The sequence below is a fragment of the Odontesthes bonariensis genome, chromosome 21 (genome assembly GCF_027942865.1).
Source record: "Odontesthes bonariensis isolate fOdoBon6 chromosome 21, fOdoBon6.hap1, whole genome shotgun sequence".
Classification (NCBI taxonomy): domain Eukaryota; kingdom Metazoa; phylum Chordata; class Actinopteri; order Atheriniformes; family Atherinopsidae; genus Odontesthes; species Odontesthes bonariensis.
Window position 1 is genome coordinate 5288576 of NC_134526.1, and position 69331 is coordinate 5357906.

General features: G+C 43.2%; 4 protein-coding genes across 4 annotated transcripts in view; 3 read left to right on the top strand and 1 right to left on the bottom strand.

Moving 5' to 3' along the window:
• Positions 1-9395: 9395 nt before the first annotated feature.
• On the top strand, positions 9396-25226 carry LOC142371516 (ras-related protein Rab-35). Its single transcript, XM_075454197.1, has 7 exons — positions 9396-9551; positions 12358-13033; positions 18508-18558; positions 19902-20025; positions 20116-20240; positions 23004-23128; positions 25056-25226. The coding sequence occupies exons 2-7, from the start codon at positions 12979-12981 to the stop codon at positions 25203-25205; spliced, it is 630 nt and encodes a 209-aa protein (XP_075310312.1). The 5' UTR covers positions 9396-9551; positions 12358-12978; the 3' UTR covers positions 25206-25226.
• A 3053-nt stretch (positions 25227-28279) lies between these two features.
• Positions 28280-46331, bottom strand: anapc2 (anaphase promoting complex subunit 2). Its single transcript, XM_075453558.1, has 14 exons — positions 46018-46331; positions 44446-44695; positions 43209-43530; positions 42925-43057; positions 42630-42840; positions 40801-40920; positions 40530-40647; positions 39078-39256; positions 38863-39004; positions 38711-38786; positions 34590-34805; positions 34378-34510; positions 30790-31031; positions 28280-28832 (listed from the first exon to the last, which is right to left on the bottom strand). The coding sequence occupies exons 1-14, from the start codon at positions 46114-46116 to the stop codon at positions 28623-28625; spliced, it is 2451 nt and encodes an 816-aa protein (XP_075309673.1). The 5' UTR covers positions 46117-46331; the 3' UTR covers positions 28280-28622.
• A 3070-nt stretch (positions 46332-49401) lies between these two features.
• Positions 49402-57980, top strand: rnf25 (ring finger protein 25). Its single transcript, XM_075454836.1, has 10 exons — positions 49402-49466; positions 49708-49779; positions 51939-52035; positions 52651-52718; positions 52814-52883; positions 52971-53042; positions 53803-53949; positions 54022-54111; positions 55964-56101; positions 57148-57980. Exons 1-10 carry the CDS (start codon positions 49447-49449, stop codon positions 57775-57777), a joined length of 1404 nt encoding a protein of 467 aa, XP_075310951.1. The 5' UTR covers positions 49402-49446; the 3' UTR covers positions 57778-57980.
• Positions 57981-60597: 2617 nt separating this feature from the next.
• The window catches only part of kat8 (K(lysine) acetyltransferase 8), a 9287-nt gene continuing 553 nt past the window's right edge, over positions 60598-69331 (top strand). The window contains exons 1-10 of the mRNA XM_075454835.1: positions 60598-60995; positions 61943-62017; positions 62107-62285; positions 63115-63168; positions 63243-63407; positions 63575-63664; positions 63746-63886; positions 66235-66328; positions 66535-66685; positions 67830-67984. Coding sequence (XP_075310950.1) covers positions 60686-60995; positions 61943-62017; positions 62107-62285; positions 63115-63168; positions 63243-63407; positions 63575-63664; positions 63746-63886; positions 66235-66328; positions 66535-66685; positions 67830-67984 — 1414 coding nt within the window. The 5' untranslated portion in view covers positions 60598-60685. The remainder of the gene's footprint in view (positions 60996-61942; positions 62018-62106; positions 62286-63114; positions 63169-63242; positions 63408-63574; positions 63665-63745; positions 63887-66234; positions 66329-66534; positions 66686-67829; positions 67985-69331) is intronic.

A 69331-nucleotide genomic window follows, 5' to 3' on the forward strand; every position in this document is an offset into this window, starting at 1 on the left:
AAACTGGACCTGACATCCTATTACCTATCAGGCAGACGGAACAAAAGTGTCCACATAAAGAAGGTCTTATTTTCATTTAACCTCAGGAAGTTTAAGCTCATCCCTGACCTGATGTCATTCAGAGAAGCAAGCAGCCGTTACAGAAAACACTTTGGAGTTTAAGGGCGAATCGATTTGTACGTCATCTGCAAATCAGTGAGAGGAAACGTGAAAATGGAAGGGGCCCAACACAGAGCCCTGAGGGACACCACAGGTAAGTGGGGCCATTTCAGGGGGAAACTTCTGCCTGCTCAGTCGGACCGGAAGCACCTGAATGCCGCACCTTTTATTCCTGCATGATTTATCTAACTGGGACAGCAGGATGTGATGAGTCTCCTGAATCTACAGTTAAAATCAAACCGCTTAAAACCTCCCAAAACAGCAGATTTGGTGCTGTGACGAAGCTCACATTTCCGTTATTTTAAGATTTTACATGTGAGCGTTACTCCTTTATTCATCCAGAGTTTCTAGTTATTTATGGTGTAAATTCCAAGTATTCTCCACATATTCTCAGCGCTGATGTCACCCGTGAGTTTTCTGTTCTTTATATATCTGAAACTACAGCCTGTAAAGGTACATCAGGTGTCTTTTTGCACTCTCTGACCTTCCTGTGCGACTCGTAAGACGGGTCACACCAGAACAGACTGATGTGACGACACCTTTTCCTTTAAACAGCTCTAATGTTCTGTGTTTCAGGCCCTTTTCCTTTAAACAGCTTTAATGTTCTGTGTTTCAGGCTCTTTTCCTTTAAACAGCTCTAATGTTCTGTGTTTCAGGCTCTTTTCCTTTAAACAGCTCTAATGTTCTGTGTTTCAGGCTCTTTTCCTTTAAACAGCTTTAATGTTCTGTGTTTCAGGCTCTTTTCCTTTAAACAGCTCTAATGTTCTGTGTTTCAGGCTCTTTTCCTTTAAACAGCTCTAATGTTCTGTGTTTCAGGCTCTTTTCCTTTAAACAGCTCTAATGTTCTGTGTTTCAGGCCCTTTTCCTTTAAACAGCTTTAATGTTCTGTGTTTCAGGCTCTTTTCCTTTAAACAGCTCTAATGTTCTGTGTTTCAGGCTCTTTTCCTTTAAACAGCTTTAATGTTCTGTGTTTCAGGCTCTTTTCCTTTAATCAGCTCTAATGTTCTGTGTTTCAGGCTCTTTTCCTTTAAACAGCTCTAATGTTCTGTGTTTCAGGCTCTTTTCCTTTAAACAGCTTTAATGTTCTGTGTTTCAGGCCCTTTTCTTTAAACAGCTCTAATGTTCTGTGTTTCAGGCTCTTTTCCTCTAAACAGCTCTAATGTTCTGTGTTTCAGGCTCTTTTCCTCTAAACAGCTCTAATGTTCTGTGTTTCAGGCCTTTTCCTTTAAACAGCTCTAATGTTCTGTGTTTCAGGCTCTTTTCCTTTAAACAGCTCTAATGTTCTGTGTTTCAGGCTCTTTTCCTTTAAACAGCTCTAATGTTCTGTGTTTCAGGCCCTTTTCCTTTAATCAGCTCTAATGTTCTGTGTTTCAGGCTCTTTTCCTTTAAACAGCTCTAATGTTCTGTGTTTCAGGCTCTTTTCCTTTAAACAGCTTTAATGTTCTGTGTTTCAGGCTCTTTTCCTTTAAACAGCTCTAATGTTCTGTGTTTCAGGCTCTTTTCCTTTAAACAGCTCTAATGTTCTGTGTTTCAGGCCCTTTTCCTTTAATCAGCTCTAATGTTCTGTGTTTCAGGCTCTTTTCCTTTAAACAGCTTTAATGTTCTGTGTTTCAGGCCCTTTTCCTTTAAACAGCTCTAATGTTCTGTGTTTCAGGCTCTTTTCCTTTAAACAGCTTTAATGTTCTGTGTTTCAGGCTCTTTTCCTTTAAACAGCTCTAATGTTCTGTGTTTCAGGCTCTTTTCCTTTAAACAGCTTTAATGTTCTGTGTTTCAGGCCCTTTTCCTTTAAACAGCTCTAATGTTCTGTGTTTCAGGCTCTTTTCCTTTAAACAGCTTTAATGTTCTGTGTTTCAGGCCCTTTTCCTCTAAACAGCTCTAATGTTCTGTGTTTCAGGCTCTTTTCCTTTAAACAGCTTTAATGTTCTGTGTTTCAGGCCCTTTTCCTTTAAACAGCTCTAATGTTCTGTGTTTCAGGCTCTTTTCCTTTAAACAGCTCTAATGTTCTGTGTTTCAGGCTCTTTTCCTTTAAACAGCTCTAATGTTCTGTGTTTCAGGCTCTTTTCCTTTAATCAGCTCTAATGTTCTGTGTTTCAGGCTCTTTTCCTTTAAACAGCTCTAATGTTCTGTGTTTCAGGCTCTTTTCCTTTAAACAGCTCTAATGTTCTGTGTTTCAGGCTCTTTTCCTTTAAACAGCTCTAATGTTCTGTGTTTCAGGCTCTTTTCCTTTAATCAGCTCTAATGTTCTGTGTTTCAGGCCCTTTTCCTTTAATCAGCTCTAATGTTCTGTGTTTCAGGCTCTTTTCCTTTACACAGCTCTAATGTTCTGTGTTTCAGGCTCTTTTCCTTTAAACAGCTCTAATGTTCTGTGTTTCAGGCTCTTTTCCTTTAAACAGCTCTAATGTTCTGTGTTTCAGGCCCTTTTCCTTTAATCAGCTCTAATGTTCTGTGTTTCAGGCTCTTTTCCTTTAAACAGCTTTAATGTTCTGTGTTTCAGGCTCTTTTCCTTTAAACAGCTCTAATGTTCTGTGTTTCAGGCTCTTTTCCTTTAAACAGCTTTAATGTTCTGTGTTTCAGGCTCTTTTCCTTTAAACAGCTTTAATGTTCTGTGTTTCAGGCTCTTTTCCTTTAAACAGCTCTAATGTTCTGTGTTTCAGGCCCTTTTCCTCTAAACAGCTCTAATGTTCTGTGTTTCAGGCTCTTTTCCTTTAAACAGCTTTAATGTTCTGTGTTTCAGGCCCTTTTCCTTTAAACAGCTCTAATGTTCTGTGTTTCAGGCTCTTTTCCTTTAAACAGCTCTAATGTTCTGTGTTTCAGGCTCTTTTCCTTTAAACAGCTCTAATGTTCTGTGTTTCAGGCTCTTTTCCTTTAATCAGCTCTAATGTTCTGTGTTTCAGGCTCTTTTCCTTTAAACAGCTCTAATGTTCTGTGTTTCAGGCTCTTTTCCTTTAAACAGCTCTAATGTTCTGTGTTTCAGGCTCTTTTCCTTTAAACAGCTCTAATGTTCTGTGTTTCAGGCTCTTTTCCTTTAATCAGCTCTAATGTTCTGTGTTTCAGGCTCTTTTCCTTTAATCAGCTCTAATGTTCTGTGTTTCAGGCCCTTTTCCTTTAATCAGCTCTAATGTTCTGTGTTTCAGGCTCTTTTCCTTTAATCAGCTCTAATGTTCTGTGTTTCAGGCTCTTTTCCTTTAAACAGCTCTAATGTTCTGTGTTTCAGGCTCTTTTCCTTTAAACAGCTCTAATGTTCTGTGTTTCAGGCTCTTTTCCTTTAATCAGCTCTAATGTTCTGTGTTTCAGGCCCTTTTCCTTTAAACAGCTCTAATGTTCTGTGTTTCAGGCCCTTTTCCTTTAATCAGCTCTAATGTTCTGTGTTTCAGGCTCTTTTCCTTTACACAGCTCTAATGTTCTGTGTTTCAGGCTCTTTTCCTTTAAACAGCTCTAATGTTCTGTGTTTCAGGCTCTTTTCCTTTAAACAGCTTTAATGTTCTGTGTTTCAGGCCCTTTTCCTTTAAACAGCTTTAATGTTCTGTGTTTCAGGCCCTTTTCCTTTAAACAGCTCTAATGTTCTGTGTTTCAGGCCCTTTTCCTTTAATCAGCTCTAATGTTCTGTGTTTCAGGCTCTTTTCCTTTAAACAGCTTTAATGTTCTGTGTTTCAGGCTCTTTTCCTTTAAACAGCTCTAATGTTCTGTGTTTCAGGCTCTTTTCCTTTAAACAGCTCTAATGTTCTGTGTTTCAGGCCCTTTTCCTTTAAACAGCTTTAATGTTCTGTGTTTCAGGCTCTTTTCCTTTAAACAGCTCTAATGTTCTGTGTTTCAGGCCCTTTTCCTTTAAACAGCTCTAATGTTCTGTGTTTCAGGCTCTTTTCCTTTAAACAGCTCTAATGTTCTGTGTTTCAGGCTCTTTTCCTTTAAACAGCTCTAATGTTCTGTGTTTCAGGCTCTTTTCCTTTAATCAGCTCTAATGTTCTGTGTTTCAGGCTCTTTTCCTTTAAACAGCTCTAATGTTCTGTGTTTCAGGCTCTTTTCCTTTAAACAGCTCTAATGTTCTGTGTTTCAGGCTCTTTTCCTTTAAACAGCTCTAATGTTCTGTGTTTCAGGCTCTTTTCCTTTAATCAGCTCTAATGTTCTGTGTTTCAGGCTCTTTTCCTTTAATCAGCTCTAATGTTCTGTGTTTCAGGCCCTTTTCCTTTAATCAGCTCTAATGTTCTGTGTTTCAGGCTCTTTTCCTTTAATCAGCTCTAATGTTCTGTGTTTCAGGCTCTTTTCCTTTAAACAGCTCTAATGTTCTGTGTTTCAGGCTCTTTTCCTTTAAACAGCTCTAATGTTCTGTGTTTCAGGCTCTTTTCCTTTAAACAGCTCTAATGTTCTGTGTTTCAGGCTCTTTTCCTTTAATCAGCTCTAATGTTCTGTGTTTCAGGCCCTTTTCCTTTAAACAGCTCTAATGTTCTGTGTTTCAGGCTCTTTTCCTTTAATCAGCTCTAATGTTCTGTGTTTCAGGCTCTTTTCCTTTACACAGCTCTAATGTTCTGTGTTTCAGGCTCTTTTCCTTTAAACAGCTCTAATGTTCTGTGTTTCAGGCTCTTTTCCTTTAAACAGCTTTAATGTTCTGTGTTTCAGGCCCTTTTCCTTTAAACAGCTTTAATGTTCTGTGTTTCAGGCCCTTTTCCTTTAAACAGCTCTAATGTTCTGTGTTTCAGGCTCTTTTCCTTTAAACAGCTTTAATGTTCTGTGTTTCAGGCTCTTTTCCTTTAAACAGCTTTAATGTTCTGTGTTTCAGGCTCTTTTCCTTTAAACAGCTCTAATGTTCTGTGTTTCAGGCTCTTTTCCTTTAAACAGCTTTAATGTTCTGTGTTTCAGGCTCTTTTCCTTTAAACAGCTCTAATGTTCTGTGTTTCAGGCTCTTTTCCTTTAAACAGCTCTAATGTTCTGTGTTTCAGGCTCTTTTCCTTTAAACAGCTCTAATGTTCTGTGTTTCAGGCTCTTTTCCTTTAAACAGCTTTAATGTTCTGTGTTTCAGGCTCTTTTCCTTTAAACAGCTCTAATGTTCTGTGTTTCAGGCCCTTTTCCTTTAAACAGCTTTAATGTTCTGTGTTTCAGGCTCTTTTCCTTTAAACAGCTCTAATGTTCTGTGTTTCAGGCTCTTTTCCTTTAAACAGCTTTAATGTTCTGTGTTTCAGGCTCTTTTCCTTTAAACAGCTCTAATGTTCTGTGTTTCAGGCTCTTTTCCTTTAAACAGCTTTAATGTTCTGTGTTTCAGGCTCTTTTCCTTTAAACAGCTCTAATGTTCTGTGTTTCAGGCTCTTTTCCTTTAAACAGCTTTAATGTTCTGTGTTTCAGGCCCTTTTCCTTTAAACAGCTTTAATGTTCTGTGTTTCAGGCTCTTTTCCTTTAAACAGCTCTAATGTTCTGTGTTTCAGGCTCTTTTCCTTTAAACAGCTTTAATGTTCTGTGTTTCAGGCTCTTTTCCTTTAAACAGCTCTAATGTTCTGTGTTTCAGGCTCTTTTCCTTTAAACAGCTTTAATGTTCTGTGTTTCAGGCTCTTTTCCTTTAAACAGCTTTAATGTTCTGTGTTTCAGGCTCTTTTCCTTTAAACAGCTCTAATGTTCTGTGTTTCAGGCCCTTTTCCTTTAAACAGCTTTAATGTTCTGTGTTTCAGGCTCTTTTCCTTTAAACAGCTCTAATGTTCTGTGTTTCAGGCCCTTTTCCTCTAAACAGCTCTAATGTTCTGTGTTTCAGGCTCTTTTCCTTTAAACAGCTTTAATGTTCTGTGTTTCAGGCTCTTTTCCTTTAAACAGCTCTAATGTTCTGTGTTTCAGGCTCTTTTCCTTTAAACAGCTCTAATGTTCTGTGTTTCAGGCTCTTTTCCTTTAAACAGCTCTAATGTTCTGTGTTTCAGGCCCTTTTCCTTTAAACAGCTTTAATGTTCTGTGTTTCAGGCTCTTTTCCTTTAAACAGCTCTAATGTTCTGTGTTTCAGGCCCTTTTCCTCTAAACAGCTCTAATGTTCTGTGTTTCAGGCTCTTTTACTTTAAACAGCTTTAATTTTCTGTGTTTCAGGCTCTTTTCCTGACCAATAGATCTTGATATCTTCTCTCATTCTGTGAAATGTTTTGGAGGGTTTGGAAATCTGTAAATAAAACTCCTGAACGTTTCCTTTGAGCCTCATTTCTGCAGCAGCTGCTGACTCACGTTTGTTTCAACATGCTTTCACTCTGACGGCAGAAACAAGGTGTGGACGGAAATGTTGCTCAACGTGAACTGTGACCAGATGTTGAAACTGACGGCGGCGGCAGCAAAACTTTTTGTTTTATCTGTTTTATCTGTAGGACCTGAGCACTTCATGAAGAAACTGTCCAGTTATATATTTACTAAAAGAGAGAGTTTCTAAAAGTAGAATGGGAGGCAGAGCCTTCAGTTATCAGGCCCCTCTCTGTGGTACCAGCTGCCAGTTTGGGAGGCAGAGCCTTCAGTTATCAGGCCCCTCTCTGTGGGACCAGCTGCCAGTTTGGGAGGCAGAGCCTTCAGTTATCAGGCCCCTCTCTGTGGAACCAGCTGCCAGTTTGAGAGGCAGAGCCTTCAGTTATCAGGCCCCTCTCTGTGGAACCAGCTGCCAGTTTGGGAGGCAGAGCCTTCAGTTATCAGGCCCCTCTCTGTGGAACCAGCTGCCAGTTTGGGAGGCAGAGCCTTCAGTTATCAGGCCCCTCTCTTTGGAACCAGCTGCCAGTTTGGGAGGCAGAGCCTTCAGTTATCAGGCCCCTCTCTGTGGAACCAGCTGCCAGTTTGGGAGGCAGAGCCTTCAGTTATCAGGCCCCTCTCTGTGGAACCAGCTGCCAGTTTGGGAGGCAGAGCCTTCAGTTATCAGGCCCCTCTCTGTGGAACCAGCTGCCAGTTTGGGAGGCAGAGCCTTCAGTTATCAGGCCCCTCTCTTGTGGAACCAGCTGCCAGTTTGGGAGGCAGAGCCTTCAGTTATCAGGCTCCTCTCTGTGGAACCAGCTGCCAGTTTGGGAGGCAGAGCCTTCAGTTATCAGGCCCCTCTCTGTGGGACCAGCTGCCAGTTTGGGAGGCAGAGCCTTCAGTTATCGGGCCCCTCTCTGTGGAACCAGCTGCCAGTTTGGGAGGCAGAGCCTTCAGTTATCAGGCCCCTCTCTGTGGAACCAGCTGCCAGTTTGGGAGGCAGAGCCTTCAGTTATCAGGCCCCTCTCTGTGGGACCAGCTGCCAGTTTGGGAGGCAGAGCCTTCAGTTATCGGGCCCCTCTCTGTGGAACCAGCTGCCAGTTTGGGAGGCAGAGCCTTCAGTTATCAGGCCCCTCTCTGTGGAACATGCTGCCAGTTTGGGAGGCAGAGCCTTCAGTTATCAGGCCCCTCTCTGTGGGACCAGCTGCCAGTTTGGGAGGCAGAGCCTTCAGTTATCGGGCCCCTCTCTGTGGAACCAGCTGCCAGTTTGGGAGGCAGAGCCTTCAGTTATCAGGCCCCTCTCTGTGGGACCAGCTGCCAGTTTGGGAGGCAGAGCCTTCAGTTATCAGGCCCCTCTCTGTGGAACATGCTGCCAGTTTGGGAGGCAGAGCCTTCAGTTATCAGGCCCCTCTCTGTGGAACCAGCTGCCAGTTTGGGAGGCACTGCCCCCCCAGGAACAAGTCCTGCCCCCCTGAGAAATGCCCTGTCCATCCAAAGAAAACTGTCCAGAAAAAAGGCCACGATTTATTATCTCTGTTTGTGTCTTGTATTGATAGAATAAATGCAGGTGGTGATTTTAAAAAAGCATCTGCAAAGTTTATAGCTTTATTTATTTTTTTGTTATCATGTCTCCCCCCCTCCGTAACCTTAACCCCTTGCTGCTGAAATAAAAAGGCGATTTTCACATTTTCGGATGTTTTTGTTGTATATAATGATCTGAAATGTAACTTAATGAAGGTAATAAAAATCTGGAGTTGGCTGGATGTCTTGCCCCAAGTATCTACTTGAATTTAAACCCTAAATGGAGAAAGTGGAGCATGTTAAACAAAAGCTATTGCATCCTAAAGTCCTGGTCTAAAAAACCTCTCCAAAATAGTTGCAATGGTGTGTTTGCATGCATCATACAAGTTCTACATTTCTTTACAAAAAAAACCCAAAAACGTCATAAAAAACGTCATAAAGAAAATTCCACAGTGTTAACTAAATTGACGGTCAGGATTTATGCTAGTGTGACCATATTTTCATTACCAAATTGAATTATTACTATTGTTATTTTTTATTATTATTATTATTATTATTGTTATGCTTGAAGTTGTAGTAGTGGTTTTCCACCGATTTTTTCAGGTATTGTTTTCTGCCCCCCCAGATGAGCTAACTGCCCACCCACACATGCCATTCTGGTCACACCTCTGGTATCTCTGAAGTGCCTTGACAGAGCCGGCCCAAGGCATATGCCAACTATGCGGTCGCTTAGGGCCCCCACGCCACCAGGGGGCCCCAGAGAGCACCGAGACGATGTGATAAAAAAGTTAATATATACATGAAATTAAAATAACATTGAATAATTCAAACGAAATTGTATTACACCAGAAAAAAATAATAATAATTTTGACAAAATACTAATACTAGGTTAATTTATGCCTCCTGTTGGCTGATGCCACCGTTGGGCAAAATTATTTAAGTATTTAATTTTGATTACAACTTTATTTTTCTGTAAGATAATGTGAATGTCATTTGATTCTATTTTGTATTTGGATTTTGAACATTTTGCACATCTGAAAGAAATTCAACTATTTTACGTGTTTACTATAAATGCAGTCTCCAGCCTGCTGATGTTACTTTCAAATAGTTAAATTAATGACCCATACTTATACATCACTCTTTATGTAGACGTTAATTAAACCATATTTATGAGTTTGCTATCCCTTTAAGGTTAAAAACAAGAATGACACCTTTATAATGTAAGATGATTACAAATAATGCTAATTACTGTGGGTCCGTTACACACATAACAGTGTAGCCTATGGAATAATGAGGCATCTGGAGCTGAGGTGATGGTAGGGGGGCCCCAAATGAAATTCTGTTTAAGGCCCCATAAAGGCTTGGGCCGGCCCTGTGCCTTGAGATGACATTTATTGTGAATTGCATTGAATCAGAAATACATTTTATTACAGGGGGAAATAGTTCTCTAAATATAGTATGAAACACAGATGAGTGTTAGGATTTTTCCATGTGGAAGAAGGATGTTGTCACAGTGCCTCGGTGTGGACACGGCGGCCACACGGCGCAGTGTTCCCACATGACCTGACGCAGCATCAGCTGATGAGCGTGGGCCACCAGCTGCATCAGGTGTGGTCGCAGCGGGGCGGAGAGGTGTTCCGACGGGGCCGAAACCGATTTCTACCGCGGTGCCTGAACACCAGGACCACCGGACAACCGGGGTAAGGCTTCAGATTTCACCGCCACTGGCTCAAAGTTTGTCCGCGGAGCGAGAAGTTTGCTCCGGCGTGTCGACGGGCCAGGTTCAGGCCCAGGCTCCGTCACTCCAGGCTGGATAAACAAATCTGGAAGTTTACTCGGTTATCGGCGCTGGTGCCCGCCTACCGAAACTCAGATTAACGTGTTTATGAACTGTCGAGGACTCTTTATTCCTTTCGGTTGTAATATCCAACTGTTTTAATCATTTTATAGTCGAATACCTCTTTAACGCCGCCACTAACCGGTTAGTAGTTTAATCGCTGGAACTTGGACAGTTTGAACCGTTTGGACCAACGGTCAACTTAAAGTCTGCATCGCTGTGAGTTTCAGAGAGTTTTTAATTGTCTTGGAATCAAAGCCGAATGAAGAACGGTTCATTTTAACTTACGTATTTGTAAAGCTTAATTTTCAGTGCTAATTACCAGACTTTTTGTCAGTTAAATCCGCGACATGTATCCACCCCCAGGGGCTCTTCAAACGGCCAGCGGCTTCAACTCTTTATCAAAAATCGAAATTTTTTATTGAATCAAAAGCAGTTTGAGAGACTTGATGTCAGCCGAATGAAAGATCATGAGTATAAGATTAAAAATATATAGATTTCTATCTATTTAAATCGGTATTATTTAATCTCCTGTAAGGTTTTAGTAAATCTAAACTTTTTTTAAGACGCAGTTTGCGCAGGGCTTGATTAGCTCACTTTTGTATGGTTCCAGGCAGGGGCGATTTTAGGATCTGGTCTTTAGGGGGGCCCAGCCCCCAGTGCTCACAGAGGCACATTATTTCTCACTAATGGAGGCGAACTAGTACATTTATAAATTTTGGAGCCGTATTAGTTTTGCTTTGAGTAGTGTTTTCCCCTACAACATTCAATTTTGACCTCTTCATTTCAAAAGACTTGACATGGATAACAGAGAGCCTGAGACAAATATTGACGATAACTCAACATTTATTTTGGGAAATGTAGAATTCTATGTGTGGAACAGATAGCTTACGACCAGAACAAAATGCCAAGCCGTAGACAACTCTAGCGGCAAGCAGTCGTGTGAATGTGCCAACCAATCAGAAGAGTTGTAGTTAGTAAGTGGACTGGTCACAAGCCTCGTTTTGAAGCAGGGTTGCCAGACACACAAGGTTGCCATATTGGCCAGTCGCACCAAAGTATTGCGCAGGGGCAGAGCAAGTTTTTTGCATAATATAATATTTTTAAAATGTGCTGAGCCAGGGGGTGCCGAGCTATCTCACAGTGGTGCCTTGGCCCCACTAAAAATACCCTAGCCTCGCCCCTGGTTCCAGGCTTTCCTGTGTTCACGGAAAACTGTCGCCGTGTAAGCCAGCCAGCTTCTATTGTTCAGAATAATGATAATTGGTTTAGAAACAATAAGTTAAAGCGAGTATTCACCTCAGAAGGACGTGAAAAGAAAGGAGGCAGAGGTTCTGAACAGCACTGGGATGAGCTGAAAATGAGGGAAATGTCCTCAGAATAGGTGTGGTGTCGTTAATGATGCGGAAACTAAAAGGATCTGCTGAGGAATGTGGAGGAAAAAGGCAGGCAAAGCTTTTAAGAATCCAATTTACAAGCAAATGCAGACTTTAGTTGGCTTGTTTTCTGATTTATTCTTTTGGGGTTGGAGTGAATTTGAATGAATTGAAGGCTGAATGAATAATGTTGGTAGTTTCCATCCTTTATGTTCACATTTTTATAATCATTTCCACTTCGGTGTAACTGCCCATGCTGCCTTTATTGCAGCTGTGCATGAGAACATCTCTGCCCGGTGGTCTCAGAGGGGGATGTGCCGCAGCCTTGGTGCTATCAGAGAGGAGAATATGCCACAGCCTCCACATAATCTGCCCCAGACAGGCAGGAGGGAATGTCTCATGACTCTGTAAACAAAACGCGAGCCTCCGCCTGCTTCTCCCATAAAATCCTGTAAACGGGTGGGTGCAGATCTGGAGTAAAGCGGCGATGGCGGCTGCGTAGTTTGGCTGTCGGGGAGCTTGTCTGGAGTGCAGCAGCTTCCTCGGCTGAGTTAGAGGACAGAGAAGGTAAAGCAGGATGAGGAAGTTATATTTAGTGACTCAGCTGTTGTTTTTAGGTGCAGCCAGGGAGGATAGGAGGGGCACGAGCTGCACAGGGCAACCAAAAATGAATCGATCATCGTGCCCCTGTGCCTGGGTCTAACCCAGGGGTGCCACATCAAGCCCATAGACACCACCACTGCATTTTTTTTGCATTTTGATCACCCTAAACTAGATCCTGTATGGAAACTACAATAGTTACACTGCTGAAATCTGGATGGAATTATTCTAAAGAGGCTATAAATTCATTGAAACCTTGTTTGGGATTTGTGAAACCTTTTTCTGATTTGTAAAAATGCAGAACAGGGCCGTTTTACAGCATTTTTTTGCATTTTGATCGCCCTGAACTAGATCCTGTATGGAAACTACAATAGTTACACTGCTCAAATCTGGATGGAATTATTCTAAAGAGGCTGTAGATTCATTAAAACCTTGTTTGGATTTGTGAAACCTTTTTCTTTTTTTTGTGAAAATGCAGAACAGGGCCATTTTACTGCTTTTTACTGTATTTTTACTGCATTTTGATCGCCCTAAACTAGGTCTACAGAGTCTTTAAAACACATTTTATGATTTGTTAAAACTTTATTTGGTCATTGAAAATTCAAAAAGGTGAAATCATCTTGCTGTAAAAAGTGTAAAAGCATCCCCCACGGGCCCACGGTCTAACCTCTTCTTTCCTCCCTCTTTGCTTAGCACCTCTGCATCCTGAGCAGCAGAAGTGAGAGCTCCACTCGTGCCAACAGACGGGGAACAGGTGACTCTCCACCTGACCGCCAGAGGAAGTGAAGGGAAGCCGAGGGATCCATTAGAGGAACCTGTGCTGAGCTGCAGGGGGAAAGAGGAACGTCTCAGTGTTGATGGAGCCGTGAGTCCTGGGAAATAACTGGATTTATGACCAGTGCCACGGCTGCTGATTCCCTCTGTCATGGAGATGTGAAGCCGCTGCAGTCGGCGTGGGACCGCGTCCAGGAGCTGGAAACCCCCTGCAGGGGCATCACTGGCTGGAACTGGAACTGGAACCAAGGTGGAAGCATGCAGCCGGCCGGGCTCTGAAGCATGAATCATAGAGGCCTGGTCCTGAACGCGCTGCTTCGGCTTCACCCCCAGAGCAAAGAGGACCACATGAACACGTGAAGTGGAACCGCGGCACACGGCTGAACGTTCAGGGCAGAGATTCCACTGAGATGTGCTCACCGCGGCCTCGCTGTGGCCTCCACGCTGCGACCAGCTAAAAGTGCACGTGCACGAGGGAAGGGAGAGCACGTCCTCACATGAGACTGAGTTCACTGGGAAACCCAACCAGAGGCCATTCAAATGGCAGGGAAAGACTACAATCATCTCTTTAAGCTGCTCATCATTGGAGACTCCAGTGAGTACATTTTAACTCATTTTAACTCATTTAAAACTCTCCCACAGTCCAGTTCTGCTCTGTAATCCAGTTCAGATCCCTCACACCACACATCTGTTCCCTTTAGACTCGGACTGGAGACCAGCGCTTGAAATGATTCGTGTAGAAATCAGGTTTTTGGAGAGTTTTGCTGGTCTGTTAATGGGGCATGAATCGGGCTGGAATACACTGGGACCGTCCTTTTAACTGCTAATTAGGGCTGGGCGAGTTAACTCGTTATTATCGCGTTAATTATTTAACGCCGATAAATATTTTATCGCACATTAACGCAGGTTTTATTATTTATTTTATTATTGTAAAAGTCTGCTGCTCACAGGCTTTTATTTTGTAAAAGTCTGTTGCTCACAGACTTTTATTTTGTAAAACGTCTGTTGCTCACAGGCTTTTATTTTGTAAAACGTCTGTTGCTCACAGGCTTTTATTTTGTAAAACGTCTGTTGCTCACAGGCTTTTATTTTGTAAAAGTCTGTTGCTCACAGGCTTTTATTTTGTAAAACGTCTGTTGCTCACAGGCTTTTATTCTGTAAAAGTCTGTCGCTCACAGGCTTTTATTCTGTAAAAGTCTGTCGCTCACAGGCTTTTATTCTGTAAAAGTCTGTTGCTCACAGGCTTTTATTTTTGTAAAAGTCTGTCGCTCACAGGCTTTTATTCTGTAAAAGTCTGTTGCTCACAGGCTTTTATTTTTGTAAAAGTCTGTTGCTAACAGGCTTTTATTTTGTAAAAGTCTGTTGCTCACAGGCTTTTATTTTGTAAAAGTATAGCCGCTTTCGGACAGACCGTTCTAAGAAAGTAGTTATCAGAACTACCCTCCTCGAATTTCGTTCTGATAACTATCCTTCCCCAGCGGAACTGTTTCAGTCTGCATTCGCACATGAGTCGGGACCTGATAGGGACTGATGCGCCGCGCGCAGCCGTCTGCTTCAGTGACGTGTTAGCCGTTAGCCGTTTAGCGCTACATTCAAACACAAAACAAAACGGTAAAAGTAAGGAGAGTAGAAAAAACGCCACCAAGAAGCTAACATGGAGAGCGGGGAGGCCACTGTGTTTATGGTCTGCATGATGGTGATATTAATCATGGACAATCACATCAGGCGTCTAATATCGAGGCTGGAAAAGCTCACAGAGAGAGTCAGGAGACGATACTTTTTTATTTCATGAAGGAAGAAAGGAGAGCAGAGCGCTGCAGACAAATGAGACCAGTGTAAGTTTAACTTATTAAACACCCGCCGGTTGTGTCTGTGTCATATGAGGAAATATTTCAGCCGTGATAGCATGACATGGGGCGTAGCTACCGACCACCACACACCTCCGTTAGATTAGTTCTATAGAACCATGAAAAGACCCGACCTCGGAGAAGGAGCTAAATAGTTATAGGAACTGAGGGAGAAAGCCCCGAGTTCCTGTATGTCCGAACACGGGAGAAAACGGCCCCGCGGATTGAAAGGTTATTAGAACTGCCAAAGGTTCCTACAGTCCGAAAGCGGCTTATGTTGCTCACAGGCTTTTATTTTGTAAAAGTCTGTTGCTCACAGGCTTTTATTTTGTAAAAGTCTGTTGCTGTCTGCTGTGGAACAGGAAAAGAAAGTAATCGGCGGATCCACCAAACATGGAGAAGGGTACGGAACTTTTACTCGGCCATTTTCATTTTAAAGTTCTTCCAGACGGCGGAGTCGACAGAACCAAAGTCATCTGTAAACACTGCCGAATTGTCTTCTCAGCGTAGTAGTTCCAGTCTAAAATATCACTTAAAGGCAAAACACACAACTGATAGCAGCAAGTCATTCAAGGAAACAGACAGTGGAGCGAGGCTTCTACATAAAAACTACAGAAAGATGCTGATAAGTGTGTTTGCACAACAAATGTTATGGCACTTTCATTCATATGGCAGCACATTTAAAATAAAGCTAAATGCTAAAAGCTATACACTACTTTTGGATTCTGCGTACAAATGCGATTAATCGTGATTAATCAGGGAAATCATGTGATTAATTAGATTAAACATTTTAATCGTTGCCCAGCCCTACTGCTAATATGCATCCTCAGCCCTGCAGCCTCAGGCTTTCGCTTCACATGAACAGATGAATCGCAGATATGTTGAGGTTCCCCCTCAGATGAGTCGGCCATCTTGTCCTGTTGAGACTGGCAGGGGGCAGAGAGATGTGGTGATGAAAGCTGAAACACCCCACAGGGTCACATCTGTCCTGTTTCAGGCTTCCTGAAGTGTGTCACTGCTCCAGAAAGCAGTGGAAGGTGTGTTTTTCTGCCTGAAACCAAAGTTTCTGCACACTCACTAAACATTTCTAACAAAGGAGAGTGAGGTCACTGAGGGGAAAGATGCTGAGAATAGAGTCTGAACATTGAGTCTGTGTGATGATGTCATCACAGGAAGGAATGTTCATATTCAAAATGGCCGCCCTCTGAGGATGGAAATCATTTCCCTTTAGGATCAACATGAAGACCGAACAGCGTTCAGCTGGTTGAACACGTTTGGAGTAAAATACTGTGACTTGTTTCTGTTTGAGATGGTTTGACCAGACAGGTCCACCTTCTGCAGGTTCACCACAAACGTTCGGAGGCAAAGAGGACGAAGATCCTGAAGAATTTTAGAGCGAACGGACCGGAAGCCAAAGCTCCCTGGTGTCCTTTTGGCTTCAGAGTAGAAGAACCGAGTTTCTGGGATTGTTGTGAGTCAGCTGAGGTGCTGATGAGACCGAACGTCTTCCTGAGGAACGCTTAAAGGAGTTCATGTTGGGTCCGAGGTTCTGCCAGATGTTCTGATGCTGTGAGTGCATGGCATGATGAACCAGGACAGAACCTCAGTTCTGGGTGATTGTTTAGCTTGTGTCTGACAGGCTGAAACCTGGTGACTCAGACCTCAGACTGTCCCGACATGGCAGCACTCGTACCTCTGCCTCCTTTCTCTGTTAGTCACCGAGCTCCCAGCAGCATCTGCTCAGAGTTAGGTCAACACTTTGCTGCTCAGCTTTCACTCTCTTTCTTCTTCTTGTGTAAAACAGATGCTCTCTGAATTAAAGGGTGAGCCCGTGGATATCGTACGTATCTGCCCGTAGAATAAACCCAAAGCACTGGAACTGCTTCCAGGCCTGCTGCGGGTGGTGTGATGAGCTGAAATAAGCGAACCGTTCTGAACCGACCCGTACCGGACTGCATAGTGGAAACAGGGCATAAGTGCTGGACCAGTGGTTTTCAAAGTGGGGGCCGCCAAGGGGCGCTAGGGGGGCCTCAGAAAATAAAAAAATTAGAATTAAATTTTTTTTAAACGTCATTATAAAAAATAGTCACTTTTTTTAATCAGTATTGTAAAATACAACTTATGATAATATATCATATGGAAATGTTATTTGCCATGCTTGTCTTTCTGATTGGCTGCAAGCCAAAACATCGTAGACCTGGCGGTTTGCGCCTGTTCTGCAGCTGCTCTGCTCCTCAAGCTAGCGTGTAGCTAGCTTAGCCAAAATGGACAGATTTTTGACTTGGAAGAGACAGGGGCTGTTTACACATACCCGGGTATTTTGAAAAACGAAGACCTTTCCCTTCGTTTGTGCCTTTCGTTTATACACAAACGGAGTTTTTTCCTCCGAAAACGAAGCTAAAAAAAAACTCCGGCAAAAGTGGAGATTTTTTAAAAACTCCTCTAGCGTTGGTGTGTAAACTGGTTGAAAGAGACGAAAACGGAGTTTTCAGAATGGAATGCGGAGTTGTCGTCATAGTACAGAGCCCCGCCCCTATCTGGCAAGCATGGAGGTACTAGCAGCATTTCTGTTGTTGAGAGCTATACTCGCATGTGTGATTTTGAAAATTACAGTCATACAATGTATTGAACAACAAAGGCGCATTACGGCGCGGAGAGCAGCAATTGCGGAGCTTCTGTTGGCAGACAGAGCCCGGCCATACCACCGTCAGGCTTGGCGTAATTTAACAGCTCCCGATAGAGTATTTATGCGGATCAATGTAGACGTGTTTTTTTTTTTTTTAAACGGGGCTGTGTGCACCAAGTTTTTTTTTTGAAAACGAAGGTTAGAAAATATGCGTTTATCAAAATACCCGGGTATGTGTAAACAGCACCTGAGGCTATGTACACACACGTAGCCGGGTATTTTTAAAACCAAATATTTCCTCCCCTCCGTTTATAAAATAATCTGTATCCACATTACCTCGTTTTCGAAAAAAAAAAACACCTTCCACACATAACCGAACATCTGCGTTTTCACCTGTCTTGACAACCCAAATGCATTTGCTGTTTTGCGCAATCTGCCCTCGTCAGCTAAATAATAAACTGTGCACGCAACTTTTTTGAGCACACTGACAGGTGATCGCATGACAGTGGACTGCCCCTCGATATGAGGACGTAATAATTCCGACAGCGACAGCAGTGAGGACCGGGACATGCGGAAATTGTCACGCCATTCCTCTGGGAGTACGACTTGGGCTTGTAAAATCAAGGCAGTAAACAGCGCCTGCACAATAATAACCACCACAGTTCTGAAGGCATCCATGCTTCTTCAGTAAACAAAGGTCGCACGTTTGACGTCAGAGCAGATTTGTTGTTGTTTTGGCGCATATTGTGACGTTCGAAAACGCAAAACTCCGGTTATCTCTGTCTACACGCAAATGCATAAACAGAGTTTTCAAAAATCTTCACTTTGCCCGGAGTTTTTAAAAACATTCGTTTACGGTGCGTTTTTATGCGTTTTCATGTGGATGACAGGTCCAAACGTAATATATTCGTTTTACCAGATACCCGGCTACGTGTGGATGGGGCCTGAAAGAACTGGCCGACTAAAATCAGAAAGTATGAGGCAGCAGACATTAAGTTTGGCTTGACAGCCATACAGAAAAATGGCCACGATTGCCCGAAATGCGTCCTCTGTCTGGAGACCCTCTCACATGAGTGTTCAAAACCTTCGAAACTTCAGCGTCACTTGATACAAAAACATCCGGCAGACTTCTTCAGACGTAAAGAAGAGCATTTAGTCAGGCTGGAAAGGTTTGGGAACCCCTGTGCTGGACAGTTTTGCTCACAGAAGCAGTGAGGCCTTCATGCTGATGGTTGTTGGAAGATGATTCTGATCATCGGAAACTTTCAAACCTTCAGACTCATTCAGGTCGATTCTTTCTCGACATATTTCACCAGGTGGACCCTCAGGTGTGCTGATGCTGCTGCTCTGAACACTCTTTGTGCTTTCTCTGGATCAGCTCCTCAGGTCTCTCAGGATCTGTGTAAATCACACGTTTAAAGTCCGACCTTTGCCCTGGTTCCAGGCTTTGTTTCGCTTCTCTTATCTCTTGGACCCGCCTCTGCTTCTTTAACTGGAAGGAAGCCGTCTCATTATGCTGCGAGCTTTCATTTTCTGCCGCTGAATGTGAGTCCCAACAGGTTTAACTGGCTAATCTGATCTCTGTTCCCTCCCCAGATGTGGGGAAAAGCAGCCTCCTGCTCCGCTTCGCAGACAACTCCTTCTCTGGTGAGTGGCCACAACTTATTCTGCTCCTTTGTTGGCAGAGGTGGAGGCATTTTATCCCGGTGACTCATCTCTTCTTCAGGGTTTCAGAGCTGTGCTGGCATGTTCAGAGCTGCGAGGGGGGGGGGGGGGTGTAGAGATGAAGCAAGACTGAAAACTACCTCAGATGTACAGATTAGTGACATGAAACCAGTTCAACACATTTCTGACATTTAGTATTTGAATTGCATTCATCTGGTCTCTTCATACACTTATTATCTGTTTATTATCTGTTTATTATCTGCTTATTATCTGTTTATTATCTGCTTATTATCTGTTTATTATCTGCTTATTATCTGTTTATTATCTGCTTATAATCTGTTTATTATCTGCTTATTATCTGTTTATTGTCTGTTTATTGTCTGCTTATTGTCTGCTTATAATCTGTTTATTATCTGCTTATTATCTGTTTATTGTCTGCTTATTATCTGTTTATTGTCTGCTTATAATCTGTTTATTATCTGCTTATTGTCTGCTTATTGTCTGCTTATAATCTGTTTATTATCTGCTTATTGTCTGCTTATTGTCTGCTTATAATCTGTTTATTATCTGCTTATTATCTGTTTATTGTCTGCTTATAATCTGTTTATTATCTGTTTATTATCTGTTTATTATCAGCTTATTATCTGTTTATTGTCTGTTTATTATCAGCTTATTGTCTGTTTATTATCTGCTTATTATCTGCTTATTGTCTGCTTTTTTTCTCTGCTCGTTGTCTGCTCGTTGTATACCCAAGGCAGTTCAGCTCCCGATCAGCAGGCGGCGCTACGTTAGACGACCCAATCTGGCCACGTCTATGGTGAAAGTGGCTGATTGGTTGTTCACCTTCCGGCTCCGTTCCTCCTCACAGTGAACGATGGCGACCGAGAGAGAAAGACTGTTGTTGGAGCTTGTTGATACCAAAATGCAAATAATTTTGACCAAATGTTGACCGGCACACAGTAAACTCTTTCAAAAATGGCGGCGTTGTTGTTCTGAGAGGAAGGAGCTAAACCGGGAAAGTGATTCCGGATATGATGTTGTTAGCCGACCAATCACAGGCCTTGCTGTCTCCGCGAGTCTCCGTCGCCTCGACGGATAGATAGGAATGTTGGAGGGTCTTGGTAGGGGACCATGAATCAGCCTTCAGTCTGTTCTGGATGTTTCCGTCTCACCACTAACAGCCTGAGCCTGATTTGCTCCACATTAATAACACATCTGCCACCTCTGGGAACAGCTTTTCCTGCTTTGTGGGTCTTTGTGTTTTCCTTTGTCATGAGACTCGTTGGTGTCGTGGTGCTTTCTGACGGTCGGCCGCTCTCCCGCAGGCAGCTACATCACCACCATCGGCGTGGACTTCAAGATCCGGACGGTGGACATGGACGGGGAGCGGGTGAAGCTGCAGATCTGGGACACGGCGGGGCAGGAGAGGTTCAGGACCATCACCTCCACGTAATGAAGAAGCTTTCCTCTGGAGCAGGACTGAACATGAAGCTCAGGTGGCCTCAGGTGTTTATTCCGGCTCGTCCGTCTTCTTCACAGGTACTACAGGAACACCCACGGGGTCATCATCGTGTACGACGTCACAAACCCAGAGTCCTTCGTCAACGTCAAGAGGTGGCTGAACGAGATCTCCCAGAACTGTGACAGCGTCTGCAAAATCCTGGGTAGGTCCGGGGAGGAACCGGGGGGAGGAACCCAGGGGGGAGGAACCGGGGGGAGGAACCCAGGGGGGAGGAACCCAGGGGGGAGGAACCCAGGGGGGAGGAACCCAGGGGGAGGAGGAACCCGGGGAGGAACCGGTGGGAGGAACCCAGGGGGGAGAAAACCAGGGGAGGGAAAACCAGGGGAGGAACCCAGGGGGGAGGAACCCAGGGGGGAGGAACCCAGGGGGGAGGAACCCAGGGGAGGAACCCAGGGGAGGAACCCAGGGGAGGAACCCAGGGGAGGAACCCAGGGGAGGAACCCAGGGGAGGAACCGGTGGGAGGAACCCAGGGGGGAGAAAACCAGGGGAGGCAAAACCAGGGGAGGAACCCAGGGGGGAGGAACCCAGGGGGAGGAACGGGGGGAGGAACCGGGGGGGAGGAACGGGGGGAGGAACCGGGGGAGGAACCCGGGGGGGAGGAACCCAGGGGGGAGAGGAACTCGGGGGGGAGGAACCCGGGGGGGGGGACCCATGGGAGGAAACGGGGGGAGGAAACGGGGGGAGGAACAGGGGGGAGGAACCCGGGGGGAGGAACCAGGAGAGGAGGAAACGGGGGGAGGAACCCAGGGGAGGAACCCAGGGGGGAGGAACCGGGGGGGGAGGAACCCAGGGGGGAGGAACGAGGGGGAGGAACCAGGGGAGGAACCCGGGAGAAACCCAGGGGGGAGGAACCCAGGGGGGAGGAACCAGGGGAGGGAAAACCAGGGGAGGAACCCAGGGGGGAGAAAACCAGGGGAGGAACCCAGGGGGGAGGAACCCAGGGGGGAGGAACCCAGGGGGGAGGAACCCAGGGGGGAGAAACCCAGGGGGGAGGAACCCAGGGGAGGAACCCAGGGGAGGAACCAGGAGAGGAGGAAACGGGGGGGAGAAACCCAGGGGGGAGAAAACGGGGGGAGGAACCCAGGGGGGAGGAACCAGGGGAGGAACCCAGGGGGGAGGAACCAGGGGAGGGAAAACCAGGGGAGGAACCCAGGGGGGAGAAAACCAGGGGAGGAACCCAGGGGGGAGGAACCCAGGGGGGAGGAACCCAGGGGAGGAACCCAGGGGAGGAACCAGGAGAGGAGGAAACGGGGGGGAGAAACCCAGGGGGGAGAAAACGGGGGGAGGAACCCAGGGGGGAGGAACCAGGGGAGGAGGAAACAGGGGGAGAAACCCAGGGGAGGAAACGGGGGGGGGGGGGGGAACCCAGGGGGGAGGAAACGGGGGGAGGAAACGGGGGGAGGAACTGGGGGGGAGGAACCCAGGGGGGAGGAACCCAGGGGGAGGAACCCAGGGGGAGGAACGGGGGGGAGGAACCCAGGGGGAGGAACCCAGGGGGAGGAACGGGGGGGAGGAACCCAGGGGGAGGAACGGGGGGAGGAACCGGGGGGGAGGAACGGGGGGAGGAACCGGGGGGGAGGAACCCAGGGGGGAGGAACCCAGGGGGGAGGAACGGGGGGGAGGAACCAGGGGAGGAACCCGGGGGGGAGGAACCCAGGGGGGAGAGGAACTCGGGGGGGAGGAACCCGGGGGGGGGGGACCCATGGGAGGAAACGGGGGGAGGAAACGGGGGGAGGAACAGGGGGGAGGAACTCGGGGGGAGGAACCCGGGGGAGGAAACGGGGGGAGGAACCAGGAGAGGAGGAAACGGGGGGAGGAACCCAGGGGAGGAACCCAGGGGGGAGGAACCGGGGGGGGAGGAACCCAGGGGGGAGGAACGAGGGGGAGGAACCAGGGGGGAGGAACCCGGGGGGGGGGGGACCCATGGGAGGAAACGGGGGGAGGAACAGGGGAGGAACCCGGGGGGGCCGTTTCACTCAGTGGGGTCACATGGCACTGAAAGGATCGGATTATTGGCTAAATTACAATCAGACTGAGTTATTAAGTGCATGTAGACACCTTAATCTGACTAAGAACTGGATCGGATGGGATTAAGACCCCGAGATAACTGGGTTGAAAGTCACTCTAAACCTGCTTGTAGACGCTGAAGCTCGTGGTGAATCAGACTTTGCGTTCTGCGCGTGCTCCAGATGTTTTCCCGGGGTCGTGACCCGGAAGTCAAAGGAGACGATATTCCTGTTGTTGTTGGTGGTGAAGAGGTCAACAGGAAGTGGCTCTATTAGCAACAGCTGGAATGGGTACAGCGCCACCTATCATACCGGGGTATGACACGCTTTGTGCCTCTGATCCCATTCATTCACCGCCAGATATCCAAGGAGAATTACCCTTATAACTCAGTCTTTTTGTAATTTAGCCAATAATCTGATCCTTTCAGGGTCATGTGACCCCACTGACTAACACTCTGCTCACTGTGACATTTCAATAAAAGCCGTCTGCTTGACTTGATGTGAAACAACAACAACAAGCTGTTCCACAGCGTCAGCAGCAGAGATAAAGCAAAAGGAAAATCACTGACTTTAGATAAGACGTCTCTGCTCTGTGAGTCTGCTTCTGTCCCTTTGCTCGATAACCTCCTCGCTGCCTCGGCCGTTTCTCTCTGATCGATGCCTTTAAACCAGAACATGCCGACGTGGCGTCTGGTTTGAAAACGCTTTTAATTCCGCGTCTTCTCACCTGAGGAACAAAAGCAACTCGTCTCACAGCTTCTGCCTTTTACTGACCGCAGATATTCCAAACTCTGACTGGATGAAGGTTCTTACTCTCTGATCTGTGAAGGCGGTTCATCATCTGCATCTAAAGTGTTCTGAAGGCTTTCATCAGTCTCTGATCTGCTTCTTTTCTCAGTGGGAAACAAGAGCGACGACCCCTCCAGGAGGAAGGTGGACACCCAGGACGCTGTGCACTTTGGGGAGTCGGTGGGAGTTCGGGTCTTTGAAACCAGCGCCAAAGAGAACATAAACGTGGAAGAGGTGAGAGATCTGCTCCTTCTTTGGTCTGTAACGGTGTTAAACTGCCCGAGGTGCCGGGTGATCTGAGCTAAAACTGAACGGGGAAGACCTCTGATTGGTCAGATCTTCACCTCCTGGACTGAATAAGCTAGCCTGGGAATTCCCATGCTGCTTTGCACGCGATTTCATTCACACTGCAAAGGCAGCCTGGAAACCACCGCTCTTATTTTTGCCTGAGTTAGGGAACCAATCACAGAACTGACAGCATCCAGCAGCAGATGGAAGGTTTGGACTCTGAACCCGGACTGTCTGATGGGCTCAGTCTCGTGTTGAAGATCATTTATTGACCCTGAAGAATTCTCTAAAAACCACAGATAGAAACTCACATATTCAGGTCCAAGTCTTACCAAAACAGGCTCCCTCTGGGGGGTCGATGTAAATCAATACGGAAGCTTCAGATGTTTTCTGCTTCTTTTACACAAGCTCAGAATATATTTGGAATCTGAACTCCCTATTTAAGGTTTGCTTACCTTCCTATTACATCTGATGAGAAGTCAAATGGAGACCTTTCTATTTTTCTGCCGGCCGGCCACGTGTTTATTTTCTTCTGTCAACACCAGTCAGCGTTATACCTGAGGAAGGGGCTTTGTTCTTTCAGGTGTGTATTCTTCACCCGTCACCTTACTTTGAGTGGTCAGAGCTCTGTAGGCAGGATGGGGATGGGGACTCTGAGTTAACCCCGGCTGTTTGTCCCCATGACCGACAGGCGACCCTGAACTGGATTTAAGGGGTGTAGAAAATGGATGGATCTGAAAAAGCTGTTTTCTGTTGAATGAGTCTTCAGTTTGAGTTTCACCTGCGTTCCTTATAAAAGTCTGCAGCAAAAGGCTTGTGAGTGGTTTAATTGTTGCTGATTGTGGCTAACCCTAACAACCCTAACCTAGGGCTGTGCAATTAATTGATTTTCAATTTCGATTTGGGCTCCCAACGATCACCAAAATAATACAATCGAGAAAAAAACGATTATTTTTAAATTAGTATTAAGTTCTGTTTTGCAAGAACTCGTATCTTGCGTTCTGAATGACACGCGCACATCCGCCCCTCCCGAAGCCTCACACTCTCTCAGCCAGAGGACGGCAGGTCGTGCATCATCCGCCGGAATTAAAACTCAGCGCCAGTAAAGATGGCAGAAGGACGCCAGGCACAGCAGTGAGCAAAAAAGGGAAAACCAACTCCGTTGTCAGGAACAGTTTGGCTTCGAGGAATCTGACGACGAGCAGAAACATGCTACGTGCAAGTTTTGCTATATGGTAGTGGCTGCAACGCAAGGGAACACTACGAATTTGTTCAACCACTTGAAAGCTAAACACCGAGTGACCCATGACAATTTAATAAAGAAACAGAAAAAGCCATCCACAACCCCCTCAACCCAGACATCCATAACAGACTCTACAGCACAAAATGATAACAGATCCCGTTGCCTTTCACTTGGCTACAGATATGCGCCCCACTAGCACAGTTGACAATGTTGGATTCAAGAAAAATGGTCCATACGTTGGATAAGCGCTATGCTTTATTTATTTATTTATTATTGATCATTTTTACTTGAATACTTTTATACTTTTATGTGAATATCTGTTATATTATTTATTTTGATAATTCAAAAAGTGCAACAAATGTCAGATTTTTTTTTTTTTTTTTTTTAAGAATTGTTGAAAGGTGTCTTTTCAGTAAATCCAAAGTCATGTGAAATAATCGTGTTACATAATCGTGATTTCAATATTGACCAAAATAATCGTGATTATGATTTTTTTTCCATAATCGAGCAGCCCTACCTAACCTAACCCTAACCTAACCCTTACCACTCTAACCCTCTTGAGATGACGTTTGCTCCATGTGCCTCAGACTCTGGCCCACGTTGACCTCTCTGCTCTGCTGCTCTGTTCAGATGTTCATGGCGTTCACTCGCATGGTGCTCCGGGCCAAGAAGCAGAGCCAGAACCGAGCCGAGAGGGAGCGCGAGCGCGAGAAGGACACGGTCAACATCAACGCCCAGAAGGACCGCGACCGCAGGAAGAGGGGGAAGAAATGCTGCTGAGACGCTGCTGAGACGCCACGGGACGCCGTGCCTTCGGAGGGGAAGCGTTGGCTTCTTCTTCTTCAGCGAGCAAAGATCACTGAGGGATTTACTGTCTGCCAGCACTGACTGCATGGAGCAGCTTAAAGGACCCTTCTGGTGTTTTTACAGATGGATCATCATTGTGTGTCAGGAAACTGACCTCACTGAGACGCCGGCTTCCTGCACAAACCTGTCAATCATCTCACCCTGTTTCCTGCGTTCCTAAACGTCCTCCAAGTCTGACTGAAGAGCCCCCCCGAGTCTGAGTCTGAGTCGGTTTAATTCCCAGATGAGTTGAACTGAGGATCAGAACTGAACCCTGAACCCTGGACTCGTGCTGCAGGATGAACGTGGACACACTGAGGCAGCTCTCCCTCCTCAGTGACCGTTTGAATGAAACCAGCTCAGGATCACATGATGCCACACAAATATCAGAAAGGTCACTTTCTGTCTCAGTTTTTTGGGATTAAAACTGATGATTAAACATAATTTTCTTCTTTAATCCCATCATCATCATCATGAGATGCTAAGAAAAAGCAACTCTTTGAGCTTCCAGCTCAGCCACCTGTTCATTGTTCATATGGTTTAATAATTAAATAATTAAATCTAAATTAATAATTAAATCTCTTCATTATCTTTGGTTCCTTCAACTGGAAACCCTCCTGGAGCCCATGGAGATGTCTTTGTGTCCTCAGCTGGGACCGACTCGTCCTTTGAGCCTCCTCTGGTAATAAAACAGTTGATCTGTGGTGTTGGCGTCTCATATTCACATATTTACATTCTGACTCTTTAACTGTCGCAGAAACGTGTAAAAAAAACACCAGAATGATCCTTTAACTTAGCCTAAAAAGCTGTTCCATGTCTGTTTTTTTATTTCTACATTTAACCACTGAAAGGGAACCGTTTGATACTAAATTGTAACCGTGTGATGAGCTCAGTCCAGACGTGCGTTGGCCTCACATGAGGGCGGCGATGGAAGGCTGCAGCCTGCTCTAAATGTTCGTCTTTTAATGTCCAGCTGTTGCCTTTGCTAATGTGTCCAAATCCAAATAAAGCAATAAATCCACCGGTTGTCTCTGAATGATTCAAATGAAATGAGCACAAAGCACAGATTGAACATAATTATTATTATTAACATAATTAAGTTGCTGTTTATAAGCGGGTTTAGAGTTGGAGCTCGGAGGCGATTGGGATCATTTTTACTGTTTCAGCTGCTTTAATTGTTTAACCTGGAATTAAAAAAGCTGTGGATGATAAAATAACACCAGAGGATGTGGCTCCCCCTACAGGTGTGGGTTGGAACAGCACTGTGAGCCCTGCACACGCACAGCCGTGTACCACATGTTGAAGAGGCCGCATACAAACCAACCATGAGCTGTGGCTTCGCCTCTTCTGGGCGCTCCGGGGCAGTTTCAGGCTGGAAAAGTGTTTCTTAAGGTTCACAAACTTTAAAACCGGTTTATTCTGGGCTGCATATCTCCACCAGGGTGGAGTAAAGGTCCTGCATCGGTTATTATTCAGCCGGGATCACTGACCTCTTGGCCTGGAGATCCTGCTGCTGACAGCAGGCTTTAAAGGTGACGAGTTTTCCCCTTTTTTAACAGTTTGATTAATGAAAGCTGGTGGCCATCACTTACTGTAAGTCGCTTTGGAAAAGCGTCTGCAAAATGACCGCAATGTAATGTAATGAAACGGGCCAGAATACCTGCTGGTTTAAGCTCAGTGGCTCTCTGTTTCAGCCCTGCTCAACCCCACCTTTTTGGTGAAGTCAGCAGCTACTTCCACATGGAATTATACCCGTTAGAACTGGAGAGGTTCAACCAACACGGCTTCAACGGGACTCTGGTGGTGGAGCGTTAGTTTCTGTATGTTCGTACGTTGGCTGAGGACACGCCGTCATGCTGCTGTGTTGGAAACACACCTTATCCACACAGCTGCAGGCTGATGAGTTACAGAACGGAACCGTTCAGCTAGAAAGCTTCAGCTAACAAAGTAATGTGGGAACAATAATGTTCATCTTTCAGAGAGGAGCAGCAATAACTCCTTAGAAGCTGATGTACGTCATCTTCAGTAGCTAAGCTGTTAGCATTAGCTGCTGCTAAAGGAGCAGCAATAACTCCTTAGCTGGTGTACGTCACCTTCAGTAGCTAAGCTGTTAGCGTTAGCTGCTGCTAAAGGAACAGCAATAACTCCTTAGCTGGTGTACGTCACCTTCATTAGCTAAGCTGTTAGTGTTAGCTGCTGCTAAAGGAACAGCAATAACTCCTTAGAAGCTGGTGTACATCACCTTCAGTAGCTAAGCTGTTAGCGTTAGCTGCTGCTAAAGGAGAAAATAACAGCAATAACTCCTTAGAAGCTGATGTACGTCACCTTCAGTAGCTAAGCTGTTAGCGTTAGCTGCTGCTAAAGGAACAGCAATAACTCCTTAGAAGCTGGTGTACGTCACCTTCATTAGCTAAGCTGTTAGCGTTAGCTGCTGCTAAAGGAGAAAATAACAGCAATAACTCCTTAGAAGCTGATGTACGTCACCTTCAGTAGCTACGCTGTTAGCGTTAGCTGCTGCTAAAGGAACAGCAATAACTCCTTAGAAGCTGGTGTACGTCACCTTCATTAGCTAAGCTGTTAGCGTTAGCTGCTGCTAAAGGAGAAAATAACAGCAATAACTCCTTAGAAGCTGATGTACGTCACCTTCATTAGCTAAGCTGTTAGCGTTAGCTGCTGCTAAAGGAGAAAATAACAGCAATAACTCCTTAGAAGCTGGTGTACGTCACCTTCATTAGCTAAGCTGTTAGCGTTAGCTGCTGCTAAAGGAGAAAATAACAGCAATAACTCCTTAGAAGCTGATGTACGTCACCTTCAGTAGCTAAGCTGTTAGCGTTAGCTGCTGCTAAAGGAACAGCAATAACTCCTTAGAAGCAGGTGTACGTCACCTTCATTAGCTAAGCTGTTAGCATTAGCTGCTGCTAAAGGAGAAAATAAATCAATAAATAAACCATGAGGAGTTATTTCTCAGATGCTGCCAGGAACAGGAAGAAGTAGTTTTACACAATATGGAAGATTTAAAGTGTATTCTTTTGGGTTGTTTATATTCATCTGTGGGCCTGCAGACATCTGCCAATCACAGTCAGTAGCAGGGAAAATTTGACTGATGTTTGAGATGCAAACAAACGTGTCTGTGTGTCAAACACTTTCAGGCAAACACGAGAAATTAAACAGTTTTTGTAACGATCAAATATCAGTCAGAAACATCTGTGACAACATCTTCATTTCCAGCTGCAGCATCACAGAATGAACACGAAAGAATCTTTTCTGTCAGACTTTTCTGTATTTTCGCATTCTGCGATAAGCAGTCCGTTCAACGATGAAATCTTCCCGGCGCACTTGAACAGTTTCAGTTCAGTTTGTTTTGGGGAGCCTGTAGACGCCCGCGGACACCATCAGCTGATGCTCCCGGACCTTCTTCTGCAGGAACGCCTCCAGCTCATTGACGTCCATCTCCGTGACGACGGGCCCCGTGGCGACGAACATCCGCAGCATGGAGTGGATCCGGTCCAGCGTCATGCTGTCCAGGTTGGTGAGCATGGCCTGGATGTAGGCCCAGAACAGCTGCAGACACAGACGCACCAGATGTTTCACACTTTTCTGTCTTTAAGGGGACGTTTGAAGACATTTGAGGGCACAGACCTGGTGTTAAAGTCTGGTTTTATATCTTTTTCATGACCTTTTATATCTGGAGTTAGAACCAGGAGAGATGATGAGGCCTTTTTATCAGGTGCATGAATGTATGAATAGTAGGGCTGATCAACGATTAAAATGTTTAATCTAATTAATCACATGATTTCCCTGATTAATCGCGATTAATCGCATTTGTACGCAGAATCCAAAAAGGAATTCAAAAGTAGTGTATAGCTTTTAGCATTTAGTTTTATTTTAAATGTGCTGCCATATGAATGAAAGTGCCATAACATTTGTTGTGCAAACACACTTTTAACATCAGCATCTTTCTGTAGTTTTTATGTAGAAGCCTCGCTCCACTGTCTGTTTCCTTGAATGACTTGCTGCTATCAGTTGTGTGTTTTGCCTTTAAGTGATATTTTAGACTGGAACTACTACGCTGAGAAGACAATTCAACTTGGCTGTAAATGCAGGAGTTTTTTGTTTTTTTAATTTATTTTGAAATACATGCTTTTATGTTGAAACCAGTAAAACAGGAAGTAGCGCCGGTTAGCTCCGTTAGCTTTACACCTGTAGCAGTGATGTTACCTGCTAGTTTATCTTTATTTTATTCCTCCATGCTTCGTGGTGTTTGCTGTAACTGTGTGAATGTGATGCATTGAACAGACTTACAATAATAAAACCTGCGTTAATGCGCCATAAAATATTCATCAGCGTTAAATAATAAACTCATCCATGCATTCATCTCCAGCAGACTCCATCACTGTAACGCTCTTTTAACTGGACTTCCCACAAAGAGCATTAAACATCTGCAGCTCATCCAGAACGCTGCTGCTGGAGTTTTAACCCGGACTAAGAGATCTGAACACATCACAGCAGCTTTAAAATCTTTACTCTGGCTTCCAGTCAGTCACAGAATAGATTTTAAAAGCCTGCTGATGGTTTACATCTGTGATATGTTCAGAGAATATAAAGCCAGCAGAGCTCTGAGATCCAAGGACTCAGGTCAGCTGGTCCGGTCCAGAGTCCAGACTAAACATGGAGAAGCAGCATTTAGCTGTTATGCTGCAAACAAGTGGAACAAACTGCCAGTGGAGATTAAACTTTCACCAAATGGAGACATTTTTAAATCCAGGTTAAAGACATTTCTGTTCTCATGTGTCTATGCATGAAATCTGCACGATATCTTTGAACTTATCTGGACTGCTGCTTGTTTTTAAATTAATTTAAATTATTTTATTTGTTTCTCTTTATATTCTTTTATGTATTTTTAATGCTTCTTCCACTCCCTGCTGCAATGCTTTTATTTTATGTGAAGCACTTTGAATTGTTTTTACATGAAATGTGCTACAAATTTGTATATAGCGAATGTTTATTCACTATTTTTATTTTATTTTATTCGCTTATTTTTACTTTAATTGTTTTCATATCTGTATGCTGCTGCAACAAAACAATTTCCCAAATTGGGATGAATAAAGTATTTATCTATCTATCTAAATAAATTTGATTTGATTTTGATTTGATAAATAACAAACGAGTTAACACGCCCAGCACTAATGATTAGCTGAGCTTTGATTATTAGCTGGTCCCAAGAAAATGAATCAAACTTGATAAAAATGTCTGATAATCTGGAGGACTTTAGGAAAGTTAGCCGATGGGGGCTCTGACATCACGAGGGCGACCTTTTAAAAGCTTCAGGATCAAAGTACGAGTTACGCTGAAAAGGCTCCAGTTTCCAGCCTCAGAACCGATCACTAATCAGCAATAATCAATAATACTGAGCTGGAAAATGGATGATTTACCCGATCAGGACTGAAATAACGTTTGCAGACTCCTGAGGTTGAAGGAGCAGGAAATGACAGAAGAAGAAGAAGAGGCGTGTGCTCACCTGCAGCTTCTCCTCCCTCTGCTCAGACTGGGTGGTGGTGTTGGAGTCCCTCTCCTCGTCGCTGTCGATCAGCATTGCCCCCCTCTCCAGCTTCTCTTTGGACGAGCCCGTCTCCACCACGTAGTAGCGGCCCCCCGCCTCCTCCCTCAGCACGCCGTGCTGCTGCCACAGCGCCAGCTTCCTGTGCACCAGCTCCTTCGGGGCGCCCAGCTTGGTGCTCAGCTCCTCCAGGGTCCAGGAACCTGATGGGGGGGACAGGTTCCATCTGTGATCTCAGAGTTTTATCACAGCTGGAGGCAGAGCCGGCCCAAGGCATATGCCAACTATGCGGTCGCTTAGGGCCCCCACGCCACCAGGGGGCCCCAGAGAGCACCGAGACGTTGTGATAAAAAAAGTTAATATATACATGAAATTAAAATAACATTGAATAATTTAAACGAAATTGTATTACACCAGAAAAAAAATATATAATTTTGACAAAATACTAATACTAGGTTAATTTATGCCTCCTGTTGGCTGCTGCCACCGTTGGGCAAAATGATTTAAGTATTGTATTTAAGTATTTCATTTTGATTACAACTTTATTTTTCTGTAAGATAATCTGAATGTCATTTGATTCTATTTTGGATTTGGATTTTGAACATTTTGCACACCATTGCACATCTGAAAGAAATTAAACTATTTAACGTGTTTACTATAAATGCAGTCTCCAGCCTGCTGATGTTACTTTCAAATAGTTAAATTAATGAGCCACACTTATACATCACTCTTTATGTAGACGTTAATTAAACCATATTTATGAGTTTGCTGTCCCTTTAAGGTTAAAAACAAGAATGACACCTGTATAATGTAAGATGATTACAAATAATGCTAATGATTGTGGGTCCGTTACACACATAACAGTGTAGCCTATGGAATAATGAGGCATCTGGAGCTGAGGTGATGGTAGGGGGGCCCCAAATGAAATTCTGCTTAAGGCCCCATAAAGGCTTGGGCCGGCCCTGGCTGGAGGATCGAACGGGCGCTGAAACCTGAACTCTTTGGCCTTCATTTGGACTCTTTTATCCCGAGTCTAACAGCCCAGCAGCTGCTGGAGGGTTGATGACCCCACAAACTCTGAACTTCCCTGTGCTCTGTCTCAGCTTCTAGCTGCTCAGATTAACCTTGTAGCATCCAAGCATATGAATAATCATTGAAAAAAATCATTTTGGCTCTTCTTGCATCTTTTTGGGGGGGAATAAACCAATATTTTTGAATTTTTTGGAAATGGGCTATTTTTGATCATTTTAGGCAATGTTGCATATTTGCAACTGTGGGCTTTCCTGATTAATTTTGTAATAATACAATTTGGAGACCTGAGCTCCCATTACCGCTGTGAAAGGTGGACAAAGCAGACCACACCAAACGAGACCAGAACCAACTAGAACAGACCACCGCAAAGCAGAGTGTAATTCACTGAGCCGAGAGAATGATGCTGTGACAACTGTCGGCACATAAAATGTAATGTAAAAAATATTACACATGAATGTAAATAATGTATGTAAATTAAAAAAAAAATAAAATAAAATAATGTAATGTAAATAAAAATATATATATAAATATAATGTAAATAAATAATGTAAATAAATAAAAAGCTTGTTGCATATCTGCAACTGTGGGTTACAAGGTTAAAGCAGTTTGTCTCCCGTACAGATGTGGGATGCTGTGATAAAAACAAATGGCTGCGAGTCCAGCCGTCACAAAAGAGTCAAGTGCCCTGCGGTATCTGAGCCCCCAGCTGCTCCGGGGCGGCTTCAGGCCTGGAATGTGCACGAAAAAAGTCAAAGTCCTTCAAATCCAGTCAGAAGCAGAAAGATTTAAGGCTCTCAAACCTCTCACATCTGCTTTAATATCAATAGATATTATTGATTAGGTTATATTAGATATAATCTAAGGGGAGACCTAAATTAAAAAAACAAAAAACAAAGGTCCAAACAAATATGAAAAGCATGTGCGTATCGAGCTGTGGGGGGACTTTGTGGAAACAGTCTGGAGACAAATATAATTCTGTTTAAAAAAAAAAAAAAGTACCAAAAAGATATTTTTAAACAAGTACATGGAAGAGGAAGTATGTTAACGATGAGGGATAAATATATGAATAGAATAGGGTTAATTGTTATATTGTAATTTAATTAGTATATGGTATATATTTATTTATATTCATATTTACATTTATATTTACAAGGATATGTGTGTAATATATATTTATTTAGATATTTAGGAAGTGTATATATGGTATATATTTATATAGGTGTATTGTAGTTAGGATATTTACAAACTGAAGAGTAGTTAAAAAGCGGTGGGAAACTAAAAAAGTATCGTACTTCTTCCCATTCCTTTTTCCGACAATGTGCGGTGTTTTGTGTATTAGCACTTTATGTGATTGAATTTTTTTTTTAAATTTCTCTTTTTCTTTCTTTTGTATGTACAAATAGTTACATGCATTTTTTTTTTTTCATACGAAAGTATAAAAATAAAAATCTATCTATCTCTCTATCAAAGCAAAAATCAGGAGCAAAGTAGTTTAACGTCCCACACTTCTAAGGTACAGTGAAGGCAGCATCATCTGAACTGTTAGGTGGAGATAAAGATGGAGGACGCTCCATGTGCGGACAGAGTTTGTCCTAAACAGGCTCACTGAAGGTCCAAATATCTTCTGTAAAGCACAGAGAAAGGTTTATTTTGATCATTTATCCCCTTTATAGATAAAAAGCTTTTTTCTGCTTCACTCTGTGACCAAGTCAGTGAATTTATATCGTTAATTTTATCAGCAAAGATCCTAACTTCTGATATTCCAAATAACCTGAGATGAAAACTCTGGATCAGCCACATGCACTGGAAAAAATCAAAATCTAACTAAGTATATTTTTCTCATTGAGTATCTCATTACACTTGAAACAAGTACCATTTCAGCCAGATATAGGGAGTTGTTTGAAGACAATACATCTGGAATATCTTGTTAAATGAAAAAGTCTAGATAATACTGTAAGTCTGGTATTTGGGGGGGGAAAGGGGTTGGGGGGGTGGGCTGGGGTTAGAGGGGACTCGCTGTCCTGTTTTTGTTTTGTTGGACTTATGTTGAATTGTAAATTGTTGTTGTAAAAATGTTTTTGTTGTTAAAAAGTTGTAAAAACAAAATAAAAAGACCTTGATCAAAAAAAAAAAAAGAAAAATTCTTGAAAACTTCTTGTTTTGAGTCATATATCATATGAAACAAGCTTTTTTTTTCATTTGAAGAGGTTTTTAAGCTAATTTCAAGATCACTTTTATCTCAAAAAGTCTTAAATATCACATCTTATTTCAAGAAATCTTGACAAGCCGATTTTCACTAGTTCCATTGGCAGATTTTTTGCTTATTTCAAGCAAAAACGTCTTGTATTTGTTGTTTTTTTACTTATTTTTGGAGGGGCATTTTTTCCAGTGTGGCAGCTGGAGCCGTGACCAGTTCCAGTCTGACTCAAACTTTACGGCACAAACCAAACATTTTTGCTCTGTTTTCAGCCTTATCTACGACAACGTGCAGTGAAACTTCTCATCTTTAACTCTAACTTTTTTCCTGGAAGTGCAGGATGATGGCGGCCAGGATGGGGGACACGGTGAGGTTGGTGAGCGTTCGGTCCTCCAGCTCCACGTCCAGCGTGACGGAGCCCAAGTGAGGCTTCCAGCTCAGCGTCCTCATGGCCTGGAGCACAAGAAGAAGAAGAGGAAACATCAGCGTTTGTTCGGGTGGCAGAAGGTGAGCGGAGCTGACGGATCTGCACCTTCAGCTTCTCGTAGCGGTGGGTGTAGGCCTCCATGGCCTGGCACACGGCGGGGGGCAGCTCCAGCTTCTCCTCCTTCAGCGTCGGCCAGAACTCGGACGACATGATGATGGCCGACAGAGACAGCGGCGGCCGCTCCGGCGGCTGCTCCTCCTCGCTCAGCTTGGACTCCTCCTCGCAGATGTTGCTGTTGATCCGGCGAGAGTCCGCCATGTCCTGCAGGAACACACCGAGGCTTCAGAATGAGGCAAGGCAGGTTTATCTGTGCAGCACAATTCAACAACAAGGCGACTCAAAGTGCTTTACAGAGACATTAAAACAGTAGAAATAAAAAGCATGATTTAAATTTTAAACAAAAAAGAAAGAAATAAGAACAATAGAATATAGCTGCAAGCAGAGATGGGGGGGGGTCCTAGCAGAATGGCACAATAGGGAAGGCTTCGGCCTCTCAGGAAGGCGTCATGAGTCCATGCACCAAGTTTGGCAGCTATACATCAATGCATCTCAGAGATACGGCCTAACGTCCCGTTTGCGCGTCGGCGTAGAGTTTGATTGGCTGCCACGGGCAAACGGAAGCGAAATAAAAAAATCCACATGATAAGTTATGTGCGGCTTGGTCTGAAGATTCTATGTGCCAAGTCCCGTGGAGATCGGACAATCTGCGTGGCCTGAAATGCTTTTTTAAGTAAAAAATTAAAAAATCTAAGTATACGCAAAGTATACGTATGCGTTGGACTCTTCATGATCCAAGGATTCCAACGATGCCTCATTTGGGAAATTTGGACCATGAAGTCCAAAGTTATTAGAATGCAGAAAGAAGAAAAAATTAGCAAGTAGCAAATAGCAAGTAACAAGTAGAAAGTAGCAAGTAGAACGTAGCAAGTAGAAAGTAGAAAGTAGCAAGTAGCAAGTAGAAAGTAGCAAGTAGAAAGTAGCAAGTAGCAAGTAGAAAGTAGCAAGTAGAAAGTAGCAAGTAGCAAGTAAAAAGTAGCAAGTAGAAAGTAAAAAGTAGCAAATAGCAAGTAACAAGTAGAAAGTAGCAAGTAGAACGTAGCAAGTAGAAAGTAGAAAGTAGCAAGTAGCAAGTAGAAAGTAGCAAGTAGAAAGTAGCAAGTAGCAAGTAGAAAGTAGCAAGTAGAAAGTAGCAAGTAGCAAGTAAAAAGTAGCAAGTAGCAAGTAGAAAGTAGCAAGTAGCAAGTAGCAAGTAAAAAGTAGCAAGTAGCAAGTAGCAAGTAGCAAGTAAAAAGTAGCAAGTAGAAAGTAAAAAGTAGAAAGTAGAAAGTAGCAAGTAAAAAGTAAAAAGTAGCAAGTAGCAAGTAAAAAGTAGCAAGTAGAAAGTAAAAAGTAGAAAGTAGAAAGTAGCAAGTAGAAAGTAGCAAGTAGAAAGTAGCAAGTAGCAAGTAGCAAGTAAAAAGTAGCAAGTAGCAAGTAGCAAGTAGCAAGTAAAAAGTAGCAAGTAGAAAGTAGCAAGTAGAAAGTAGCAAGTAAAAAGTAAAAAGTAGCAAGTAGCAAGTAGAAAGTAGCAAGTAGAACGTAGCAAGTAGCAAGTAGAACGTAGCAAGTAGCAAGTAGCAAGTAAAAAGTAGAAAGTAGCAAGTAGCAAGTAGCAAGTAGAAAGTAGCAAGTAAAAAGTAAAAAGTAGCAAGTAGCAAGTAGAAAGTAGCAAGTAGCAAGTAGAAAGTAGAAAGTAGCAAGTAGAAAGTAGCAAGTAGCAAGTAAAAAGTAGCAAGTAGAAAGTAGCAAGTAGCAAGTAGAAAGTAGCAAGTAGAAAGTAGCAAGTAGAAAGTAGCAAGTAGAAAGTAGCAAGTAAAAAGTAGCAAGTAGAAAGTAGAAAGTAGCAAGTAGCAAGTAGCAAGTAAAAAGTAGCAAGTAGCAATTAGCAAGTAGAAAGTAGCAAGTAGCAAGTAAAAAGTAGCAAGTAGCAAGTAGAAAGTAGCAAGTAGCAAGTAAAAAGTAGCAAGTAGCAAGTAGAAAGTAGAAAGTAGCAAGTAGCAAGTAGCAAGTAGAAAGTAGCAAGTAGCAAGTAGCAAGTAGAAAGTAGCAAGTAGCAAATAAAAAGTAGCAAGTAGCAAGTAGAAAGTAGAAAGTAGCAAGTAGCAAGTAGCAAGTAAAAAGTAGCAAGTAGAAAGTAGCAAGTAGCAAGTAGCAAGTAAAAAGTAGCAAGTAGAAAGTAGCAAGTAGCAAGTAGAAAGTAGAAAGTAGAAAGTAGAAAGTAGCAAGTAGAAAGTAGCAAGTAGCATGTAGCAAGTAGCAAGTAGAAAGTAGCAAGTAGAAAGTAGCAAGTAGCAAGTAGCAAGTAGAAAGTAGCAAGTAGCAAGTAGCAAGTAAAAAGTAGAAAGTAGCAAGTAGCAAGTAGAAAGTAGCAAGTAGCAAGTAAAAAGTAGCAAGTAGCAAGTAGAAAGTAGCAAGTAGCAAGTAGCAAGTAAAAAGTAGCAAGTAGAAAGTAGCAAGTAGCAAGTAGCAAGTAGAAAGTAGCAAGTAGCAAGTAAAAAGTAGCAAGTAGCAAGTAGCAAGTAGCAAGTAAAAAGTAGCAAGTAGCAAGTAGCAAGTAGAAAGTAGCAAGTAGCAAGTAAAAAGTAGCAAGTAGAAAGTAGCAAGTAGAAAGTAGCAAGTAAAAAGTAGCAAGTAGAAAGTAGCAAGTAGAAAGTAGAAAGTAGCAAGTAGCAAGTAGAAAGTAGCAAGTAAAAAGTAAAAAGTAGCAAGTAGAAAGTAGCAAGTAGCAAGTAAAAAGTAGCAAGTAGAAAGTAGCAAGTAGCAAGTAGCAAGTAAAAAGTAGCAAGTAGCAAGTAGCAAGTAGCAAGTAAAAAGTAGCAAGTAGAAAGTAGCAAGTAGCAAGTAGCAAGTAGCAAGTAGCAAGTAGCAAGTAGAAAGTAGCAAGTAGAAAGTAGAAAGTAGCAAGTAGCAAGTAAAAAGTAGCAAGTAGAAAGTAGCAAGTAGAAAGTAGCAAGTAGCAAGTAGCAAGTAAAAAGTAGCAAGTAGAAAGTAGCAAGTAGCAAGTAGCAAGTTAAAAGTAGCAAGTAGCAAGTAGCAAGTAGCAAGTAAAAAGTAGCAAGTAGAAAGTAGCAAGTAGCAAGTAGAAAGTAGAAAGTAGCAAGTAAAAAGTAGCAAGTAAAAAGTAGCAAGTAGAAAGTAGCAAGTAGAAAGTAGAAAGTAGCAAGTAGAAAGTAGCAAGTAAAAAGTAGCAAGTAGCAAGTAGCAAGTAGAAAGTAGAAAGTAGAAAGTAGAAAGTAGCAAGTAGCAAGTAGCAAGTAAAAAGTAGCAAGTAGAAAGTAGCAAGTAGCAAGTAGAAAGTAGAAAGTAGCAAGTAGAAAGTAGCAAGTAGCAAGTAAAAAGTAGCAAGTAGAAAGTAGCAAGTAGCAAGTAAAAAGTAGCAAGTAGAAAGTAGCAAGTAGCAAGTAGCAAGTAGCAAGTAGCAAGTAAAAAGTAGCAAGTAGAAAGTAGCAAGTAGAAAGTAGCAAGTAGAAAGTAGCAAGTAGAAAGTAGCAAGTAGCAAGTAGAAAGTAGAAAGTAAAAAGTAGCAAGTAGAAAGTAGCAAGTAGCAAGTAGCAAGTAAAAAGTAGCAAGTAGAAAGTAGCAAGTAGAAAGTAGCAAGTAGCAAGTAGAAAGTAGCAAGTAGAAAGTAGCAAGTAGCAAGTAGAAAGTAGAAAGTAGCAAGTAGAAAGTAGAAAGTAGCAAGTAGCAAGTAGCAAGTAAAAAGTAGCAAGTAGAAAGTAGCAAGTAGCAAGTAGCAAGTAAAAAGTAGCAAGTAGAAAGTAGCAAGTAGCAAGTAAAAAGTAGCAAGTAGAAAGTAGCAAGTAGAAAGTAGAAAGTAGCAAGTAGAAAGTAGCAAGTAGCAAGTAGCAAGTAGAAAGTAGCAAGTAGAAAGTAGAAAGTAGCAAGTAGAAAGTAGAAAGTAGAAAGTAGAAAGTAGCAAGTAGCAAGTAGCAAGTAAAAAGTAGCAAGTAGAAAGTAGCAAGTAGCAAGTAGCAAGTAGAAAGTAGCAAGTAGCAAGTAGCAAGTAGAAAGTAGAAAGTAGCAAGTAGAAAGTAGAAAGTAGCTACTAACACAATAAAATCAGAAGTTAAAATGTGATTAAGTTTTAAATTAGCTGTGGAGCTAAACGAGCCGGGCGTGTGGAATACCTTCAGCATGACCTCGCAGTAGTGCATGTGAGACTCGCCGAAGCGCAGCTTCAGCAGCTCCACGTTCCGGATCTCCCTGAAAGCATCAGAACACGAAGCGCGTCAGAAACCTGTGAGGGATCGGGGAGCGGCGTGGATGGAGCCGGGCGCACCTGGCGGTGTTGTAGTTGAGCTGGTGCAGCAGCCTGTCGGCCAGCAGCGCTCTGTACTCGTCTATGAAGATGTCCTTGCTGCCGTAGATGCTGACCAGCAGGCTGATGATGTCAGAGGAGCGCCGCTTCGACCCCATTTTATCTGACCACAGGGAGCAGAAACTGTTGAGTCAAACGGATTACATTCAGCAGCAGCGCGCGGTGCGTTCACTGACCGGGCACGGCGTCGGTCGGGTCCGGAGCCCAGTCCTCCGGGTCGTTGCCCTCGTCGTCGCTGTCCTGCATCTCCAGAGTCACGGGGTCTCCTCTGGACAGCTCGGACGCCAGGTCCGTGCAGCCCTCTGCGTCTCCGGTCAGACCGGCGACGATCTGCCGCACCGTGTCCTCCCGAGTCCTGAAACACAGCGAGGCCGAGACGTGAGTTCTGTCTGCTCTGTTTCTGAGCCTTTTCATCCCAGCTGTGATCCAGCTGAGATCCAGCTGTGTTTCAGCTGTGACCCAGCTGTGATCCAGCTGTGATCCAGCTGTGATCCAGCTGTGTTTCAGCTGTGACCCAGCTGTGATCCAGCTGAGATCCAGCTGTGTTTCAGCTGTGACCCAGCTGTGATCCAGCTGTGATCCAGCTGAGATCCAGCTGTGATCCAGCTGTGATCCAGCTGTGATCCAGCTGAGATCCAGCTGTGTTTCAGCTGTGACCCAGCTGTGATCCAGCTGTGTTTCAGCTGTGACCCAGCTGTGATCCAGCTGTGTTTCAGCTGTAATCCAGCTGTGATCCAGCTGTGATCCAGTTGTGTTTCAGCTGTGACCCAGCTGTGATCCAGCTGTGTTTCAGCTGTGATTCAGCTATCTGTGACCCAGCTGTGATCCAGCTGTGTTTCAGCTGTGATTCAGCTGTGATCCAGCTGTGATCCAGCTGTGTTTCAGTTGTGTTTCAGCTGTGATCCACTTGTGATCCAGCTGTGTTTCAGCTGTGACCCAGCTGTAATCCAGCTGTGATCCAGCTGTGTTTCAGCTGTGATTCAGCTGTGATCCAGCTGTGATCCAGCTGTGATCCAGCTGTGTTTCAGCTGTGATCCAGCTGTGTTTCAGCTGTGACCCAGCTGTGATCCAGCTGTGATCCAGCTGTGTTTCAGTTGTGTTTCAGCTGTGATCCACTTGTGATCCAGCTGTGTTCCAGCTGTTAACCCTGATACGATCTGCACCTTCACTTCTTCTAAAGGTCCTTTATTTAGTTTGTAGTCTGATTTTAAACTATATTTCAGTTTGATTTGATCATTAATTGGGACTTCAAACCATGTTTTAGTGGATTTCCTGTTGCTGTGTGGATGTTAAATGAGATTTATCACAAACTTCTGTGTTAAACCGACAGAATAAGCCGTTAATCAGACGCTTTAACTGCAGAAATGTTAAAGAAGTCCAACCTGTTCACTTTGGTGTTTATCTGCTGAACATTTAAACATTGTGTAAAACTTTATTAATAAACGAGAGTTTTTACAATTTAAGTCTTAAAACGTTCAGCAGCAGTGAGTCCATCCACCAGAGTTCCCACTTTCTGAAGGTTTCACCTCATGTTATTTCGGTTTCCTTTGCGCTCCCGTGGGACAAATGAACATGAACTTCCTTTCACAGCAGCTCAGGGAACAGAGAGACCTTTTCTTTGGACTCACCTGAGGTACTTTCGGATGGGCTGGCAGGCCACCTGCAGGATGACCATCGATGGGTCCAGCTCTCTGAGAGCTTTGATGGCTGAGATGTAAACGGTGAGGATGTCCGACGTGTGAACGCCTGCAGGAGGGACGACACATTTCACAGGAACTTCATTTTCTTTTGCTTTTCTTCCGCATGAAACATGTAAAACTGATGTCTGAACACAAAGAAAAAGCTCCTCCAGCTGCAGCATCATGGAAAGATGTTGCAGGTTGGAAAACACGAACTGACCCGGGTGCAGCAGGCGGCTTTCAAAGGCAGATTTAAGAGACGTGAGCAGCTGCTGTCGCTGGTTCGTTCGTTCCAGACAAAACTTCAGATCCAGGATCGCAGCTTTGGATTCTGGGAAATCTGGAAGAGACGAAGGAAAACAGATGAGAGGCAAAGAAAAGAAAAGAAACTGTGCCGTTCACTCGGGCCGGGCGGACCGATTTAAAGTATCGATACTAACGTTGGTGTTGGGTACTGATCGATTCTTAAGTTTCAGTTTCTCTTCTGTACAACTCCAGGGGCCTCATGTACAAAGACTTGTGTGGATTTCCTACTGAAACATGGCGTACGCTCAAACCCAAATGCCCTCCAACGCACAAAAATATCTGGATGTATGAATCTGTGCGTACACGTGAATCCAAGCAAATTTCCTTTATTCATCCCAATCATCGTGGAATTGAGCCCCTCCCCGTCCACGCCCCTACATAAAAATATGCACTTATTTTATAACTTTACTTTATTTGCACATCTTACTTAGTACATTTAAAAAAAATAATAATAATAATCTTGAGTTTGTTAATTGCAAATGCAGATTACCGCCCCAAAAGGGAAATTTAAAGGATAAGACCGGTTTTTTGACATTGGGCCCTTGATTTCACATTATAACATGATGTTCTACTCACCCCTGCTTGTTGTTGGTCATTTGGAGCTGTTCCGAAGATATTCGCGAGCCGCCTGGCTGCTCTCTTGAGATATTCGGCCATGAAACGGTTTCCTATGGGCAAGCTTATACAGGCACAAACTATGCTGTTTATAATTTATTAATTACTGTACACTAGCACTGATAACGTGGAGGTGCGTCGCTTACTTAAAAAAATCCGGGTTACTATAATTTTGAATTTTTGTCGTAAAGTGGGTGTTACTGACGTCCTCCTCGTGCTACTACCACAGACAGCCCACAGACCTGCTGCCTATTTATTCATTCGGCTAAAATTCAAAATTAGTAACCCGGATTTTTTTTAGTAAGCGACGCACCTCCACGTTATCAGTGCTAGTGTACAGTAATTAATAAATTATAAACAGCATAGTTTGTGCCTGTATAAGCTTGCCCATAGGAAACCGTTTCATGGCCGAATATCTCAAGAGAGCAGCCAGACGCCTCGCGAATATCTTCGGAACAGCTCCAAATGACCAACAACAAGCAGGGGTGAGTAGAACATCATGTTATAATGTGAAATCAAGGGCCCAATGTCAAAAAACCGGTCTTATCCTTTAAGTTTCAAGTTTTCTATAAACATTTCTGAGATCCTTATTAAAAGTATTTTTATGTGCCTGAAAACTTTGTCTTGTGTTTTAATTATCATGATAAACATGATTAATTAAAGGAAAACTTACATATTTAATTAAATAATCATGAAAATTCAAGTTTTCATTCATAATTTACATACTGATGATGCATTCACTTAATAAATGATGATGCATTGCTCTCCTCTACACAAACGTAGATGGTAGTAGTAAAAAGTATCGGTAATACTGGCCCTGTATTTACTTAGTATTGGATCGATGCCACATTTTGCAGTATCGCACAGCCCTACGGTTCAGAGCCGGTTCAGAGACGTACGCTGAGCTCTGTGAGCGTTATCTATCAGAGAAGAAGAGGAAGACAGAGAAGGCCTGTCCGGACCTCTGAGCGGCGCCGTAACGGCACCACAATCACATCGATAAACACTTTTTTCCAGCTGTTTCCGTCCCCTCTTACTGGCACAGACTCTGTTTTCTTATTTTTTCTCTTCACTCTTTTTCTAAAGCAGCAGAAACTCAAGCTGCTGGGCCTCTGGGTGAACTCTGACCTCTGATGATGCTGAAGAGCTCCTCGATCCTCATGTTGACGTAGATCCTGCAGAAGAACTGATGCATGTGGCATCTCCACTGCTTCATGACGGGGCTGGCGGGCTGCGGGCCGGGCCCCGCGGGAACACCGAAGACGCCCAGGACCGGAGCGTCTCCGTCCACCTCGCTGGCGAACACCTTGCCGAGCCAGCCGAGCACCAGCTCCAACCACTGCTCACACAGAAAGGTGCACGTTCAGAGCGGGAACCGAGAAATGGGAGGCGTGTTTGAGGGGGGACGTGCAGCTCGTCTCACCTCCTGGAACTCCAGCAGGAAGGAGCGCTCGTACTCGCCCCGGCAGTGCTGCTCCATGCGCTGCTCGATCAGCTTGTGGAGGATGGAGGTAACGGCCTCGGAGCTGACCCACTCCAGCAGCTGCAGCTTCCACCTAGAATAGAGATGCACCGATCAATCGGCCGCCGGTTAAAAAAGACGGTTTTATATCCAATCGGTGACCGGCCGGTCACTGTCGTGATTTCCGGTTTTCGGCTGATCAAACTGACCCGCATCCGCGGTGCATCCCCCTCTGACCCACTCACAGAATGTGGCTGAGCTCCTGCAGCTGCTCCAGGGCCTTCTGACACCAGCACTGCTGCGTGGGGGCCCCGCAGCCCGGGCAGGCCCCTCCCTCAGGGCCGTCTGCAGCGTCGGCCCCGTCCTCGCCGCCCGCCTCCTGACTCATGTAGACGGAGAAGGTCCTGCTGTAGAACTCCAGCACTCGCTCCTGGAGGACCGGGGACGGAGAGAAGAGCAGCAGGGCCCTGATGGTGGTGAAGGCCCGCTCCTGGAGGCCCCTGGAGCCCGGCCCACGCAGCCCCCCACAGCCCGTGTCCTGCCACGCCCCCAACCGCGCCAAACCACCTATCAGGAGGAAGAAGACATGTTTAAAAATGCTTCACCTTAAAGGGACAGTTCGCCTCTTTTGACATGAAGCTGTGTGACATCCCATATCAGCAACATCATTTATGAACATCTTCTTCCCCCTGCTGCGTCCTGTGAGCAGAGTTCCAGCCTCGTTTTGGTGTTGATGAAGGTAGTCCGGCTAGTTGGCTGGGGTTTAAAAAATAAAGCGTTTTGCTTCTCAGAACAATATCCGTTCAAAAGAGTAATACATTTGCATCATAAAATCGTTCTCCAGGAAAAAGTCGGACATCACAATCTTTTGGCCCTATTTTCTCTCCCTTCGTATCACTGCCTGCTGCCGCCTGCCAACAGCCGCGCCTGTTACGGTGTTTGCTGCTCGGTCTGCACAGCAGGCAGTGATACGAAGGGAGAGAAAATAGGGCCAAGAGATTGTGAGGTCTGACTTTTTCCTGGAGAACGATTTTGTGATGCAAATGTATTACTCTGTTGAACGCATATTGTTTTGAGAAGCAAAACGCTTTATTTTTTAAACTCCAGCCAACTAGCCGGACCAGATTTTTTATTTGTTTATTTAGTCATTTATTATTATTATTAGTTTGTAGTAGTATTTTTACTAGAATTATTATTGTTGTTGTTAATATACAATCATTGTAAATATTTATAATTTTTTTGAGCTACTTGACCAATTTGAATTTCCCCCATTGGGGGATGACTAAAGTATTTTTCTATTCTATTCTACCTTCATCAACACCAAAACGAGGCTGGAACTCTGCTCACAGGACGCAGCAGGGGGTAAGAAGATGTTCATAAATGATGTTGCTGATATGGGATGTTACACAGCTTCATGTCAGAAGAGGCGAACTGTCCCTTTAACTGCAGTGATCTCATGGTCGCTTTGTTTGTTCTACTTGCTCAGAAAAGGTTCCAGACGGTCCAGCAGAGTCCTGAAGGCGGTGAGCAGAACCAAGGCCCGGCCCCTCTCCTCCAGTTCGTTCTCCGGCTGTTTCAGTCCGGACCAGAACTCTGGAACCACCGAGGACGAGAGGCGCATCTGCATGCTCTCCAGCAGCCAGACGCCGAGCAGCTGGCCCAGGCCCTGGCTGCACAGCAGCGCCAGGCGGTCCGACAGGTCCTGCTGCGGCACCGAGCCGCCACGAGACGCCTGCACGTGGACCCGCAGGACAAGACAAGAAAAAAGGCTCCATCAGGGTCTCACAGAGGGCTCCTCTGCATCCAAATGTGTTGCAGGTCAACGACTATCAACAGTTTGAAACAGGGAAAATAATTCATTTTCCAGCCCAAATCCATCTAATTATAAATCATCTGATATCAGTTTATAAAGTCCAGAGACTGATCCTTTTATCCATTTAGTTCTTCTCCTTCATATCAGAGCAAACCGGTGGATAACTCCCCGGCTCCATCCATAATCATTCAGAACTTAAACATCTGGATCTGTTCATTTTGAGACTTTCAGTTCAGATTACTCTGAGCTGCTGCTTCTTTCATCTTTTTGTGCTCATTTGGCTTATTTTTGTGATATTTTTACATATTTTTGCTTTCCTCAGATGTTTACATGTTGTTATTTTTTGCTGTATATGATGTTTTATAATGATTTATCATCTTTTAAAGGTTATTTGCATATAGTTTTGCACTGTAGTGATTTTTCCATCTTCATCTGTTCACTTAGCATCATTTAGCATCTCTTTTACATGTTTCTATGCTTGTTTCTGCCCTCTTTTCAGTAGTCTTATATCTTTGTTTGTAAATGTATTTTTCCTTAAATCACTTTAGGATCTTATCCATCTTCGCTGCAGTTTTACGTTGTTTTTTATGGTCATTTTGCACATCTCAGTGGTTGTATTTGAATCTTTCTGCCATCTTTGTCACCATTAAAGGTTTATTATTACCATTAAACTTGTAGACAAATGTAGACATTTTTAAATCCAGGTTAAAAACATTTATTTTCTCATGTGTCTATGCATGAAATCTGCACGGTATCTTTTAACTTATCCAGACTGTTGCTTGTTTTTAAATTCATTTAAATTATTTTATTTGTTTCTCTTTATATTCTTTTATATATTTTTAATGCTTCTTCCACTCCCTGCTGCAATGCTTTTATTTTATGTAAAGCACTTTGAATTGTACATGAAATGTGCTATATAAATAAATTTGATTTGATTTGATTATGACCCTTCTGTTCATGATCTGTGGACAAACATATGTTATGATATTTTTTTTTCAACCAAACATGTGAATTTCCACGTTTCTAATTATAATTCAGACAAGGAACACATCGACATGTCGGCGGAATTCAACTAAACACTTGTACTGATGATTTAAACCTCAGAGGTTAAGTCTCTCTCATGATGAACCGTCGCTACAAGCAGAAAGTGTTAAATCTTCAGATATTTCAGTGGGATTTGGTCACCGTGTCCCACCCCCGTGTTGGCCCCAGGATCGTGCCCGGGGCTGGGCTCCACTCACCAGAGCTGCAGTGACAGTCTCCCACGCATCAGCGACCCGGTGATGCTGTCCGGTTTCAGACATTTCCACAGACTCCGATTCTATCATCATTTCCTCCATTTTCTGACACTTTTCTTCACAAAAGACGAGCCAGCCTTTCTGGGTTCAGCATTTAAACTCCGGCCGCTTTTCTCATGTTGTGTCGCCGAACTGAGGGCCGCTTTACCGGCGTCTGAATGAAGAATTCCTCAAACCAGTAACATCATTTTGCACAAAATCAAAACAACATTATCCTCCTTCTATGGCGGGTTAACTTCTTCGACTTCTTCTACGTTTTTTTTTCTTCTTCTTCTTCCAACGGTTCTATACTGATAGCAGTGTGTGCTGCCCCCTACCGGTAATAACACGTTACAGCTCCTTTTTGATGTTTTATCTTCGCTTAATAAGAACGTTTTTGTTTGTTTGTTTAGTTTTTTTTCACTAACTGACCTCACTCGCCACTCACTAATTCTCTAAAAAGGTTATGGTAATAGGTAGGTAATACTCTAGGGCCAAAGGTGGCCACAGGGAGGAACTGCAACACTTCTTTTACATGTGGGATACCGTCACAGTACATCATACATTGGTATTAAAGCAACACCAGAGAACACTGTGGACCTTAAGACTCTGGTCCAGTCCAGAGTCCAAACTAAACATGGAGAAGCAGCATTTAGCTGTTATGCTGCAAACAAGTGGAACAAACTGCCAGTGGAGATTAAACTTTCACCAAATGGAGACATTTTTAAATCCAGGTTAAAAACATTTCTGTTCTCATGTGTCTATGCATGAAATCTGCACGATATCTTTGAACTTATCTGGACTGTTGCTTGTTTTTAAATTCATTTAAATGATTTTATTTGTTTCTCTTTATTTTATTTTATGTATTTTTAATGCTTCTTCCACTCCCTGCTGCAATGCTTTTATTTTATGTAAAGCACTTTGAACTGTTTTGTACATGAAATGTGCTACAAATAAATTTGATTTGATACTTCTGACTCCTTTTAATGCACATTGAATTTTACGATGCACATTCCCCCGGCCTGAAACTGCCCTGGAGCACCCGAGGAGCTGAGACACCGCAGTTCACAACTTTGGTTTCCAGCCCTGCTCCACGCTCTCCTGCTTTAGGTCACTTGACATTTTTGTGGGCTTTTGATGGCGTCTTTGTGGCCTCTTCAACATGACAACAAATGCATGTGTATGGCTGTGCACGTGCAGGGCTCATAAGGAGATTTATCCTCATGTAGGGGAGCCAAAGAGTAAAAAATTAGCCTAATTCTCTTGTGTGACCATAACAATTATTAACAAACCTGCATCTAGTGGCCACATTGAGTTTCAACAACTGTCCTAACTGTAAAATAAAATGTTTACAACACATATAATTACTGTATGTGGCCACAAGAGATACAAAAGAGTATGAATCAGCAATAAAAAAATGCCTGTAATGATAACACATGAAATATTCGAGTGTACAATGTTTAAAAAAATCAAAACATCTATGTAAATGTAAATGTAAATGTATTTTATTTATTCAGCCCTTTACAAACAATCATTACGGTGTACCAAAGTGCTTTACAGCAGGTAATAAACAAAGAGAAGAATAAGTAATAACAAATAAAAACAATAAAAGAACAGTGAAAGCAATGAAATACAACAAAACTGAATAATATAAAATAAGATAAAAGTGTCATCATCAAAGCAATCCTAAATAAGTAGGTTTTTAGCCTAGATTTGAAGAGGCCCAGGTCAGAAATAAGACGCAGCTCAGCGGGAGCTCCAATTAAATCAACAATTACTCAATTATGTGAGCAATTGTGTTTATGACAATTACCATAACCTTTTATGACAGTAATTGTGTTTACTGTCCTCTACTGGTCACATTGAATTATTGCAAATCATGTGTATAACATCCTTTTTCTCATATTTTCTGTGTTTTCTTGCGTTTGGAATCGCATATTTTCTTAAACTATTCAACGAATTAAAGATACTATACGTCTAATATCTATAACTGTCCATCACCAACAGGCAAAAAACAAAAACATCTAACAACATACACTTTTTTTTTTAACATTTATAGATTTAAAAAGAAGCTTTAAATGAAAAAATATGAACCAATAGCTGTGTAATATGGTTTTTAGAATAATATTTATTGCTATTCTTGGTCAACTGCTCTCCACCAGCTTTGAGCTCAGATTCATTTTTAATAATTCTAATTACATCGTATTCTAATTCAATTAGACATTCAAACGAATTATGAACGATTAACCCTAAACCCTGATGGGGGACATTTTTGTCCACTTGGGGTCTACTTTCTCCTATAATTTCACACTGGAAATAGTATACTCATCATATTTGGTCCAGTTGTGCATTTTTGACTATTTTTTCAAATTTCAAACACACATCATATACGATGCAATTTTTCATTGTGTAGAAAAAAAACTCCTTAATTTCTGAAAAGGGACATTTTTGTCCCCTTTTAAAACGACCTAAAAACCTCATATATTAATATTTTTTTCCACTTTTTTTTCCATAAATCTTTTATTCCACTTCAGTTCTGATCATAACTACCAAGTTTTCAATTATTTTCAAAAAAATTAACCCTTTAGATGCCAATTTGAACTTTTTAGCCCAAATTTGAAGCCTTTAGGTGCCAGTATTTTCAAAATATGGAATGCAAAGTGGAATTGTTGAGTAGGGATAATTATGGTCTGGGATATGTCAATGATTAGCAACAACATTGATTTTTAGGGATTTTAAATTTTTTTGTTATGCCTGATTAAAAAAAAAAAACCTCCTTAATTTCTGAAAAGGGCCATTTTTGTCCCCTTCTAAAATGATCCCCAAAATACCACATGTTAATATTTTTTTCCACTTTTTTTTTCAGAAATCTTTTATTCCACTTCAGTTCTGATCATAACCACCAAGTTTTCAATTATTTAAAAAAAAATTAACCCTTTAAATACAAGTGTATATGAGGTAAACACCAATTTCTGTTAAAAAAACACACACAAAAACTGCTGTATTTTCAATGTATGCAATGCAAAGTGAAATATTCTATGGTGGATTATTAGGTCTGGGATATGTCATTGATGAGCTTCAACATCAGTTTTATCAGCTTTTTAGTTTTAATAAAAGATCTATGAAAAAAAAGCAGAAAAAATATTAACATGTGTTTTTAGGTCGTTTTAAAAGGGGACAAAAATGTCCCTTTTCAGAAATTAAGTTGTGTTTTAAATCAGGTATGAGGGCTAAAGTATCGTAATGAGTGCAGACATGAGTTTTGACCAGCATATCGACGGTCAGACTGAACACAATCGTCACCGGATATTTCAGAATATTGTCTCGGCGCTATTATTTTGAAGGTCTGAGCGGTGACGTCACATCCGCTTAGCAGCAGCAACCAGCTGAAACATGATGGCAGCGGAGTACGAGTGAGTGTTGACAACATGTCTGACTTCTGCTCACAGTTCTTTTTAGGTTCCATGACACGTCTTGACTTTGCTTCTTGACTTTTTCTTCTTTTGCTTCAAACGTGATGAAATGTCGCGGGTCTGGCGGTTAGCTAACGGGATGCTAACATTCTAACATGCTAGCTCCATTCATGTAACCGGTTATAAAACGGTAAACTGAGGCAGGCACACGGTTTAAAAACCTTTTCTGTTTTCTCCGCAGTGTGCAGTCTGAGATCGAGGTGCTGGAGTCCATTTACCTGGACGAGCTGCGGGTGGACAGGACCAACGACGGGTGAGAAAACACCGGCTCATCTGCAGCTTTGGCTTGGACTGCTGGTTATTTCATAGATTTCCCAGCATGAAAGATGTCTCCTTTTGTCGTGAACACAGATTAATTATACAGCACACTAAAACAATATAAAACACTGTACATGAAGCTTAGAGAGAAAAACGGTGCAGAAAAATCATAAATAATTGGATAGATTCCTCATCGTAGAGCCAATTAAAGGCGTTTCAGGAGAGAAATTGGTGAAAAGGAACCGTCTTTGGCTTGTTTTTAAAGATGAATTCAGTTGAGACAAACTGAACTTCCACATCAGATCAAAATGAACTCTGGACCAGCTGAAAAACCCCGACTCTCAGGCCTGTAAACATTTCTGATGGCTCTGCAGTGGTTTGCAGACAACAAGCGAGTCCTTGAATTCAGATAAAACTCCAACTGGAGGCAAATGTGAGGATCTTAGAGTAATAGTGATAATAATAGTGGGATGGGTGTTTGACGGTCTGAAGGTGGTTACAGGCTTGTTGGCTGAAGAGTTCCATTTAATGGTTTCAGACTCTGAGATGCCCTAAGAAATGCTGCTGCAGACACAATAGCTTGTGCCCTCTTACAGCGAGCTTTCTTTAACGATCAAGCATGCCCTGTTACCCTTTTAACTAGTCTTTACCCCCTCAGTTCAAATTAAAAGCAACAACACATCACAATCCATAAAGTCAAACACTAATGCAGCCGGCTGTCTCCACCGGCAGGTCGCTGTGAATGGGCACAAGCTGTTGTATCTGGAGTGATGGGTGGTTGAAAATAGGCCTGCCAGAGGATCCCGGTTAGTAGGTCAGGGAGAAATGTACAAGAGCCCGGGTTCAAGGCTTTGAAGGTGAGCGGTGAGACTTTAAAATGGATGCAGAATGTAACTGGTAGATGGTGCAGGGAGGCGAGCGCAGGGGGGGGGATGTGTTCCTGGCTTACTGTGCTGGAATAAGTCGAGCCGCTGGGTTTTAAATCGACCGGAGACGACGAAGGAAGTCCTGACTGCTGCATCGGTGCAGAAGCCAAACAGACAAAAAGCGTTCTCAACTTTTTGTGAGTCAGTAGCTGAAAAGAAAAACCTGATCTTTGAGATTTTAAGCTGGAAAAAAACAACTTATTCACAATGAAATTTTCTAGACTAGAACCATCGTTATCGAATTCAAGAATGAACATTTTCTGGTTTATCCGCGACAAGCTGAGAGATTAGCGAAGCTTCTGGGATGCGGTGGGTTTCATCAGCATGTACAGCTTGGTGTCATCAGCTTAAATGTAGTAATGTAGATTCATGAATAAGCTGTCCATGAAGCAGCATGTAAACAGAGGACAGAAGGGGCCCAAGGACGGAGCCCTGTGGTACGCCACAAAAGCCTTTGAGGAGGTTAATTTATTAAGAGTAGCCAAAAAGGTTCTGTTAGAATAGATATGAGTCGTTAACTCCGACCCAGGACTCTAAACAGTGTCAGGAGTAATTCTCTTGAGTTTCAGATGTTCGATGGTTTCATTGGGAAGAACAGTAAAGAGAACTGTAGAATAATCCACGCTACAAGAGATGTTAGCATCTATGCGTTCTACCACAGGAACGTTTTCCAGGAACTTTTAGGGGTTAATTTCTTGGCCGGCTCCATCTCTTCTGCTGCAGTATGAGCTAAAGGGAGTTTGTGCGCCTGTATTTCACCCTATAAAACCGCCTTGGTAAGGGGGCGGGGCTTCAGAGTGGGGCCTGCATCTGTTGTCTGTTTGAAAGATTGTTGTTATTCAATTTCAATTCAGTTTATTTATATAGCGCCAAATACAACAAATGTCATCTCAAGCCACTTAAATAATAAAGTCCAATTCAAGCCAATTGGAATTCAATTCATTGTAATCATAATTCTTTTCTAAATAATCCAATTCATTCATATTGAGCCAATTCAAAAACAGTTTTCTAGCTAAAGAAACCAACAGATTGCACCGAAACTTGTGTAAAAGAGAGTAAAGTGAGGAAAGGTGTGAAAGATGAGCCCCCCAGCAGGCTGGGCCTATAGCAGCTTAACTATGGGATGTTTCAGGGTCACCTGAGCCATCCCTAACTATAAGCTTTATCAGAAAGGAAAGTTTTAAGCCTGATCTTAAAAGTAAAATCTGCTGTTGTGTTGTTGCTCCAGGGCCTGGGAGGTGAGCCTGGTCCTGTACCCGTCCACAGCGGAGGACTCCGTCTCTCAGTTTGTCCGACTCACTCTGACTTTGACCCTCGATCAGCAGGTGCGCCGCTCATGATCTCAGCTGCAGTGTTGAACAAACCCAAGGAGAATCAGCATTTAAATGATTTATTAAACCAAAATAATATATTCCTCTGTGGAAGCTGAGTGTTTAACAGATGTAACTTCTTGTTGTGCATCATGTCTGAGCAGATACGCCCGTCCCATAACCCTTTATTTCTATTTATCGAGCCATTTCTTGGTAAATTTTGCTTTAAGTTTCAGGCCGGCTGTCATTTACTTAAAAACATAAAAACTACATAAAGATCCAGATGTTAAAAGTGTGTTTGCACAACAAATGTTATGGCACTTTCATTCATATGGCAGCACATTTAAAATAAAACTAAATGCTAAAAGCTATACACTACATTTGGATTCATTTTTGGATTTTGCGTACAAATCCGATTAATCAGGGAAATCATGTGATTAATTAGATTAAAAATTTTAATCGTTGCCCAGCCCTATTTTCTATTGATGGTGTTTTAATGTTTAAATATGCTGAGCCGTTTCCTGGGGGTAGATGTCCGACTTTAATTCATTCTTTAACTGTTTGAAACTGGGACTTTTTTTGAGTGAACATGAATAATATCTGACTGTTGTCCCTCTGCTGTCTGTTCAGTATCCCTCGTCCTCTCCTGACATCACCATCCATAACCCCCGCGGGCTCTCTGATGACAAACTCAGCAGGTAACCGACACATTTATCAGCCTCGCTGTAAAGAAACTTCAAACGATGACTTCTGACGGCAGTCCTGAAATAATTCTCCATTATTTCCCTCTCAGCGTGCACAGGTGTCTTCAGCTGGAGGCCCAGTCGTGTCTGGGCTCCCCGGTGTTGTATCAGCTCATTGAGGTGAAGGTGTAAAATGTTAAATTAAAATGATATTAATCCACTTCTGTGCAGCAATCTTCTTCAGGTTGACTGTTTTTTCTCTTCTAGAAAGCTAAAGAAATCCTGACTGAAAGCAATATTCCTCACGGAAACTGTGTCATTTGCCTTTATGGCTTTAAGGTAAGCCGCCTCCCTTCGGTCCCTTTACTGCAGCTCATCTTAACCAGGACAGTTCCTGAAGTCTTAGGCTGTGTTCGAAACCGCATACTACTCCTACTACTCCTACTAACTTTTTGAGTTAGTATGTGAGTTTGAGTAAGCAGAAGTTCCCGGATGCATACTAGATTCTCCAAAATGTTGGGTATGCATCATGAGGTTACTACTCATACTCAAACTACCCAAGATGCAACGTAACGTGACGTCGCCGATCGTCATTTCCTGTCAAAACGGCAGTTTCAAGCTAGCTACAACGAGGGTAGGTTCACTTCCTGTTTTCAAAACAAAAGCACCAATTGTATGGTAATGGCTTTCCCTATGATAAAAGGCAACGGGTATTTTATTTTGTGAAAATAACCAGAAGTGCGTTGCTCACTGCGGCTAGCTTTAGTAGCGCCGAATTCGTGGAAACAAAATTGTAAACAGCCGGTATTTTGTCAGGTTTTCAACACGTTGGGGATCTAAACGACTACTTTCTCACCTGAAAATGTTTCAAAAGTTGCTAAAGTTTACAGAGTTTAGAGCTTAAGAGAAATCAGCTTCAGGCCGGCTTATTTCGGCTCGGGCAGGAGCGAAATGCATTGTGGGTAAACGCTCTGCATACTGTCTGATCGATGAGTATGAAGTATGCGGTATGTAGTATGGAAGTATGTAGTATGCGGTTTCGAACACAGCCTTTATCTGGTAAAAAAAAGAAGCCGACTCATTCCCGTGCTGGTCTCAGGAGGGAGAGATGTTCACGAAGACGAGCTGCTACCACTACTTCCACTCGCACTGCCTCGGCCGCTACGTCAGCCATTCGGAGAAGGAGCTCCGCCAGAGAGAGAAGGAGTTGGAGGAAGACAAGACCAGAGACAGAGCCGACTACCAGGTCAGATACCAGCAGCCACACTGATCACCATCCAGTTCAGCTCCTCGATGCTCACTTTGCCTCCTGTGGTAGGAGCTGAGCGTGGTGTGTCCGGTGTGCAGAGAGCCTCTGATGTACGACATCCACCAGCTTCTGTCGTCTCCTGCTCCCCAGCTGCCAGAGGTAAACCCCCCTAAAACATAGTTACTGTAATTGTGCCGGTTGGAAGGTTCAAATCACTGTTGTGAGTCCGGTTAGAACTCCAAATAAATCAGTCGCACTCCAGTGAATTTGCTGTTTATTCCTCACTTGACAGAACTGTATGTGTGGTTCTAGAACATAAAGAATAATGATATAACCCATAAGAACCCGGACCCATTTCTACTTAAATGAAAATTAAGGGGGTCATAACACGGACTAAATAGACCACATAGACCACATTTCTGACATTTTTTTTCAAAATACCACCCCCCACTGTCAGAGATCTGTTAAGCGTTAAGAACCTGGATAATTTCTCCATCAAGGAAAATTATGGGGGACATAAAACAGACTAAACAGACTATATAGAACACATTTGGGACATTTTTCTCAAAATTACACTCCCTAGTGTCAAAGATGTGTCTATAGCCGCTTTCGGACTGTAGGAACCTTTGGCAGTTCTAATAACCTTTTAATCCGCGGGGCCGTTTTCTCCCGTGTTCGGACATACAGGAACTCGGGGCTTTCTCCCTTAGTTCCTATAACTATTTAGCTCCTTCTCCGAGGTCGGGTCTTTTCATGGTTCTATAGAACGATCTGAGGAGGTGTGTGGTGGTCGGTAGCTACGCCCCATGTCATGCTATCACGGCTGAAATGTTTACTCATACATGGACACAACCGGCGGGTGTTTAATAAGTTAAACTTACACTGGTCTCATTTGTCTGCAGCGCTCTGCTCTCCTTTCTTCCTTCATGAAATGAAGAAGTATCTCCTGACTCTCTCTGTGTGAGCTCTTCCAGCCTCGATATTAGACGCCTGATGTGATTGTCCATGATTAATATCACCATCATGCAGACCATGAACACGGTGGCCTCCCCGCTCTCCATATTAGCTTCTTGGTGGTGTTTTTTTCTACTCTCATTACTTTTACCGTTTTGTTTTGTGTTTGAATGTGGCGCTAAACGGCTAACGTAACACGTCACTGAAGCAGACGGCTGCGCGCGGCGCATCAGTCCCTATCAGGTCCCGACTCATGTGCGAATGCAGACTGAAACAGTTCCGCTGGGGAAGGATAGTTATCAGAACGAAATTCGAGGAGGGTAGTTCTGATAACTACTTTCTTAGAACTGTCTGTCCGAAAGCGGCAAATGGGTGTTAAATGGTTTGAATCTTTCCTTTAGCAACCAAAAACAAGCAATTTAAATGTAGCTAGCTCTGCCTGGCACACAGACCTTTTGGAAATGTTATTATGGGCAGACTAAATCACATATAACCTGTCACATGACCCACCAGGATGTTAAGTATGGGTCACTCTGGCAATTCATGAGTTGAAATCAAGGATAAAGTTTTTCATGGAATTTTCCAGAACATTTAAATGGCGTCACGGTGGGTTCTTATGGCATAACATCAATGTCTAAATAAGTCCAAATAACTAACTGAAATTAGATCAGTTAACTTGACTGCAATATGAATAATTATCAATATGCTGCTTCTAAATAAAAGTAACACATGAAAACCCACGTTGGTAGCTCTCATTAAATGTGCACATGAACAAGCCCATTAGGAGTAAAAACGGGTATATTCTGCTAAGTAAACTACATTCTTAACTTGCTTAACGTTACTTACTTCCTTTTTCACGAACACAAATCAAAATGAGGTGGCAAACAAACTGTAAACAGCAAACTAAACAACACAAACTTTAACTGTAAACTCGTGGTGCTGCTCTTTCTGGTCTGGTCACTGGCAGTCTAGGCTCCGCCCCTTAAAGGGCCAGCATGACAGTCCCATTTAGGCAGCCTTTTCCACACTCTGTGACGGCTCTGTGTTTTCCTCCCAGCTCGATGAGGCGGCCATCGGCTCAGACTTCCAGCAGAAGTGGTGTGAGCTCCAGAAGCTTTGGGAAAAACAGAGGGTGAAAGGTGGGATCATCGACCCCGAGGTGGAATCCAATCGCTTCCTCATCCACATCAACGAGGTGAGAGGATAGTTTGGGCGGCGTTTAAGGTGATGATGCTGCAGTTCAGCCAGAGAAGCCTCTGATAATCATGGCAGAGCCATTAACTCACTGATTACTAGGGCTGGGCAAGTTAACTTGTTATTATCGCATTAACTTGTTAGTTATTTAACGCCGATAAATATGTTATCGCGCATTAACGCAGGTTTTATTATTGTAAAAGTCTGTTGCTCACAGGCTTTTATTTTGTAAAAGTCTGTTACTCAAAGGCTTTTATTTTGTAAAAGTCTGTTGCTCACAGGCTTTTATTTTGTAAAAGTCTGTTACGCAAAGGCTTTTATTTTGTAAAAGTCTGTTGCTCACAGGCTTTTATTTTGTAAAAGTCTGTTGCTCACAGGCTTTTATTTTGTAAAAGTCTGTTGCTCACAGGCTTTTATTTTGTAAAAGTCTGTTGCTGTCTGCTGTGGAACAGGAAAAGAAAGTAATCGGCGGATCCACCAAACATGGAGAAGGGTACGGAACTTTTACTCGGCCATTTTCATTTTAAAGTTCTTCCAGACGGCGGAGTCGACAGAACCAAAGTCATCTGTAAACACTGCCAAGTTGAATTGTCTTCTCAGCGTAGTAGTTCCAGTCTAAAATATCACTTAAAGGCAAAACACACAACTGATAGCAGCAAGTCATTCAAGGAAACAGACAGTGGAGCGAGGCTTCTACATAAAAACTACAGAAAGATGCTGATGTTAAAAGTGTGTTTGCACAACAAATGTTATGGCACTTTCATTCATATGGCAGCACATTTAAAATAAAGCTAAATGCTAAAAGCTATACACTACTTTTGGATTCATTTTTGGATTTTGCGTACAAATGTGATTTATCGTGATTAATCAGGGAAATCATGTGATTAATTAGAGTAAACATTTTAATCGTTGCCCAGCCCTACTGATTACTGATCAGGAGCTTTTTTTTCTGGTTTCCTTTTCATCATAAAAAGTCTTTCAGATGTTTTTCGTTCGATCTAATTCCCACATTTGAGTGTAAAACCTAAACAGAGTTGCATGTTCCAGGCTCCACCGGCTGCTGAAAATGGAAACCTGGAGGTCGATGTCTCCACCGCCCCCCCGATATCCTCCTGCTCACATGAAGCTGCTGTCCGAGTGGAGCAGGTTGTGGCAGAACAGTCTCACTGTCGAGGCGCTCAGGGCCCGAAGCATCAGAACCACACGAGGTGGCCGAGGAGAGGCGGACGGCCCAGAGCCCAGCATGGAAGAGCTGCGCCCATCACAGAGCACCTGGACCAGCTCTCTCTGTCCTCAGGCTGCGCTGAAGCGTCAATAAAAGCCAAAACTCCCCCGCAGACGCAGGAAAACGTGGAGGCTTGTCAGTCCAGGACCGGCAGGGACGCCTGTGCAGCGCAGCAGGAGACGAAGGCCTCTCCAGAACATCAGGCCACGTACCAGTCGGGCTCCGAGGCCGAGTGCCCGAGAGACGGCGCCGATTTTGGGGGCGGCCGCGGCCACCGAGGCAGGAGGAGGGGCCCCCACAGACCTGCCCTGCACGCCGGGGCCAGTAGGCCTCCGCGGCACCACTGGGACAGTCGGGCGGCCAGGAGCAGTGGGAGCGGCCCCCACCGAGGTCAGCACGGGAGGGGCTTCCACCAGAAGGTGGTGGAGAGGGGACGGGAGGAGGTGCTATGACAAAAGGCACCAGGAGGGTCGGTGAACAGGTCGGCATGGAAGTTTTTCTGTGCCATCAGAGTTTGAATACGAATTTCTAATATTGAATTTTTACAGCATCAAAATCAGACTTTGAATCTGAAAAACCAACAGTGTAAAAAAAATAAATCAATTTCTAAAAACAAAAAATTCAGTGGAAAAAATTCAACTTAAAAAAATTCAGTGGAAAAAGAACCAGACTCAACATCCGGGTAAACAGGGAGAAGCAATCGATCCCTGTTCTCAATTTACCCAACAGCAGCCAATCAAGTTACGCTCCATTGGTCATGTGACACCAACGCGGGTGATGGTGCTTCGGTGAGTGAGTTACTTTATTTGCCATTTGTGTTAGTAAAATCGAGTAATAGATATTACTAATATCTATTCTAATATTCTATTCTAATATCTAATGGGTATTTCTTAATATCTATTGAGCTGATCTGTCCAATGGAGCGTAACTTGTTTGGCTGCTGTTGGGTGAATTGAGACAGGGATCGATTGCTTCTCCCTGTTTACCCGGATGTTGAGTCTGGTTCTTTTTCCACTGATTTTTGTTTTTAGAAATTTATTATTATTTCTTTTTACACTGTTGGTTTTTCAAATTCAAAGTCTGATTTTGATGCTGTAAAAATTCAATATTAGAAATTCATATTCAAACTCTGATGGCACAGAAAAACTTCCATGTGTGCGCCTCCAGGCTCAGCCTGCTGCCATTGGTTCACCGTGTGGCGCCCTCACCCGGGCCGCTCTGCGCCTCCACGCTCTCTGACATCAGACACGTGTGATGCTGCTTCCTGTTGGGATGACTTGAAAGGACTGAACATTAAACCTTCCCTGGAGCTCAGAGAATAATTCTGTAATTCCACTTAAATCACATTTTTAATCCGTTTTGTTGACATTTGATGCAGTGACGGATGATCGTAGATCCTGAGAGGGTCTGCTGCCTCCCACGCCGTTCAGAGGTAAATACCCTCCCTCCTGAAATGGAAGTTATTCACTGACACGAGGAGAAGGGACTTTAACCCATTAAATTTCAGTGAGCTGAATCTGTCTTAAAATGGCCTCAGAAGGAGGGAGGTTTACCTGAATGCCAAAGAAATGTCAAACTGTCGCAGCCTGAGACCGTCTCAGTTCAAACTAATGGAATTAACTCATTTATATACAGATCTTTATTGTGTTTAATGATACTCAATGTAACTCTGTTGATTCCTGGCAATACTTTTTCTCAGAGAAAATGTGATCCCAATAAAGTCAAGTCCCCTTTAAGTAAAAACCACCGAGGCTGACCAAAGTGCTTCACAGAGTACAGATGCAACTACCAAGAAACAGCGTGTCATAAAACTGAATATTCTCCCGAGACACAGCTACATGTATGATATGGTGTGGGATGGATCTTTATTCGTCTCATTAAAGTGCATTTTTCTGGTGCCAAAACAAGCAAAAATCAGTAAAGAAATAAGTAGCAGCTTACAGAATCTATTGAAACGCACCACAACCCCATTACACAGGCACTCGGATAAGTTTAAATTATATTTAGGGCTGGGCGAGTTAACGCGATAATAACGAGTTAACTTGTTATTTAACACCAATAAATATTTTATTGCGCATTAACGCAGGTTTTATTATTGTAAAAGTCTGTTGAATGCATCACATTCACACAGTTACAGCAAACACCACGAAGCATGGAGGAATAAAATAAAGATAAACTAGCGGGTAACATCACCGCTACAGGTGTGAAGCTCACGGAGCTAACCGGCGCTACTTACTGTGTTTCTTGTTTCAACATAAAAGCACGTATTTCAAAATAAATTTAAAAAAAAAACAACTCCTGCATTTACTGCCAAGTTGAATTGTCTTCTCAGCGTAGTAGTTCCAGTCTAAAATATCACTTAAAGGCAAAACACACAACTGATAGCAGCAAGTCATTCAAGGAAACAGACAGTGGAGCGAGGCTTCTACATAAAAACTACAGAAAGTACTGATGTTAAAAGTGTGTTTGCACAACAAATGTTATGGCACTTTCATTCATATGGCAGCACATTTAAAATAAAACTAAATGCTAAAAGCTATACGCTACTTTTGGATTCATTTTTGGATTCTGCGTACAAATGCGATTAATCGTGATTAATCAGGGAAATCACGTGATTAATTAGATTAAACATTTTAATCGTTGCCCAGCCCTAATTATATTGCACAATCATTACAAAAGAATGTTCCAGATTTTTGTTTTAAGCCGTTTTGTTATGTAATTCTTAAATAATGTAATAAAATGAACAGATTTTTAACAAAAATGCCCGAGTAATGAGTAAATTTACAAATAGACACTAACTTTGGGCACTTTCTGATGTTCTTCATAGTAAACATAAAGCTTTTAATAGTAGAAGGTCACAAAATAAAACCAATTTAAAAAAAAAAAAGAAGCAGAGACTGCTTGAGGGACTACTTTCCTTTTCTGTGCCCTCAGCTTGGAGATTTGTGTTTAATTTCTTAAAGACTACAGGACTTTTTGAAAGGATTTAGTTTATTTTTTATTTAGTGAATTGTTTATTTATTTGTCTATTTTTTTTAATTTTTTTAATTTTTTTATTTTGTCACTCCTTCGTCGACGCTCCACACCCGCAGTTACATAATTGTACCGTTGGTGGCGGTAATGCAACATTACGGATGCTAACCGCCAATAAATTACAAGAAGAAAAAGAAGAAAAGCAGAGACTGCAAATCGCGGCGCTAAGATTCATGGGAGATGTAGTTGTTGTGTGTTAAAGGAGGCGGGGCGTATGTTTGCTGTGACGCCATCTTGGCATTTTTTTTTTGTTGTTGCGGAAGGACCAGCCCCTGTGCTCAAAGTACGCAGTCACAGCGTGCATTTGTTTGGGGGAAACGACCAGGTATGACTGGCGGCAGCTCGTTTCACAAGAATTACTCCAGCAACAAGGACTCCGAGTCCGGGATGGACGTCGACATGGATTCCAGTCGAACCGAGAGTGAGCGCGGGGACCTGGACAGCAGTGTCCCGGCTCCGTGCTCCTCTGGCGGGGAAGAGGACGAAGCGGAGGCCTTGGGCAGGTCGAGAGAAGCCGGCGGCTCGAGTAATCAGCACACCCCGGACGGAGGCGGGGTGCTCGGCAGCGGCAGGGAGCAGGAGGTGTCGGTGGAAATCGGAGAGACGTATTTGTGTCAAAGAGCCGATAAAACGTGGCGTGAGTGAAATACACGTTTATTAACCCCCTGTTTAACCGATTTTAGTCTCACTATTTTGGGTAGAAATTCCCAACAAACTTCATTAAAGTGTAAATTAAGCGGTTACCGATTTAAATAAAGTTTTCTGGAACATTCAGCAAATATGATGAAACTAAAGTGTAAATTTACTTACTAATACTTTGTACATATATTTCTTATTTGACACTTTATTACTTTACTGTATTTTATTATTATTATATTTTTTGTTTTATTGCACCAAACATTCTTTGTGGAAACAGTCTGGAGACAGAAATAAAATAAAGTGCAAATATAATTCTGTTTTTTTTTTAAAAAAAAAAAGGTACAAAAAATATTTTAAAACAAATACATGGAAGAGGAAGTATGTTAACGGAGGATGATGAGTGATAAATATATGAATAGAATAGGGTTAATTATTATATTGTAACTTAATTAGTATATGGTATATATTTATTTATGGGGATAGTTTTATATATATATTCATATTTACACAGATATGTGTGTAATATATTTATTTTGTGATTATATATTTATTTAGGAAGTGTGTATATATGGCATATATTTTTATAGGTGTATTGTAGTTAGAATATTTACAAACTGAAGAGTAGTTAAAAAGCGGTGGGAAACTAAAAAAGTATTGTACTTCTTCCCATTCCTTTTTCCAACAATTTGTGGTGTTTTATGTATTAGCACTTTATGTGATTGAATTTTTTTCTTTCTTTTGTATGTACAAATAGTTACAAACATTTTCTTTTTTATACATGTTCAAAAATAAAAATCAATCAATCAATTGCTTGGCAATAAAATCTTTTCTGATTCTAAATCTCCCAAAATGTTCAGCCATGTGGAATAAAGTGCAGTTTGGATGATATGAGAGCTGGATTATTTGAAATTAAAAAGTGACGGATTGTTTTTGCCCCTTCCTCAGACACGGCGGAGGTGATTCAGTCCCGGCTGAACGAGCAGGAGGGCAGAGAGGAGTTTTATGTTCACTATGTGGGATGTAAGTACAGAGCTGCAGCTTCCCGTGCTCTGCGTCCTCCCAGCTGCTGGCTCAAAGGGATACTCACCTGGCTTTTCTTTGGCATGCAGTCAACAGGCGCCTGGATGAATGGGTGGGCAAGTCCCGGCTGGCGCTGACCAAGACGGTGAAGGACGCCGTGAGAAAGAGCACGGAGATCGGAGGTGTTGGGGATCTGGGTGAGCAGCCCGAGAGGAAGATCACCCGCAACCAGAAGCGAAAGCACGACGAGATCAACCACGTGCAGAAGGTGGGGACGCTGGCTGAGTTTTGAGTTATCAAAGTTATCAAGTTATCAAAATCTTGAGTTTTTGAGCAACAAAACGCTATAACTTTCACATAGAAATTTAAATTTGCACCAAACTTGGTATGAGTCATCCATGTTGGATGCCCGACGATCCTAAGTAAATGTAAATGTATTTTATTTATACAGCCCTTTACAAACAATCCTTACGGTGTACCAAAGTGCTTTACAGCAGGTAATAAATAAAGAGAAGAAGAAGAAGTAAAAACGAATAAAAACAATAAAAGAACAGTGAAAGCAATAAAAGTTAAAAGTGTCATCATACTACTGGGTATTATTTGCGACGGATCTGGTGTTGTTGAGAGCCAGCCGTAATAAAATGGTCCTGTGTGGTCATATGCTGATGTCATCTAAGCATCTAAGGCATATAAATAGAGATAAACGAATAAATATATAATAATACATACTTTTTAAATATATGTACTGAAAACAGTTTCTCAGAACATTATATCGTATCACACAGACATTCTACTCCCTCAAAGTCTCTTCTTGCTGGAGCAAGTTACCAACATTATCATCATGTCTTAGAAAACTTATAAAAGGTCATCAGGTATCATCAAAAACATGTTGTTTCCGTCTAATAATGTATGTTATCTTTTCCATTGTCATGTTTGATGCCAGCTCTTTAATCAATCGTTCAATTCTTGGTCCATCAACATTTTTCCAATGAAGGGAAATGATACGTTTAGCTTGTAATATATGTACTTGCTCTATGACAGTAAAGTTGAATCTAATTTAATGCGTTGTGTTCACCTGGTGCTGGTTTTCTTTGTAGACGTACGCAGAGATGGACCCAACGACGGCGGCGCTGGAGAAGGAGCACGAGGCGGTGTGTAGCCATCGTCCCATTCTGCAGCTCTTGGTGCTCCGCTTGGTTGAATAACCTCATGACCTCTCCCGCAGATCACCAAAGTGAAATATGTGGATAAGATCCAGATCGGGAACTTTGAGATCGACGCCTGGTACTTCTCTCCGTTTCCCGAGGACTACGGCAAGCAGCCCAAGCTGTGGATCTGCGAGTACTGCCTCAAATACATGAAGTACGAGAAGACGTTCAGACATCACCTGGTCAGTCCAGCTCTGAGTCTTCTTCAGGTTGTTTGGGTCCGAGGATAAAAAGCAGGACCAGTGATGTGGGATCGATGTGTCTTTCAGTTTGGGTCTCTTATGGAGTCCTAGGTTCAGGTCAAACCGATGGATTAGAAAATGACCTGGTGTCGTCCTTTCCTCCTCAGTCAAACTGTCAGTGGAGGCAGCCTTCAGGCAAAGAGATCTACAGGAGGAGCAACATATCGGTGTATGAGGTGGACGGGCGGGACCACAAGGTGAGCATCATGGATTCATCTGAAGCGCTTCCGTTGCTCTGAGGGAATATTCATGTTGTGAATGCTGCTCTCTGTTTGCAGATCTACTGTCAGAATCTTTGTCTACTCGCCAAGCTGTTCCTTGACCACAAGACGCTGTACTTTGACGTGGAGCCGTTCATCTTTTACATTCTCACCGAGGTCAACAAACAGGGAGCGCACATCGTCGGCTACTTCTCCAAAGTGAGTTTCATCATGGAGGGCTGGGAGGTTTCAGGCCGTCTGTGTTCGTCTCGTAGAGGCTGCCCAATAAAACCTGTGCAGCTTCCAATGGAACAATCTCACAGTTAGAGCCAATTAAAGGTGTAAAACTCTTTCTTCCTGTTCCTGGGAGCATATATCAGGGCGCCTGAGGTGTAAAACTCCTTCCTGTTCCTGGGAGCATATATCAGGGCATCTGAGGTGTAAAACTCCTTCTTCCTGTTCCTGGGAGCATATATCAGGGCGTCTGAGGTGTAAAACTCCTTCTTCCTGTTCCTGGGAGCATATATCAGGGCGTCTGAGGTGTAAAACTCCTTCTTCCTGTTCCTGGGAGCATATATCAGGGCGTCTGAGGTGTAAAACCCCTTCTTCCTGTTCCTGGGAGCATATATCAGGGCGTCTGAGGTGTAAAACTCCTTCTTCCTGTTCCTGGGAGCATATATCAGGGCGTCTGAGGTGTAAAACTCCTTCTTCCTGTTCCTGGGAGCATATATCAGGGCGCCTGAGGTGTAAAACTCCTTCTTCCTGTTCCTGGGAGCATATATCAGGGCGTCTGAAGTGTAAAACTCCTTCTTCCTGTTCCTGGGAGCATATATCAGGGCGTCTGAGGTGTAAAACTCCTTCTTCCTGTTCCTGGGAGCATATATCAGGGCGTCTGAGGTGTAAAACTCCTTCTTCCTGTTCCTGGGAGCATATATCAGGGCGTCTGAGGTATAAAACTCCTTCTTCCTGTTCCTGGGAGCATATATCAGGGCGTCTGAGGTGTAAAACCCCTTCTTCCTGTTCCTGGGAGCATATATCAGGGCGTCTGAGGTGTAAAACTCCTTCTTCCTGTTCCTGGGAGAATATATCAGGGCGTCAGCAAAACTCCCCAAAAACAGTTTTCCTTTGTTTGAAAGTTTTTGTCAGCTGTTCTGTAGCAGCAGTCTCAGAGCCCAGTGGATAAACTATATCTGGCATGTTTCTGATGAAGATGGAGGTCTCCGAGTACAACTGTTTAATGAGGTTAATATATCCAAAGTGTTTAAACGCAGTAATTAACGGTACACATGCATTACTACGAGTTACGCTGTGTACATCTCTGGCTTGGTCCATCACTGTTGATGAGGAAGCATTGTTTGCTAGCATCTGCTGCTAGCTTACAGCTACACTGCTAAACTATTTCCCTCTGGGATCAACAGAGGAACTATCTGTATCTACATATAGAGCTGGAGGGTTTTTGGTCTGACTGCAGGAACAGCTTCATTATGTTTGTGTTACTGCACTAAATCACAAAGCAGATGTTCACGCAGGTAAACACAGCTAACGCAGGTAAACACAGCTAACGCAGGTAAACACAGCTAACGCAGGTAAACACAGCTAACGCAGGTAAACACAGCTAACGCAGGTAAACACAGCTAACGCAGGTAAACACAGCTAACGCAGGTAAACACAGCTAACGCAGGTATACACAGCTAACGCAGGTATACACAGCCAACGCAGGTATACACAGCCAACGCAGGTAAACACAGCACACGCAGGTATACACAGTTAACGCAGGTATACACAGCTAACGCAGGTAAACCCAGCTAACGCAGGTAAACACAGCTAGCGCAGGTAAACACAGCTAGCGCAGGTAAACACAGCTAACGCAGGTAAACACAGCTAACGTAGGTAAACACAGCTAACGTAGGTAAACACAGCTAACGTAGGTAAACACAGCTAACGTAGGTAAACACAGCTAACGCAGGTAAACACAGCGTAACTCTGCACAGCAGCATGACGGCGTGTCCTCAGCCAACATACAGAAACTAACCCTGGTGAGGAGCTGCTGACCCTACCAAAGGCTTCAGCACCCAGCTGTGTGTATGAAGGGGTAAAATAAATGAACCAGAGGCTGAAGGCACCGTAGTTCAAGATGTCAGAGAATGTAAACACAGTGATTCTCAGGCTGTGACCAGCAGATGGCAGCATTGTTCCACAGAGTTTTCTGTTTTCCTCACTCCTTCATCCTTGATCTGACTGAGCTGTTAGTCGCTTTGCTTTATACCCCGACTGGTATGCTGGTTCACAGTGTACCAGTGAACCAGAGGACTTTCGTCCGTTTGGATGTGTAGGACTAAAAGTCCTCGGTCTTAGCCAAAAGTTTACTCTTTACTCCTCCGAGAGGGATTACATCAACAGGAAGTCTGTTTGTGGACAGCTGACCTCCTGTTCAGTTCCCAACATGTGAAGCTTGGTTGGAAATGACGTTTCAGCCCAAATAAGTGTTTTCCTTGTCTCTGCACTGCATCACGCAGCAGGTGGGGAGAAGCTGCAGCTCTCACTGTCGCCTCTGGTTTGTTTTTCAGGAGAAAGAGTCTCCGGATGGAAATAACGTGGCGTGCATTCTCACGCTGCCGCCTTACCAGCGCAGAGGCTACGGAAAGTTCCTCATCGCGTTCAGTGAGTAACACCATCAGCACCTTTACTCTGACCTGAGATGCACAAAACTCTGCATTCATGTCGTTTTCTCTCTTTTAGTGACACACTTTGAATCTGTTTTTGGTTTCTGAAATCAGAAAATGAAGCTGCTATGAAATCAATCAGCCTGAACACTTTTCAGACCATAAAGCTAAATATCTGGAGGGTTTCACGTGTAATGTGTGCAGGCTATGAGCTGTCCAAGCTGGAGAACACGGTGGGCTCCCCTGAGAAGCCGCTGTCTGATCTGGGGAAGCTGAGCTACAGAAGTTACTGGTCCTGGGTGCTGCTGGAGATCCTGAGGGACTTCAGGGGGACGCTGTCCATCAAAGACCTCAGGTACACGCCACAGAAGGCGGAGCCTCTTTTAGCCGCAGGAAGCTGAACTAAAGAGGCCAGTTTGGCTGGTTTTCATGCTTTATTTTCACAGAGTTCACATAGTTGGAGAAGTTTAAACAGTTATCACCAGAGGTGGGTAGAGCATCTTTACTCAAGTAAAAGTAAAAAGTATTCATCCAAATAATTACTTGAGTAAGAGTAAAAAAGTGCTCGGTGAAAAAACTACTCAAGTACTGAGTAACTGTTGAGTAACGTCTGATTTATTTGTTAACACAAGCATTCAATCAGACAGACAAAAATACTAAATAATCATCTTTAGGCAAATTAGAGTTCATCCAATTGATAAAATAAATTTTAATTAATTACAAAATAGCTTAAATTAAAATAACCCAGGTAAATTCAGGTAATTCAATAAAAAATTAAAGAGACTTAGGAAATGTTTAAAACATATGTAACCCATATGTAACCTAAAAAACAAACATTCACCTATCCATGGGGGGAAAAACGAGTTTAGGAAACTTACCGCTACATGTTTCCTCAAGTTAGATGTTGAGTTTCTGCTGAAATGTGCGTTTGTTTTGGTTGACACAGAAGACACATAATGTAGCTGCTGTTTCTCACTCTTTGTAAGGTAAACATGCTTTCAGTATGAGGCCTCGTCTGCGTCTTCATTTCCCACCGTTGATTCTGACATTTTTCATCTGTTTCTTTGTTTGTTTGCTACGACTGCTAATGCTAAAGCTAACCCGTCCCGCCGCTGAGATTGAGTACGGTCACGTGACCAGACTGCACGGCTGCGTCTGATTGGTGGAACACAGTCAGGTGGTAGAGCCTTTGGCGGAAGTCTCTCTCTCTGTCAGAATAAAACATTAAAATGAGGCGTACGCGGGGGGATAAAAATAATGAGGCGTAGAATACCAAAGAGGTAAGAAGAAAAGTAACCAGCTCATTGTAGCCTAATGTAGCGGAGTAAGAGGACAGCTTCTGCTGCACACATCTACTCAAGTAAAAGTAAAAAGTATAGAGATTTAAAACTACTCCTAGAAGTATAATGCTTTCATAAACTTACTCAGGTAAATGTAACTGGTTACTACCCACCTCTGGTTGTCACACATTCCCTCATCCTGTGGTCTCCGTCTTACAGCCAGATGACCAGCATCACACAGAGTGACATCATCAGCACGCTGCAGTCGCTCAACATGGTGAAATACTGGAAGGGTCAGCACGTCATCTGTGTGACGCCCAAGCTGGTGGAGGAGCACCTGAAGAGCGCCCAGTACAAGAAGCCGCCCATCACAGGTGGGTGAGGGGGCCCGACATCCTCCGGCGGAGGGGCTGCAGCTTGGTTTTGGGATTTAGACACTGAGTTACATTGAGCTTAAAGTCCTCAGTTAAAGGGATAGTTTGCCTCTTTTGACATGAAGCTGTATGACATCCCATATCAGCAACATCATTTCTGAACATCTTCTTACCCCCTGCTGCGTCCTGTGAGCAGAGTTCCAGCCTCGTTTTGGTGTTGATGAAGGTAGTCCGGCTAGTTGGCTGGGGTTTAAAAAATAAAGCGTTTTGCTTCTCAAAACAATATGCGTTCAACAGAGTAATACATTTGCATCACAAAATCGTTCTCCAGGAAAAAGTCAGAGCTCACAATCACTTGGCCCTATTTTCTCTCCCTTCGTATCACTGCCTGCTGTGCAGACTGTTGAGGTGTCTGAGACTCAGTGGAGAAAATGGAAAAAGGGCCTTCTTGTGAGTTCATTGAGGACATATCTGCTGGGCACGTCCCCGTACCAGTCACGGAGTGTAGAGGTTTCATTAAACAGTTAACACATAACCAAATAAGGAAAGATTTGAAGGAAAAGACATTTCATCGGCTCATTGTACGTATGGCCTTGAGTACGCATACATTATCTCTTGGCTAGATGCCTAGACAAGACACAGGCTGTTGAGTTTCTGCCTTTAAAAAGCATGTTCCCCCCCTGAAACGCTCTCCAGATCAGATGCATCTTTTCTGTAAATTGGAGACGGACCTGATAACAGAAATAAAGATTTCTATGTTCGACTAAGTCCATGTCAGCAGAGTTCTTCATCACTCATCTCTACATCGGCTCGGCGACCATCCCTCATATTTACTACACCGTGCAGACAGAAGTGCAGACCGGGCAGCAAACACCGTAACAGGCGCGGCTGTCGGCAGGCGGCAGCAGGCAGTGATAGCTGAACGTGGAACTCATGATGTAGTGGCCATTTGTCCATAAAAAACAAATTAAACTTAAACCAAACAAAATCAAAAGACCACTGATGCACCATGGGGGATGTGGTTTAACGCAGGCAAAAGAAGATGAATGTCCAAAAATGAATTCTTGCGTTTTCTGATTTATTTATTTCCAAACAATAAAACAAACAAAAGAACAAAGAAAACCTGCTGCTCTCTCTTTTTCCCTGATAAGAAACCATTGGCCCAACCCAGGTGCATGCTGGGACTCCAGTGTGACCCAATTAGCAAAATATTCTAAACGAATAACTAACAAAGAATATTAGCAAAAGAAAAATCTAATCTAAATAAAGCACTGAAATGAATCAAATAAAGTTACTCATAATTAGCAAATTAAATTTACAACTAGAACCAAAAAACAGAAACTAACT

Bases quoted from the DNA above. Each gene is read 5' to 3' on its own strand.
- LOC142371516 (XM_075454197.1), top strand. From the start codon at position 12,979: ATGGCAGGGAAAGACTACAATCATCTCTTTAAGCTGCTCATCATTGGA. The intron at 13,034-18,507 runs GTGAGTACATTT...TTCCCTCCCCAG, and splicing joins GCTCATCATTGGAGACTCCA to ATGTGGGGAAAAGCAGCCTC. The intron at 23,129-25,055 runs GTGAGAGATCTG...TGCTCTGTTCAG, and splicing joins AGAACATAAACGTGGAAGAG to ATGTTCATGGCGTTCACTCG.
- anapc2 (XM_075453558.1), bottom strand. From the start codon at position 46,116: ATGGAGGAAATGATGATAGAATCGGAGTCTGTGGAAATGTCTGAAACC. The intron at 43,058-43,208 runs GTGAGTGGGTCA...TCTCTATTCTAG, and splicing joins CAGGAGCTCAGCCACATTCT to GTGGAAGCTGCAGCTGCTGG. The intron at 28,833-30,789 runs GTGAGCACACGC...CTGTGTCTGCAG, and splicing joins AGAGGGAGGAGAAGCTGCAG to CTGTTCTGGGCCTACATCCA.
- rnf25 (XM_075454836.1), top strand. From the start codon at position 49,447: ATGATGGCAGCGGAGTACGA. The intron at 53,950-54,021 runs GTCAGATACCAG...CTCCTGTGGTAG, and splicing joins GAGACAGAGCCGACTACCAG to GAGCTGAGCGTGGTGTGTCC. The intron at 56,102-57,147 runs GTGAGAGGATAG...TGCATGTTCCAG, and splicing joins TCCTCATCCACATCAACGAG to GCTCCACCGGCTGCTGAAAA.